This window comes from Ranitomeya imitator, chromosome 2 (genome assembly GCF_032444005.1).
Source record: "Ranitomeya imitator isolate aRanImi1 chromosome 2, aRanImi1.pri, whole genome shotgun sequence".
NCBI lineage: Eukaryota > Metazoa > Chordata > Amphibia > Anura > Dendrobatidae > Ranitomeya > Ranitomeya imitator.
Genome location: NC_091283.1, coordinates 580,140,062 through 580,212,150, shown reverse-complemented (window position 1 = coordinate 580,212,150; position 72,089 = coordinate 580,140,062). Strand labels below are relative to the sequence as shown.

Sequence of the window (72,089 nt, the reverse complement as noted above, 5' to 3'; positions counted from 1 at the left end):
GCCACTTAATACAGCTGTTGTCCTCTAAAAAAAACAAAAAAAAACAAAAAAAGGCTGGTTTTCAGCCTGTCAGAATTATAAAACTGCATTGGGGCCACAAGTTTTGTTGTGGTCTACAAACTGATTCTTCCGCTCCAAGGTGTTGTCTATGTTGCCTCTCCCTCGCTTCTATCTTGAAGCTCTTGTTAAGTAGTTGTTGAAACAACACAGCATTAGCCCTACAAGTTAGGTCTGGGTTGTAGAGACGGTGTCTGCCGCTCCAAGGTGTTCTCCAGGTTGCCTCTCCCTAGCTTCTATCTTGAAGCTCTCGTTAAGTAGTTGTTGAAACAACACTGCATTAGGCCTACAAGTTGGGTCTTGGCTGTAGAGACAGTGTCTGCCGCTCCAAGGTTTTTCTCCAGGTTGCCTCTCCTTAGCTTCTATCTTGAAGCTCTCGTTAAGTAGTTGTTGAAACAACACTGCATTAGGCCTACAAGTTGGGTCTGGGTTGTAGAGACGGTGTCTGCCGCTCCAAGGTGTTCTCCAGGTTGCCTCTCCCTAGCTTCTATCTTGAAGCTCTTGTTAAGTAGTTGTTGAAACAACACTGCATTAGGCCTACAAGTTGGGTCTGGGTTGTAGAGACGGTGTCTGCCGCTCCAAGGTGTTCTCCAGGTTGCCTCTCGCTAGCTTCTATCTTGAAGCTCTTGTTAAGTAGTTGTTGAAACAACACTGCATTAGGCCTACAAGTTGGGTCTGGGTTCTACAAACGGTGTCTTCCACTCCAAGGTGTTCTCCAGGTTGCCACATAATTGAAGCTGCATAGAGCCTATTTTGTTATTTTAGGCCTACTAAGTCTGTATGTGGTCCCTCCTTCCAATAGTCCTCGACTGACCACACCAATGCTGCCTGTGTACCCCTGGAACCTATTTAAAAGTGCATAGAGCCTACTTTTTTTATTTTAGGCCTACTAAGTGTTTCTGCGGTCCCTCCTTCCAATTGTCCTCCACTGAGCACACCAATGCAGACCGTGTACCCATGTAACCTTTTTTAAACCTGCGTCGAGCCAACTTTGTGGTGTAAAGCCTACTAACAGTGTCTGGCAGCGCCACTCAATACAGCTGTCCTCTTTAAAAAAAAATACCTGCAATTATCAGGTTTTCAGGCTATCGGAATTTAACAACTGCAGTGGGACTACTAGTTTGGTTGGGGCCTACTAACAGTGTCTGCCGCTCCAAGGTGTTCTCCTGGTTGCCTTTCCTAAGCTTCTATCTTCAGGCTCATGTTAAATAGTTGTTAAATGGAACAACTGCATTTGGCCTACTAGTGTGGTTGGGGCCTACTAACGGTGTATGCCGCTCCATGCTGTTCTCCTTGTTTCCTGTCCTGAACTTCCATTTTCAGGCTCTCGTTAAGTAGTTGTTAATATTACACTGAATTTGGCCTACTAGTGTGGTTGGGGCCTACTAACGGTGTATGCCGCTCCGTGCTTTTCTCCTGGTTTCCTGTCCTGAAATTCCATTTTCAGGCTCTCGTTAAGTAGTTGTTGAAACAACACTGCATTAGGCCTACAAGTTGGGTCTGGGATGTAGAGACGATGTCTGCCTCTCCAAGGTGTTCTCCAGGTTGCCTCTCCCTAGCTTCTATCTTCAAGCTCTCGTTAAGTAGTTGTTGAAACAACACTGCATTAGGCCTACAAGTTGGGTCTGGGTTCTACAAATGGTGTCTTCTGCTCCAAGGTGTTCTCCAGGTTGCCTTTCCCTAGCTTCTATCTTCAGGCTCTCGTTAAATTGTTTTTAATATAACACTGCATTTGGCCTACTTGTTTTGTTGGCTCTACTAACGGTGTCTGCCGCTCCTTGATGTTCTCCTACACTGAACAAACCAGTGCCGCCTGTTTACTTCTGTTACCAGTTTTGAACTGCATTTAGCCTAGTTACTGATTTGGGCCTACTCACTGTGTCAGCCTCTCATTACAGTTGTACTCCACTGAACAAAGCAATGCCCCCTGGTTAGTCCTGTTACCAATTTTTAACTGCATTTAGCCAACTTTATTATTTGGGCCTATATCTGTTTTTCCTCCTCATCCTGCCCATTGCCCAGCCAGTGATAGATGAGTCTGCTGGTACATTGACCCAGAACGCTTCATTCCCAGTGCACGCTACACAGCCAAAATGTGACCCTGCTGAAAGTCAGGTCCCCCTTCCCGCATACCATACCACCTTACACAGGGACAAAGAGGAAGGTGCAGATGAAAGTGCAGGTTCCTTCATGAGGTGGGGGGGGGATACTCGTTGGCGACGTCACTGGCACAGGGCCCCTCATAGTACGCAAAAGTGTTGCTGCCGGTGGGAGGCGCCCCCGCCGTGCAAACACACCACCGTACATTGAGGGGCCCTGTGCCAGTGCCAATGCCAACGAGTGGCCCCCCCCCCTGCTTGCTCAGGATCACAGCACTTGCAAAGTTTAAACACTTACCTCTCCCTGCTCCACTGCCGTGACGTGGTCCAATTTTCCTGGGCCCACTAAATACTTGAACCAGCCCTACCCCCCACAACTTTAGCCAAATGACCCCCAATTTCCAATGCCTTACTATTATTATAAGGTAAATTAAGATTGACAAGCTTCAGTAACAAGAATGGATGTTTTTGCCATTAAAATGGGCACTGTAGGTGTTTTCCTGGCCTCCAGTCACTGCCGACTATGCTCCCCCATTGACTTGCATTGGGTTTCGTGTTTCGGTCGATCCCCGACTTTTCGCGATAATCGGCCGATTTCAATCGACTCGACTTTTGAGATAGTCGGGTTTCGCGAAACCCGACTCAACCCTAAAAAACTAAAAGTCGCTCAACCCTATTCACTAGTCTTCCATATAAAAACAAAAGGGGAGATTAATATTGGCAAATCTGTGCATCTGTGCCAGTCCTGTCTGTGGTATCTGTCAGTCATTTTCTGCCACAGAAACTATACTGTAATACAGTGGGCCTGATTTCTTCACTAGTCTCCCATATAAAAAAAAGGGGAGATTAATATTGGCAAATCTGTGCACCTGTGCCAGTCCTGTCTGTGGTATCTGTCAGTCATTTTCTGCCACAGAAACTATATTGTAATACAGTGGGCCTGATTTATTCACTAGTCTCCCATATAAAAAAAAGGGAGATTAAGGCTATGTTCACACTTTGCGGATTCCACTGCGGATTTTTCCGCAGCAGAGTTCCAAAATCCGCAGTGAAAACCTGTCGCGGTTTTTACTGCGGATTTATCGTGGTTTTTACTGCGGTTTCTTCTGCGGATTTTCATCTGCAGTTTCCTATTGGAGCAGGTGAAACTCCGCAGAAAAGAAGTGACATGCTGCGGAATGTAATCCGCAGCGTTTCCGCACGTTTTTTTCCGCAGCATGTGCACAGCGTTTTTTGTTTCCCATAGGTTTACATTGTACTGTAAACTCATGGGAAACTGCTGCGGATCCGCAGCGGTCAAATCCGCTGCGGATCCGCAGCAAAATCCGCAAAGTGTGAACATAGCCTAATATTGCCTAATCTGTGCATCTGTGCCAGTCCTGTCTGTGGTATCTGTCAGTCATTTTCTGCCACAGAAACTATACTGTAATACAGTGGGCCTGATTTATTCACTAGTCTCCCATATAAAAAAGGGAGATTTTTATTGCCAGTGTGTGCATCTGCGTCAGTCCTGTCAGTGGCATATCTGTCAGCCACTGTCTGCCACTGAAGCTGTGTACTGTAATACAGTGGGCCTGATTTTCCCTGCAGTCTCACACACCTATAAAGGGAGATTTAAATTCACAACAAGTTTGCGTACACCTTTTAACTGGTTTTACAGTACCATATAACGTTTGTTAGTTTGGTTACATTTTTCCAAGAATGAGGAAGTCTGGTGGAAGAGGTCGTGGCCGTGGGCGGTCATTGCCAGCTGGTAATGATGGTAGTGGTGGTGGAGCATCAGGTGGTCGTGGGAAAAGCAATATAGCACCTAAGTCTCGAGTTGTTGAGCCAGCGTCATCGTCTGGCTACATAAGGCCTTGAACGCTCCCTTTTCTGGGAGTAGGAAAACCGCTTTTAAAGCCGGAGCAGCAGGAACAAGTTTTGGCTTTCCTTGTTGGCTCTTTCGCCTCCTCTTCGGAAAGTGCAAAATTTAAAAGCAGCGCGTCGTCAGTGGATGTTCCCGGTCAGGAACAAGTCGCTTCCTTATGTTCTTCACCCAGAACAACAGAGAAGGATGCGTCAGGCGACACAACGGGTTACTCCATGGAGCTCTTTACACATACCGTGCCTGGGTTAGAAAGGGAAATTGTTAACTGGCCATGCCCATTACAAGATGAACCGGACATGGAGTGCACAGATGCACAGCCATAGCCAGATTATAATGCTGTTCCTTTGACTCAGATCACAACATTGCCCTCGCAGTGTACTGATCCAGAATCTGACCCTGATGAGACTATGGAGCCCCGTCATGAACGCCATAGCACCGGCTTACACGGTGACACAGAGGAAAGTGCACAGGAAATAGAAGAGGAGGTCATGGATGACCCAGTTGTTGACCCCGATTGGCAGCCATTGGGGGAACAGGGTGCAGCCGGTTGTAGCTCTGAAGCAGAGGAGGAGGAGCTGCAGCAGGCATCAACATCACAACAGCTTCCATCTGGCAGGCCCGTATCTGGTCAAAAACGTGTGTCAAAACCTAAAACAGTTGTAGGCCATCTGGTTAAAGTAGCTCAGTGTGCAATGCCTGAAAAGGTATCCGATAGTAGGAAGAGTGCAGTCTGGCACTGTTTTAAACAAGATCCAAATGATCAGTGGAAAGTCATCTGTAAGAAATGCTCAAGGACCTTCAGCAGAGGTCAGAATGTTAAAAATCTAAATACAAGGTGCATGCATAGACATTTAACCACCATGCACTTGCAAGCCTGGACTAACTACCAAACGTCCCTTAACGTTGTTGCACCCTCTCACAATGAAGCTAGTCAGCAACGCTACATTCCTTCCCTCACTGTAAGCCCACCGTTTACCACACCACCTGCAGCAAATGTGGAGGTTTCGTCGCAAGGCCAAAGCTGTCAGGGAATCACCATGTTCTTGGTAGGAAACACTGTATGTAGGCCAACAGCAAGAATACCATCACCAACCCTCTCTCAGTCTGCCATGTCCACCGGCACCCACACTAGTTCCACTATATGCAGCTCTCCAGTGCAGCTCACCCTACAAGAGACTCTCGTTAGGAAAAGGAAGTACTCAGCCTCTCATCCGCGTACACAGGGTTTGAACGCCCACATTGCTAGACTAATCTCGTTAGAGATGATGCCCTACCGGTTAGTTGAAAGCAAAGCTTTCAAAGCCCTGATGGACTACGCTGTACCACGCTACAGGCTACCCAGTCGACACTTCTTTTCGAGAAAAGCCATCCCAGCCCTCCACCAGCATGTAAAAGACCGCATCGTCCATGCACTCAGGCAATCTGTGAGTACAAAGGTGCACCTGACAACAGATGCATGGACCAGTAGGCATGGCCAGGGACGTTAAGTGTCCATCACGGCACACTGGGTTAATGTGGTGGATGCAGGGTCCACAGGGGACAGCCCTATTGGGACAGTTCTGCCTAGCCCACGGTCTAGGAAACACTTGGCTGTAGGCGTTCGCCCCACCTCCTCCTCCTCCTCGTCCTCCAGCAGAAGCGAGAGCTCGTCCACAGACCACAGTCACACGACCACTCCATCCGCAGCTGCCACTGTTGTACACAAGGTGTCCCATTATGGAACAGCTAGTGGCAAGCATCAGCAGGCTGTGTTGGCAATGAAGTGTTTGGGCGACAACAGACACACCGCGGAAGTTCTGTCCGAGTTCTTGCAGCAAGAAACTCTGTCATGGCTGGGCAGTGTACATCTTGAGGCAGGCAAGGTAGTGAGTGACAACGGAAGGAATTTTATGGCTGCCATAGCCCTTTCACAACTGAAACACATTCCTTGCCTGGCTCACACCTTAAACCTGGTGGCGCAGTGCTTCCTGAAAAGTTATGCGGGGTTACCCGACCTGCTCCTGAAGGTGCGAAGACTTTGCTCGCACATCTGCCGTTCGCCCGTAAACTCCAGCCGTATGCAGAACCATCAGCGATCTTTGAAGCTTCCCCAGCATCGCCTAATCATCGACGTTGCAACAAGGTGGAACTCCACACTGCACATGCTTCAGAGGCTGTGCGAACAGAGGCGTGCTGTTATGTATTTGTGGGAGGATTCACATACACGGGCAGGCAGTTGGATGGCAGACATGGAGTTGTCAGGTGTGCAGTGGTCGAAGCTACAAGACCTGTGTCAAGTCCTTCAGTGTTTTGAGGAATGCACATGGCTGGTTAGTGCAGACAACGCCATAATAAGCATGAGCATCCCCCTAATGCGTCTGCTGATGCAAAGTTTGACGCACATAAAGGAGCAGGCGTCTGCAGCTGGGGACGAAGGAAGCCTTGATGACATTCAGCCATTGTCTGGTCAAGGGAAGTCTACTGGACGAGGTGGCGGGCGGAGAGGAGGAGGACGAGGAGGATGATGGGGATGAATATTTTTTGGATGAGGAAGTTTCTCAGGGGGCAATACAAACTGGTGGCGTTGCAAGGCCAGGTTCAGGGTTTTTGAGGGAGACAAGTGACGTTGATTTGCCCGAAAGTGCTCCTCAACCCAGCACAAGCAGTAAATTGACAACTGGAACATTGGCCCACATGGCGGATTATGCCTTGCGTATCCTAAAAAGGGACCCCCGCATTATAAAAATGATGACCGATGACGATTACTGGTTGGCCTGCCTCCTGGATCCACGCTATAATAATAATAATAATAATTTTTATTTATATAGCGCCAACATATTCCGCAGCGCTTTACAAATTATAGAGGGGACTTGTACAGACAATAGACATTACAGCATAACAGAAATACAGTTCAAAACAGATACCAGGAGGAATGAGGGCCCTGCTCGCAAGCTTACAAACTATGAGGAAAAGGGGAGACACGAGAGGTGGATGGTAACAATTGCTTTAGTTATTCGGACCGGCCATAGTGTAAGGCTCGGGTGTTCATGTAAAGCTGCATGAACCAGTTAACTGCCTAAGTATGTAGCAGTACAGACACAGAGGGCTATTAACTGCATAAAGTGTATGAGAACATGATGCGAGGAACCTGATTGTTTTTTTGTTTTTTTTTTATAAATAGGCCACACAGGGATCGTTAGGTTAATGCATTGAGGCGGTAGGCCAGTCTGAACAAATGAGTTTTTAGGGTACGCTTAAAACTGTGGGGATTGGGGATTAATCGTATTAACCTAGGTAGTGCATTCCAAAGAATCGGCGCAGCACGTGTAAAGTCTTGGAGACGAGAGTGGGAGGTTCTGATTATTGAGGATGCTAACCTGAGGTCATTAGCGGAGCGGAGGGCACGGGTAGGGTGGTAGACTGATACCAGGGAGGAGATGTAGGGTGGTGCTGAGCCATGGAGTGCTTTGTGGATGAGGGTAATAGCTTTGTACTGGATTCTGGAGTGGATGGGTAGCCAGTGTAATGACTGGCACAAGGTAGAGACATCGGTGTAACGGTTGGTGAGGAATATGATCCTGGCAGCAGCATTCAGGACAGATTGGAGCGGGGAAAGTTATAAAGGGAAATTGCAAAATATCATGCCACATGAGAACCTTGAACAAATATTGGCAACCAAACAAGCAACTCTTGTAGAATGTTTGATTCAGGCATTCCCAGCACACATCGCCAGTGATGGTTCTCACATGAGCTGCAGGGGGCAACAGGGCAGAGGTGTTAGAGGTGCACAAATCAGAAGTGGCGATGGACAGAGGGGTTTTCTGACCAGGTTGTGGAGTGATTTCGCAATGACCGCAGACAGGACAGGTACTGCAGCATCAATTCAAAGTGACAGGAGACAACATTTGTCCAGTATGGTTACTAACTATTTTTCCTCCCTTATCGATGTTCTCCCTCACCCGTCATTCCCATTTGATTACTGGGCATCCAAAATAGACACCTGGCCTGAATTGGCCGAATATGCATTGCAGGAGATTGCTTGCCCAGCTGCTAGTGTGCTATCAGAAAGAGTATTCAGTGCTGCTGGTTCAATACTGACCGAAAAAAGGACTCGTTTGGCAACCCAAAATGTTGATGATCTAACCTTCATTAAAATGAACCACTCATGGATTTCTAATTATTTTGCCCCACCTTTCCCGGCTGACACCTAGCTTTCCTGTAAAAAGGTCTTGCTTTTGGACTGGTCTTACTGACTGCTCCAATTTCTCAATTTGCAGCTGCTGTATGTCCAGCATACGACATGTTTACACCTCCCTAAATGGGCTGACTCCCCCCATGGAACCGTGGTCACCACTTGGCGCAAGCATCCGTGAGAGTGCCGTTTGTCTGAAGAGGTGGGTGTGCCCACTTTTGGGCGACGGCACTGGCACTGAGACCCTCATAGTACAATGAAGTGTCTCTGGCGGTGGTGGTGCGCACCCAACATCAGACACACCGTTGTAACATGAGGGGCCCTGGGCCAGTACCGCCGGCCACGAGAGAGTGTCCCCCCCAGCTCAAACAGTGCTCTACCACTTGCAAAATTATCTCTCACTGCTCCACCACTGTTTAGTCTATGCGGTGAAATCCTTCAATGCCTGGCACTGACAATACCAATTTGTTGACATGTATGATGCTACTTAAAATATTCAGGGGCCCTGTCCTACATTTACACCAGTAAATACTTGGTGCCAAATAACAATGTCTGAAAGTCAGCAGAGGAGCCCACCCCTGTACCTAAGTATGCCACCTGATTTTTTTTTTGTTCTGTTTTTTTTTGTGAGACATTAACATCTATTTATAATTTTGGAGTACTAACTGTGTCAGACACTCCTTCCAATTGTTCTCCGCTGACCACACCAATGCTGTACCCCTGGAACCAATTTAAACCTGCATAGAGCCAACTTTTTTTATTTTAGGCCTAGTTAGTCTGTGTGCGGTCCCTCCTACCAATACTCCTCCGTTGACCAAACCAATGCTGCCTGTGTACCCCTGGAACCTATTTAAACCTGCATAGAGCCAACTTTTTTATTTTAGGCCTAGTTAGTCTGTCTGCGGTCCTTCCTTCCAATACTCCTCCGCTGACCACACCAATGCTGCCTGTGCACCCCTGCAACATAATGAAACCTGCATTGAGCCTATTTTCTCTTTTTAGGCCTACTAAGTCTGTCTGCGGTCCCTCCTTCCAATTGTCCTCCGCTGATCACACCAATGCTGCCTGTGCACCCCTGCAACATAATTGAACCTGCATTGAGCCTAATTTTTTTTTTAGGCCTACTAAGTCTGTCTGCGGTCCCTCCTTCAAATTGTCCTCCGCTGACCACACCAATGCTGCCTGTGCACCCCTGCAACATAATTAAACTTGCATTGAGCCTAATTTTTTTATTTTAGGCCTACTAAATCTGTCTGCGGTCCCTCCTTCCAATTGTCCTCCGCTGACCACACCAATGCTGCCTGTGCACCCCTGCAACATAATTAAACTTGCATTGAGCCTAATTTTTTTTATTTTAGGCCTACTAAATCTGTCTGTGGTCCCTCCTTCCAATTGTCCTCCGCTGACCACACCAATGCTGCCTGTGCACCCCTGCAACATAATTAAAACTGCATTGAGTCTAATTTTTTATTTTAGGCCTACTAAGTCTGTCTGCGGTCACTCCTTCCAATTCTTCTCCGCTGACCACAGCAATGCTGCCTGTGTACCCCTGTAACCTAATAAAACCTGCATTGAGCCAACTTTTTTAATTTAAGGCCTAGTAAGTCTGTCTGCGGTCCCTCCTGCCAATTGTCCTCCGCTGACCACAGCAATGCTGCCTGTGTACCCCTGTAACCTAATAAAACCTGCATCGGGGCGACTAGCTTGGTTGGGGCCTACTAACAGTGTCTGCCGCTCCAAGGTGTTCTCCAGGTTGCCTTTCCTGAGCTTCTATCTTCAGACTCTCGTTAAATTGTTTTTAATATAACACTGCATTTGGCCTACTAGTTTTGTTGGCCCTACTAACGGTGTCTGCCGCTCCTTGCTGTTCTCCACTGAACAAAGCAGTGCCGCCTGTTTACTACTGTTACCAATTTTGAACTGCATTTAGCCTACTTACTGATTTGGGCCTACTCACTGTGTCAGCCTCTCATTACAGTTGTCCTCCACTGAACAAAGCAATGCCGCCTGGTTAGTCCTGTTACAAATTTTGAACTGCATTTAGCCCACTTTATTATTTGGGCCTATATTTGTGTTTCCTCCTCATCCTGCCCATTGCCCAGCCAGTGCTAGATGAGTCTGCTGGTACATTGACCCAGACAACTACATTCCCCTTGCACACTACACAGCCAGAATGTGACCCTGCTGAAAGTCAGGTTTCCCTTCCCGTATTCTTTACCACCATACACGGGGACAAAGAGGAAGGTGCAGATGAAAGTGCAGGTTCCTTCATCAGGTGGGGGACGTCACACGGTGACAATCGGCCTGTCATACGTTTATGAGTAGCAGCAAAAAAAAGTCGGCAAGTACATTATAGCTCCGTTTTTTCTTGGATGAATATACCATGGCCGTTTGATGAGACACCATTGTTGCTTTCAACCTACACCACCACACCTAATCACTACTCATTGTTTTCCAATACCCTCTGCAGGACTACTTAACTCCTCTGTTTCTGGCTGATACCCTTAGCAACACCGTAGACATTAGTAAAGAAGGAACTTCCCATAAGGGTATGCTACATTGTTTTATCATCTCATTATCTAGCTCCAGTGCACCACATGATTACCTCCATGCCCCCTTGTTTCTCTATTTTTCGTCCTTACGTTATATTTGCTATAGGTACAAGCACTGGCGTCTTGTACTTTATTCTGACTATGGTATTGACATGTTTTCTAGAATTGCATATATGTGAATATGCCCCTGTTTTGTATATAGTTATTTATTGTTCTTTTTGTTTCATTTGTTTCAGCGATAATGTGATTAAGGCCACGTGTTGGCCGAAACGTTGTTTTTTTGCCTATCGCTTCACCGTTTTACCCTACTGCAACAATTGTTTCAATAAACTTTTTTCACTTGCATCAAGCGTCTTCAATAGTACGAGTGCAGTGATTATATATCTGTATGTGTGGCCATTATACAGTATGGAGCATCATGTGTGGCCATTATACAGTATGGAGCACTGTGTGGCCATTATACAGTATGGAACATCATGTAGGGCCATTATATAGTATGTGGAGCACTGCGTAGCCATTATACAGTATGGAGCATCATGTGTGGCCATTATACAGTATGGAGCACTGTGTGGCCATTATACAGTATGGAACATCATGTAGGGCCATTATATAGTACTAGCTATTGAACCCGTTCTACGCCCGGGTGGCGAGCATTTATATTGGTATATGGTCTCCATCCTGGTATGTGCTGCTTCATCCTGCGTCCCCATCCTGTCATGTGCTGCTCCATCCTGCGTCCCCATCCTGTCATGTGCTGCACCCATCCTGCGTCCCCATCCTGTCATGTGCTGCACCCATCCTGCGTCCCCATCCTGTCATGTGCTGTACCCATCCTGCGTCCCCATCCTGTCATGTGCTGCACCCATCCTGCGCCCCCATCCTGTCATGTGCTGCACCCATCCTGCGTCCCCATCCTGTCATGTGCTGCACCCATCCTGCGCCCCCATCCTGTCATGTGCTGCACCCATCCTGCGTCCCCATCCTGTCATGTACTGCACCCATCCTGCGTCCCCATCCTGTCTTCTCTGTTGGAGATCGCGGTGTGCGTTCAGTGTGATCCGTTACGCGGCAGATGCAGAGAAACTGCCCGATCTGCTGCAAAAGGATACTTTCACAACAGCGATTCTTGCCAAAGTCACTGCCGATAGTGTCATACTTACCAAAGGGGGAGGCAGCACTAAAAGTGCCTAGGGGAGCAGAAACTCTAAATACGGCCCTGGCTATAACGTTTTTATCTTTCCGTCAATATGGCCATGTGAGCTTGTTTTTTGCAGGACGAGTTGTACGTGTCAACGACACAATTGGTTTTAACATATCGTGCACTGGAAAATGGGGAAAAAATTTCCAAGTGTGGTGAAATTGCAAGAAAAGTGCAGTCCTACAGTTGTTTTTTGTTTTGATTTTTTACTAGGTTCTCTAAATGCAAAAACTGACCTGTCATGATGATTCTCCAGGTCAAAACAAGTTCATAGACACCAAACTTGTCTAGGTTATTTATTATCTAAGTGGTGAAAAAAATTCCAAACCTTGTTAAAAGCCAAAAAAATTTGCGCCATTTTCCGATATCCGTAGCGTCTCCATTTTTTGTGATCTCTGGTTGGCTGTGGGCTTATTTTTTGCATGCCGAGCTGACGTTTTTAATGATACCATTTTGGTGCAGATATGATCTTTTGATCACCCGTTATTGCATTTTAATGCATTGTCGTGGCGAACAAAAAACATAATTCTGGAATTTTGACTTTTCTCGCTACGCCGTTTAGCGATCAGGTTAATCCTCATTTTTATTGATAGATCCGGCGATTCTGAATGTGGCGATACCAAATATGTGTATGTTTGAGTTTGTTTAATTGTTTCATTTTGAATGAGGGGAAAGGGGTGTGATTTCGATCTGTTATATTTTTTAAAAAAAAATTTAAAAACCTTTTTTTTTTTTTTTTTTTACTTTTGGCATGCTTCAATAGTCTCTATGGGAGACTAGATGCTGCCATAACCTGATCGTCTCTGCTTCATTGCTTCATACAGGTGATGATCACATCTCCTGTATATAGCAGAATTACTCGCTATGAGCACCGACCACCAGATGTCATACAGATACATAGATGCGAGAAAAATGCATCATCGCATTGCAAACAGTTTCCACACGGATGACCATACGGAGAACACTCGTGCGACTCTCGGCTGAGAGAATTGGACCAATTTTTTTTAATATGTTTAGTGTGATGCCGGCCTTACAGGCATAACATTTTAGAATTTAGAAAATTGCCGGCTTTTGTAACCGCGGTGATTCCGCATGTGTTCATTGAACCGTGCGGAATCACTGCATCCTATACATAGGACTGTGCTATTTCTCTTCCGGAGACTGAGCATTTCCGAAAGATAAATAGACATGCTACAGTCAATAAAGACACACCGCATGTGCGTATACACAGGTCTGCCACCTGCGTCTTTGAATGCATAGTGGAGATGGGATTTCATAAAACCCCCTCAACTATGCTGTAACATCTGGCCGCTACAGATTGGACGCTGCAGCTTTACACAGCGCCCAACCCACAGCAAATACTGGAAACATACCCTAAGGCTATGTGCACACGTTCATTTTTTTTGCGTTTTTTTTGCTATAAAAATGCGAAAAAAACGCTCACATTAAGCATCCTATTTTTCGAATGCATTTAACATTTTTTGTGCACATGCTACGTTTTTTTTCCGTGGAATCGCATTCCGGAAAAAAATGCAGCAAGTTCATTCTTTGTGTGGAATCGCGGGGATTCCGCACACATAAGAATGCATTGATCCGCTTACTTCCCGCATGGGGCTATGCCCACCATGCAGGAAGTAAGCGGATCATGTGCAGTTGGTACCCAGGGTGGAGGAGAGAAGACTCTCCTCCAAGCCCTGGGAACCATATAATTGTAAAAAAAAAAGAAAAAATAATGATATCCTCACTTTCCGGCGTCCCTCGGCAGGCTTCCTGCTCCTCGCGACGCTCCAGTCTTAGTAATGCATTGCGAAAATGACCTGTGATGACGTAGCAGTCTCGCGAGACCATATTTCATCTGGGGTCATGCCGCAAAAGCATTACTGGGAGTTGAGCATCGCAAGGAGCGGGAAGCCTGCCGGGGGACGCCAGAAGCTGAGAATATCATGATTTTTTTTTTTTTTTTAACACTCTTTTACTATGACATTCTTCATTGCAGATCCTTACCAGTTCCGTCAGGTTGGATAGTGATCATTGGTGGGCAGCCATTTTCAGGTCTCTCCAGAGATGCTCAATTGGGTTTAGGTCAGGGCTCTGGCTGGGCCAGTCAAGAATGGTCACAGAGTTGTTCTGAAGCCACTCCTTTGTTATTTTAGCTGTGTGCTTAGGGTCATTGTCTTGTTGGAAGGTGAACCTTAGGCCAAGTCTGAGGTCCAGAGCACTCTGGAAGAGGTTTTCATCCAGGATATCTCTGTACTTGGCCGCATTCATGTTTCCTTCAATGGCAACCAGTCGTCCTGTCGCTGCAACTGAAAAACACCCCCATAGTATGATGCTGCCACCACCATGTTTCACTGTTGGGATTGTATTGGGCAGGTGATGAGCAGTGCCTGGTTTTCTCCACACATACCGCTTAGAATTATCACCAAAAAGGTTTTTCTCCATCTCATCAGACCGGAGAATCTTATTTCTCATAGTCTGGGAGTCATTCATGTGTTTTTAGCAAACTCTATGCAGGCTTTCATATGTCTTGCACTGAGGAGAGGCTTCCGTAGGGCCACTCTGCCATAAAGGCCCAACTGGTGGAGGGCTGAAGTGATAATTAACTTTATGGAACTTTCTCCCATCTCCCTACTGCATCTCTGGAGCTCAGCCACAGTGATCTTAGGGTTCTTCTTTACCTCTCTCACCAAGGCTCTTCTCCCACGTTTGCTCAGTTTGGCTGGATGGCCAGGTCTAGGAAGGCTTCTGGTGGTCCCAAACTTCTTCCATTTAAGGATTATCGAGGCCACTGTGCTCTTAGGAACCTTGAGTACAGAAATTCTTTTGTAACCTTGGCCAGATCTGTGCTTTGCCACAATTCTGTCTGAGCTCCTTGGCCAGTTCCTTTGACCTCATGATTCTCATTTGGTCTGACATGCACAGTGAGCTGTGAGGTCTTACATAGACATGTGTGCACCTCTCCAAATCAAGTCCTATCAGTTTAATTAAACACAGCTGGACTCAATGAAGGAGTAGAACCATCTCAAGGAGGATCACAAGGAAATGGACAGCACGTGACTTAAATATAAGTGTCTGAGCAAAGGGTCTGAATACTCATGACCATATGATATTTCTGTTTTTCTTTAATAAATTGGCAAAAATTGCTACATTTCTGTTTTTTTTGTCAAGATGGGGTGGAGAGTGTACATTAATGAGAAAAAAATGAACTTTTTTGAATTTACCAAATGGCTGCAATGAAACACAGTGAAAAATTTAAAGGGGTCTGAATACTTTCCGTACCCACTGTATACTCCAGCAATGAACTTAAAGCGAATTTGCCACCAGCTAATGCCTTTGGGACTACATGACAAGAAGTTAAGTGTAAAAATACATATGATGCCCTTCATGCTCTTCGCATAACTGGAAAAATCATGTATCACTTGATGTAATGCCAAGTGTCTGTTGGAGAGGGAATTGTCAGGGCTTCTCCTCCCTCTGGCCTTGAGTGATAGCTCTAGTGGTCTCATGTGTAGTAAGATCAGAGTGGAGGAGTTGGGACGGAAATAAGGAAACATCGCTGCCCACAGGGTTGCCTACCATCAGTAAATTCTATTCAAGAATTTTTCTTGAGTGTATTAAAAAAGTTTTGTTTTTAAGTACGGCAGCATGTACAGAATATTGTGAATGTAGTTATCATTTTACAATTCATAGTACTTACTGCTCGTGTCTTATCAGTTTCCAGAATAGACTGAGGTGGCTCCGATTCTGACTCATTACAGTTTTTCAATGTTTCTATAAAAATGTTGATTGATTTTTGGATTTCCCTGGCAAAGGAAAAAATTGGGTTGGCAGCTCTGCCAGCACACACTTGGCATCTTGGTGAGTGGGAGGTTAAAACTTCATTTTCTCAGCACCTAATCACTTTAAAGGGTTCTAATAACCATGTATAAGTATATAAGGGGACAATACAAATATCTCGCTGAGGATCTGTTTATACCAAGGAAGGTGATGGGCACAAGGGGGCATTCTTTGCGTCTGGAGGAGAGAAGGTTTTTCCACCAACATAGAAGAGGATTCTTTACTGTTAGGGCAGTGAGAATCTGGAATTGCTTGCCTGAGGAGGTGGTGATGGCGTACTCAGTCGAGGGGTTCAAGAGAGGCCTGGATGTCTTCCTGGAGCAGAGCAATATTGTATCATACAATTAGGTTCTGTAGAAGGACGTAGATCTGGGGATTTATTATGATGGAATATAGGCTGAACTGGATGGACAAATGTCTTTTTTCGGCCTTACTAACTATGTTACTATGTTACTATGTTACTCATTTTTTGCTTCAATTTACTGGTTAATTGAATATGAAATCACACCCTTTTCTAATATATATATATATAGATATATATATACCGAATATGTATTACTAATATGTATATTTATGTTGCATATCTTCACATTAATGCAGTAGCTATTGTCTGAAAAAATGTTATGGCCCAAATTGCTCCAGTACAATGTGTCCACAGAACTGAATCGTTCTACAAATGGCATCAGTCACGTGACCCGGCAATGGATTTACACTGCGCATGTGAATAGGAATTTACCGAGGAGGAGAATGTGTAATCTTACCTACAGCAGCAGTGTGTTGTCTCCTTGTCTTATCGGTGTGTGATATGTGTGTATTTTTTGTAGCAGATAATTTTAGCAAATTTACAACATAACCTGTAGACAGGCAGCCATGTTATACAGTGAGATAGTTGTTATAACAACTACAATACGCTACACAGCGTACGTAAACCATTCCATGGATGTGTTGACCCAGGGAATGTATAGCATGTAGCCATATTGCCTACTGAATGACATGACGTGTATGTGTTTCACGTGACTGACGCCATGTTTAGACCTATTGACTTAAACTATAGATGTGTTACACCGGACTGATGCATGGACCATACCATTCTACTGTGCACACAGGGGTCAACTGCACTTGCAAAATAAGAGCATGTGAGTACATTTCTATATAAATGGCATGTATAATAAAAAAATGGTGCATGATTTCCTGTTATCCTTTGGGAGCTTGTTAGCTCTATTCTGTTTTTAGAACTTTATGTTATTATTACTCCTGTTTTGCCTACATGCATATTGGGTATTGATTAGACATGAGTGAATATATTATGAGGATCATAGTCCAGTAGACATATAAATATTCAGTGGCCACTGGCCCCAAGCCCTGAGAACCACCTACTACCTGCCATCATTCGGGGGCGCTCTAGCTGATTAGGCGCAACCTCATGTGTGCATCATGCCGCGCCTAGCTGGCTAATCAAAATGCTGACAGGTAGGATGTGGTTCTCTCTTGGAGTACTGATCAGGCTCCTACTAATCAATTCACTCATTTCTATTATTGATGCTATACATATTGCCACCAGTTCATATTGTATACTACACCAAAACACGTTGCAGGATAAGCCTACTAATTTGTATATGAACCCCTTTATAATTCTTACATCATCTTCAAAGTACACATGGACACCACGACATTTTGTGATATCTTTATTATTGCATATGTATGAACTTTAATTACACTCAAGATCTGTACAATGTTTATTTCTATATTGGATATGTTGTGTCTTATAATTGTTTGTATGCTTGCTCTTTTACATAAATAAAGATTTGATTGTTTGATTAAAAAAAAATGACTCGAGAGGAATGAACAGCTTATTGTACACCTTCCATCATCTTGAGGAACTCTGCAAAAAAGATAAAGACAAGTGTTTTTTAGGCTATATAATAAGAAATGTTCCATGTTGCTAGATATGGCACGGCTCATCACAATGCCATATGCCACATGATGCCATCGCCCACATGGTATACCCATCATCGACAGGGTATATTTAACTTACCATCAAAGTCTATCTTGCCATCGTTGTTTTTGTCCCCATCTTTCATCAGCTCTTCAATTTCCTCATCTGTGATACTCTCACCAGAGGAACGGAGGATCTCTCCCAGCTCTTCACTGTCAATGTATCCATCAGCATTCCTGAGAGGAAGCAAGAGAGTCCATCATCAAGGCGCCAGACATAACCGCAGTTACCCACATGCATGCTATTTGTATATGTCAAAAATGGATTAATGAAAGTAGATACTCACTTGTCAAAGATGCGAAAACATTCAGCCAACTCCTCTTCACTTTTTCCTTGCGCATCCTCTTTCATCTGGCGCACCATCATGACCAAGAACTCTTCAAAGTCGATGGTACCGCTGCCTGTAAGACATCATAGATCTTTCTTCAGCTGTGTTTATTACACAAGTATATCGCAGGCATCAGATATCATATCTTAACTACTGACAGTAAGAGGATCACCCTCGTAAATGATCAGTAGTTATCAAACGTCATAATGTATAAGATTAATTTTGCCTAGAAAAATAAATAATAGGGCCCACACTCTAATAACTGGATCTTTTTCTATTTCTACCTAAACTCACCATCTTCATCTACTTCCTCAATGATGGCATCCAACTCTTCCTTTGTAGGGGTCTGTCCCAGCATCCTCATGACAGTACCCAACTCCTTGGTGCTGATGTCACCGCCGCCATCAGTATCAAACATGTCAAAGGCGGCCTTGAACTCTGTTGAAAGAAAAAGACGTGAAGATCTCTGTGTCATAGTGGTGTCACAACATACACAATTTGTCTTCTCACGTAATCTAAGCTTAGAGGTCTAGGTCTCACCCTTTGGGCTACGTTTCTTATTTTAGATAATCTGATTTTTCAGTATACATTACCCTGCACTGATAATACAATAATAGCTCTGGTCATCTGTTCTCACTTGCACCAGTAGTTCTCTGTACAACTCCAAAGAGTAATGTGTCTATTGCTCCTCAAGCTTATCTTACCCACTTTGGTGCTTTGTATATATTCTATGTGTAAAATTTGAGTTATGCTGCATTACCATTTCTTATTAACAATATCTGTATGACCAGTCTTGAATATCTCCTCTTTAAGAATCCTACCAATATTTGCCACTTTTTGTGTCCTTTTCTGATTATTTTTTTTTTACAATTTTTGAAACAGACATAATAGTGATGAGCGAACAGGCTCGGATAAGGGCTCATGTGCTGAGTGTCTGAAATATATGTTCGAGTCCCTTCATCTGCGTGTCTAGCAGCTGTTAGACAGCAGCAACACATGCAGGGATTACCTGTTTGTTAGGTTAGGTAGGCATGTGTTGTGGCTGTCGAACAGCTGCGAGACATGCAGGAGCGGGGACTCAAACATATATATCAAGCACACCGAAGACACGCCTTATCCGAGCACGTTTGTTCATCACTAATAATTAAGCTTCAAGGCCAATCACACATGCAAGTTTTGGCATTTTTATGCATTTCTTTTGAAAGCCAAATACAAGGGTGTATATTAAAAAAGGAAAAGAAAGTGTGAAGAAAGGACTCAGTGCATGTGTGAACTCAGTCTAAAGCATCAAGTAAAGTATTAGACTTTTAAAACTATTAAGTTGTATAATAAATATATATATATATATATATATATACATATACACTGTATATATCTTGATTAGAAAACTAATTGCTTTTCACTGTGATAGGTTACATATATTTCATATGCGATAAGGCACACTTTTAGTTCTATCCATATATGCAAACAAAAGACTAGTAAAGAAGCAAAGATAATAAATTCTTACCAGCGATCATTTCCTCGCTGAGGAAGGACCTCGCATCTTGCTGCTGGTCTGTAGGCTGCAAACCAAACACATGTATGATATGAGTTCTGGTAACCACTGACAGGTTTCCCAACCATTATTAATCCATCCATTAACTGCGTAAGAAGAATTGGCTACAAAAGAAGGAGTTACACAACTCTACTCCACACCTTCTACCCAGACACAGAGTGGAGGAAAAGGGCCTCCTGGTGAAGGTATTTTTTCATATTCCTTATGTCAATCCAACTTTAAAAAAATCAATCCAGGCATTATATGTTTCCACAGGAATTTGCAGATTTAACCAACTTTTCTTCTGGTGGATCTGATGTGAAAATACAAAAATCCCACCTATGCACAAAAATGAAGGCAGCAATAAAAAGTAATAAAAAAGAAGAAAAGTAAAAAAAAAAATAAGGCAGAACTTCATAACTCAAAGGTAAAGGTTCTTGAGCAAGGCGGATGACACCAGATGAATGCAGACTGACCTGTGCCATGGCGACTGGGGACACAGGTCTTCGTCACAGCACTACGACCAAGATGACTGAACCCCAAGTGGTTGCTGCTGGTGCCCAGAAGATATGAGCTGGTATAATTAGCAGACTCTTCAAGGCTCCTTATAGGGAGAGGAGCTCAGAGGGGGATTGTATTACCTTCTCACATATGAACCCCCTAAGACTGGCAGAGAAGGAGATGGTCAAAGCTGCCAAACTACTAAATATACACTTTGCAGACAGAGCAAGTTTCTAAAAAAAATTTTTAGAAATCGGCTCAGACAGATCTCTAAGACCCAGAATGCTATGTTTTCGTCATTATCTATAAGATTTATTTGCTTTCTACCCTGATCAGTGTACACACATCTACCAAGTGTTCTGCTGGCAGCAACTCACCTCTATAAAAGCTAATAAATGCTTGACCGGCATATTAATGGGGCATCAGTGGTGGTAATTGGCAGATCTAACAGCTAAAAATGAATTGATGTATGAACGTCTTATTATGGCAAGTTTATACTCTTAAGGACACTTAAGTGGACCATAGACTGCTGAAAGATCTTTTGGCTGACAGTAAAGACAGACAATTCACCCCATGACATTCGTTCAGTTATTTCTAGGGTGCTGAGATGAAGGAAGGAGGATCTACCAGAAAGATTAACCAAAACTTATCTTAACAAACAATTGAAGTGAACAGAGTTGTCTGATAGCGTCCAAAGACATTAGTACCCTACAAAATTGGGCCCCAAAGAATTGTCCTTAACGGATGCTACATTAATCATTCTACAGGTATGTACACACGTTGCTCTTTTGTCGCATTTTTTCCTGTACAGTTTTTAAAGATTTCCTAATATAAGTGAATAAGATTACTGAAGTCTCATGCACACGTTGCAGATCTTTTCTTTGCAGCAGATTTAAATCTGCATAATGTCAATTCTTTCAGTGTTTTTGCTGCAGATTTCACCCATATTAATGAGTGGGGAAAAATCGCTCAGCGACGCGCCCTGCGCTGTTCGTCGTTGGCTATAATGGAAGCCTATGCATGCAGGATCCGTCACTGACAGTCAAACACAGGAATCCAGGGACGTATCCCATTATTTCATTCTGAGCATGCCCGGAAGGATTTTTTTATACCAGAAAATGCAGTCAGGAACTCCTTCGACGCATCCGTCATAACACTGGAGACGTTGCACACGTTTTCCACTATTTTCAAAACATCCGTCGATACGTCGCTTCACTGCATTAGGACGCACTCTGAACGACGGAAGTGTGAAAGAAGCGCTACTTTCACACTTGCGTCGGTACGGATCCGTCGCTATGCGACAGGTCGACGTACCGACGCACGTTGTTAAATTTTTGAACAACATGGGCGGTAGCAGTTTTTCAACACATCCGCTGTCCATTCTGAAGTCCGGGGAGAAGGGGGCGGAGTTTCGGCCACACATGTGCGGTAGAAAATGGCGGACACGACGGACAAAAACATTGAACTTTTTTTGTGACGACGGTCCGCCAAAACATGACGGATCCATCGCACAACGGATGCAACATGTGGCCATCCGTCGCTAATACAAGTCTATGTGCAAAAAACGCATCCTGCGAGCACATTTGCAGGATCCGTTTTTTGCCCAAAACAACGGATTGCTAAAAACGCAAGTGTGAAAGTAGCCTTGGTCTTTCATCACATAAAGTGACTGCAGACTTGTGTTAAACCTGGAAAACTCCTTAAAAAACGTTATAGAATGTAGTTTTAGACAGCATAGCTGTAGAGATTTTAATAGAAAAAAATTCTATAGGATTTTGATTAGAAAAGATTGAAAAAAAACCCAATTAGCTAAATGTGTAACAAATTGCTGATTTAGGCATCCAGATGACTTTAATGCCATATCTAAATGTGCAATCAGAGCAAGAACATTTCCGTGCTTAAAAGAAAAGCTGATTTGCATTTATTTAATTCGATATTCAGTATCATTTTATGTAAAGTATGGTAAAAGATTGAGTGATCAGAGGAGGAAACGTGCACAGAATATTAATGTTTGCTATGATGAAAAGATTGTATTATCGGTCCTGTCCTGGCCGCACCTTCTACTGTATGAGCGGTCACGTGGGGCCGCTCATTTACAGTAATGAATATACGGCTCCACACCTATGGGAGGTGGAGCCGCATATTCATGATTGTAATCGGCGGCCCCACGTGACCGCTCATACAGTACAAGGTGCGGCCAGGACAAGAAGCAGCGCCAGCCAGCGACGGAGCTGGGTAAGTATTTTAATCACAGCGGAGGGGGGAGGGCGCACAGGGGATGGGAGGGGGTGGGGACCTGGATCTTGATTTTGCACACAATTATTCATATCTTCTCTACAGCAAACGCTGCTGCAAGGAAGATATGAATGGGGCTTCAGCACCAGATGCAGGGGACAGCGCTAAACTTTAGCGCTGTCTCCGGCACGGTGCGTGTGGTACCCAGCACGGTGCGTGTGGTACCCAGTGGGCACACGGGCGGCACACGTGTGCCGCACGTGTGCCACACTGATGTGCCACAGAAACGCACCGGCACACGGACACGGATAATTCCGGTACCGATTTTTCCGGTACCGGAATTATCTGGACGTGTGAGACTAGCCTAACATGAACGATGAACACATCGCAATGCTTGGACTGGCTGGTAGCTCTCATGACTCGAGTGGGACAGCTTCATTAATTTCTCTGCAGCTGTTACACTCAGGCCTGGGAAGCTGCTGGCCAGTCCGTGCACTGCAATGCGATTGTCGTTAGTGTCGTATGGCTGTCCAAATGCACCATTTAGGCTGCTTTCACACATCAGGTTTTTTGTTTCAGGCTAAATCCGGCTCTCGGGAGAAAAACCGGAAAAAATAAAAACCGTATCCGGTTTTTCCCCCATTGACTTGTATTAGCGCCGGATGGCCCAGCGTTCCTTCCGGTTTGATGCCGGATCCGGCGTACACTCGATTCCAGCTTCTGGAAAAAACATCTACTGTAACGTTTTTTTGTCTCCGGCTGTTTGCTAAAATGGAAGCCTATGGGAGCCGGAAGGTGCCGGATGCAGAAATTGGCGGATCCGGCGGCCTGATACGGTTTTTTAATCTGAGCATGCTCCAATTTTTTTTATCCAATAATCTAGATAGGCTAGCCGGATCCGTCAAAAAAACTGATCTGTCGCATCAGTTTTTCACAATCTGCGCCGTATCCAGTTTTTCCAACATTCGCCGGATTTAGCCTGAAACAAAAAACCTGATGTATGAAAGTAGCCTAAAGTCGCCCTGTGGGTATGGATGCATTTAAGGCATAACAGGCAGAAACTGCTTCAGGAAACCCTGTTGTTTCTTTTCCTTTCCACTTTCCTTTTCATTTCCACTTGCGAGAAAAAAAACGGTCTGTAATCTGGACCGAAAAAAAGAGATGAAAAGTATGCGATTGTTATGCGAGTTCAATGCGATTTTTTAATCGCACCATCCGTATTACATCCGTATGACATCCGTATGCAATGCGTTTTTTTCCTCTGCAACTATTTTTATACAGTCATTTACAGGACCATTTACAGTGTTCTATGCCACAGAATGGTAAGGTATCCGTAAAAAAATGGATGGAATACAGATGGTCCCTATTCCGTGCGTTTTTTTCTCGCACCCATTGACTTACATTGGCGAGTCTCGTCCGAGAATTGCAGCAATACGCAGCATGCTGCGATTTTTTTTCTCAGTCAGATTTCGGCTGAGAAAAAACTTGCAAATGAGATGTCACCTATTGAATAACATTGGGCCGAGTGCAATCCGATTTTTTTAGCGGATTGCACTTGTCCGTTTTTCTTGCAAGTGGAAATGAGCCCTTAAAGCACCACTCCAGCACATTTTTTTTTTCATCGTTGGAGTGGCACTTTAAATGTAAGCCCTCTACCAAGTTCTTATACTCACCTTGCGATTGGTTCACCTTTTCCCGACACCACACAGGCCTCGCGGTGCCAACTTGTGCCCATAACTTCTGGCTGGCTGGAAATCAGAAGTTACGTCACAAGATCTCAATACAAGTCTATGAGAGCCAGAACAACGCTCTCACAGAGGTGTATTGAAAAGTGACATCCGGCGCGCTAAAAGAAACACTGGAGCTGTCAGCAGGTCACTTTTCGCCGGAGACCAAGGGGAGCAACGCTGGAAAAGGATGAAGGCGGCAGCAGGCGTGTATGAGATAGGGGAAATACATTTAGGCCGGAGTCACACTACAGCGAGATACGGCCGAGTCTCGCAAGTTAAAAACAAGCGCTAGCACCGGCATTCCAGAGCGGAGCATGCAGCTCCTGGTATTGCTATGTGGCCGCACACTCCGCTCTGGAGTGTCGGCGCCAGAGCTTGGTTTTAACCAGCGAGACTCGGCTGTATCTCGCTGTGTGTGATCCCGGGATAAAAGCACCACTCCAGCGGTACAATAAAAACAAAAGCGGGAGTGAGGCTTTAAGTGTTTTTTGCATGTTATTCGTACATTTCCTGAAGCAGCTGGTTGGGATTTGTGTATACGACAACGTTTTCAGGTGGATTCTGCTGGAATACTCTTGAAAAAACGGATGTAAACGGAAGTAATGACATTTGACATTATTGTGCACATGTTTTGGCATCACTTTGGAAACCATGAAGCGGTTAAAAGAAGTAATAATTTCATTCTTTGGACGGCTTTGTTTGGAAGTCACTAACACCCTTTATAAGGGCAGTCTCACACGTCTAGATAATTCCGGTACCAGAAAAATCAGTACTGGAATTATCCGTGTCCGTGTGCCGGTGCGTTTCTGTGGCACATCAGTGTGGCACACGTGTGCTGCCCGTGTGCCCACTGGGTACCACACGCACCATGCAGGAGACAGCACTAAAGTTTAGCGCTGTCCCCTGCATCTGGTGCTGAAGCCGCGATTCATATCTTCCCTGCAGCAGCGTTTGCTGTAGAGAAGATATGAATAATCGTGTTTAAAATAAAGATCCATGATCCCATCCCCTCCCTGTGGGAGGTTGAGCCGCATATTCATGATTGTAATGGGCGGCTCCACGTGACCGCTCATACAGTAGAAGGTGCGGCCAGTACAGGAAGCAGCGCCAGCCAGCGAGGGAGCCGGGTGAGTACTTTAATAACAGTGGGGGGGGGGGGGGGGACATGGAGCTTTATTTTAAACATGAATATTCATATCTTCTCTACAGCAAACGCTGCTGCAGGGAAGATATGAATCGCGGCTTCAGCACCAGTGGGGGGGACAGCGCTTACAGTAGCGCTGTCTCCTTCACGACACACGGATTGCACACGGACAACGTGACTTTAATGGGTCCGTGTAATCCGTGCGCTCCCACGAACACTGACATGTCTCCGTGTTTGGCACACGGAGACACGGTCCACAAAAAATCAATGACATCTGCACAGATGCATTGATTTCACTGTGTCTACGTGAGTCAGTGGCTCCGGTATGTGAGGAAACTGCCGTGAAAGTGACAGTAGCTGCAGGAAAAAAATGGCAGCTTTTCTCCTTCAACAGCTTTGTGATACTTGGATTAAAAATGTTGTGTGTGCACAACCCCGAAACTTGTTTTTGATGGTGTTTTCTTGTGGCGTCTTTCGAGCATTTTTTTAGGTGAAAACATTTACGAAACATTCCAAAAGATGTCTAAGCATTTTCCAGGCATTTTTTTTTTGCCTTACCATTGATTTCTATGGTAAAATATAAAGCATCTTCCAAGTTGAAGCAGCCTGAAGAAGTATGCATTTTTGGAAACTTAAAGTGGTTAAAAGATGCTCAAAGGACTGAACATATGAACAGCATTTTTTTTTATGTAGACGTCAATAGGAAGAATTTTTTGAGCATTTTCTGACCTCTTTTTGGTGTGGACCCACTCTAAACCCGCCAGAAAAAAGTGTTGTGTGAACATACCCAAAGTCTTTGCCCATAGAGGCCTTTCTGCGCCACCAACCCTGGTCTTGATAAATGACTTCTGAAAGGAGCCATAGTGCAGCAACGTACATGAGACCAAAGGGTTTGTATTAGGTTACAAGAAGAGTGCTATTTTTCTAGGAACAGATCCAATCTTGTCCATGTGTTGTATCAGATATTGCAGCTTGGGTTCATTCTAAATAAAGAAGCTGAGCTGAAAAACCAGACACAGGCTATGCACTGGAGTGGTGTCATATCTGCGAAATATTGTTTTTTCTTTATGTGAGAAAAACATTTTAACCTTTTAACTCTCCATGACTGAAAAATCCATCATAGAGGAGATTGGCGTATATGGAGACTCTTAGGGTATGTTTCCACGTGCAGGAAACGCTGCGTGTCTGACACTGCATAGAGCCGCAGCGTCAGACACGCAGCATCCAGATGTTACAGCATAGTGGAGGGGATTTAATGAAATCCCGTCTCCACTATGCGTGGTAACATGCACGCGGCGGCCCTGCGACTCCGGACATGCTGCGCGTCTTTTCAGATCGCAGCATGTCCGTATATCTTGCGGTGACGCTGTGTCGCCGCAAGATATAGCATAGGGCCCTATGGTGGGGAGCGATGATCCCGGATGTGTGCTATGAACACATCCGGCATCATCGCGTCCCAGAAAGGGGGCGGGGCTTACCGCAGAGCGGCTAAGCCGCTACGACGATACCGCCGGCCATCCTGAAAGTGGACACGCAGCCTTAAATGCCGCTATCAGTCACTGGCAGAAGCACATGAGCTGCACCAATTCCTTGCAGGCATCTATAGCACCTTCCCCCAGAAAATGATTGTAAATGTCTAAAAATTGACACTGCACCTCCTACAACAGAAATGAAAGAAAAGTGATCAAAACGGCAAAATGGAACCATCAAAAAATGCAGGTCAGCATGCGAAAAACAAGCCCTTACTCAGCCCCAACAGAAAAAAAAAATAAGAACGTTATGGAACTCAAAAAATGGTGACACAAATACATTTATTTTGCAAAGTTCAAATTTTTTGAAAGCCACTCAAATAGAAAGGAAAAACTATACGTTTGGTATTGCCGTGGTGATCTGGAGAATCATATTGCCAGGTAATTTTTACTGCTTAATGAATGAGCAAAAACAAAACTCAAAAAACAATGGAGAAATTGTGTTTTTTTTTTCACCATTTCATTACGATTGGATATTTTTCAATTTTTTTCACACTCTACACGGTAAAACCCTAAATTGTTTTAGCTGTCATCATAAGACTAAGGCTATGTGCACACGTTCAGGAATTCATGCAGAAAATTCCTGAGAATTCCTGAACATTTTCTGCATGAAATCCGCAAGAAAACCGCATGCGTTTTTGCCGCGATTTTGCCGCGGTTTTGACGCGTTTTTGCCGCGGTTTTGACGCGTTTTTTCCGCGTTTTTTTCCGGACACTTCCCAATGCATTTTGGAGTGGGAAATCCGCAGAAAAACCGCAAAAAGATAGAGCATGTCCGGATTTTGTGCGGTATGCGTTTTTTTTGCAGAAAAAACGCATCATGTGCACAAAACATCTGGAATTCATTCTAAATGATGGGATGCTTATTGTATGCGGTTTTTTTGCGGTTTTATAGCGTTATCGGGAAAAACCGCGAAAAAACCGCAACGTGTGAACACAGCCTTACAGTTACATTTTGAGTTATAATGGTTATTTTCTCATGGTTTAGATGTTTTTACCACATTGAAAACCCAATATTACTGAGAAAAATCTCAATGTCCACCATAACAAGTTTAAATGGTCAAAGTAGCTTGTAGTGTTGAGGTCGTTGCCAGGACATTTGGACCATCCACTGCAAGCCTGAATATGACCAATTATACAAGTTGCACTGATCAACTGGAAGAACAGGTAATAATGTATCGGCATCATTAAGACATTATTATTGTGACCAGTATATGAAATGATGTGTTATAAATGGCTACCATACAATATGTTTGAATCAGATTTATGAGATGTAGCATATAACTCAGCATAGTACACCTACCTAGTAACATACACATGGTCAAAATTGTTGGTACCCCTCGTTTAATGACAGAAAAAAACACAATGGTCACAGAAATAACTTGAGTCTGACAAAAGTAATAATAAATAATAGATGTATGAAAATTAACAAATGAAAGTCAGACATTGCTTTTCAACCATGTTTCCAGAGAATTAAAAAAATAAAATAAAACTCATGAAATAGGCCTGGACAGAAATGATGGTACCCCTGAAATTAATGTGACCAAAGGGACATGTTAAATCAAGGTGTGTCCACTAACTAGCATCACATGTGTCTACAATCTTGGAATCAGTGAGTGGGCCTGTATATAGGGCTACAGATACTCATTGTGCTACTTGGTGACATGGTGTGTATTACACGCAACATGGACCAGAGGAAGCAAAGGAAAGAGTTGTCTCTTATAGACAAACATGTTAAAGGTAAACGTTATAAGACCATCTCCAAGCAGCTTGATGTTCCTGTGACTACAGTTGCACATATTATTAAGAAATTTAAGATCCATGGGACTGTAGCTAACCTCCCTGGAAGTGGCCGCTTGAGGAAAATTGCTGACAAATCAAAGAGACGGAAAATACGAATGGTAACAAAAGAGCCCAGAAAAACTTCTAAACGGATTGAAGGTGAACTTCAAGCTCAAGGAACATCAGTGTCAGATCGCACCATCCGTCGTTGTATGAACTGAAGTGGACTTCATGGGAGACGATCAAGGAGGACACCATTGTTGAAAAATAATCATAAAAAATCCAGACTGGAATTTGCCAAACTACATGTTGACAAGCCACAAAGTTTCCTGGAGAATATCCATAACTTTTTGGCAAGGCACATCAGCTCTGTGATCACAGATGGAAAAATGAAGCATATCAAGAAAAGAACACTGTTCCTACTGTGAAACATGGAGGAGGCTCTGCTATGTTCTGGGGCTGCTTTGCTGCATCTGGCACAGAGTGTACAGAATTTGTACAGGGTACAATGAAATCTCAAGACAATCAAGGGATTCTAGAGAGAAATGTGCTGCCCAGTGTCAGAAAGACTGGTTTCAGTCGCAGGTCATGGGTCTTGCAACAGGATAATAACCCAAAACACACAGCAAAAAACACACAAGAATGGCTACGAGGAAAACATTGGACTATTCTGAAGTGGCCTTCTATGAGCCCTGACCTAAATTCTATTGAGCATCTTTGGAGAGAGCTGAAACATGCCGTCTGGAGAAGGCAACCGTCAAACACGAGACAACTGGAGCAGTTTGCTCTTCAGGAGTGGGCCAGAATACCGGTCGAGAGGTGCAGAATTCTCTGTGACTGTTACAGGAATCATTTGATTGCAGTGATTGCCTCAAAAGGTTGTGCAATAAAATATTAAGTTAAGGGTACCATCATTTCTGTCCAGGCCTATTTCATGAGTTTTATTTTTTTTTTAAATTGTGTGGAAGCATGGTTGAAAAGCAATGTCTGACTTTCATTTGTTCATTTTCATCGATTTTTTTATTTATTATTACTTTTGTCAGATTCAAATTATTTCTGTGACCATTGTGGTTTTTTTCTGTCATTAAACGAGCGGTACCAACAATTTTGACTATGTGTGTATGCATATTTCCATTTCTGCCAGGTCCTCTGTATGATGTATGCTGTGTGGATGTGCAACAAATATGTAAGAGTGGAAGGTAAGAAAAAATAATTACTTGCGTCTACTAAACCCTATTCATTTCATGCACACCTAAATATAGCATCTATTTGGTCACTGACTTATTGTTAGCAACACATGGATATTGCCATATTTAACCGGCAGAGGTCACCTGAGTGGAGAAGTCAATGGATGGCTTAACTTTCTAGGGCGGTCATAAACGCATAGTGTGAAATAGCAAGCAGAAATATAATAGGATATACACAGCACAAACAGAAACATATATTGCGCTCATTAATGGAGTTCACTAATGAAGACACTTAGGGAAGAGTCAGACGGCTGTATAACTAGGACGAGGATCACAAAGCAATGCTCAGACTGGTTGTCAGCTCTTCCGACCCGAGCGTGACAGCATGTAATTGTTACGCTGCCTAATACTTACCTGTCCAGCCGGCGCGCTCCAGATGCTCCTGCTCGCTCTCCTTCCTCAGGCTTCTCAGGCACTCGTCCTTTCTGCAGTCCACGCATGCGCAGACGCGCTCCTTTCACTGCTTCTGGGAGGTCGTGACACGGTGGCTCCACCCCAATATGGCAGCGCCCATCGGGTACTTCTTCCCAGCATTTGTCCAGGTAAGACGCCTTTGCGTCTATTACGTTCCCTAGCTTCTTGCTGGCGTCACCTTAGGTTCTTTGGCTCCAGTCTCTTCTCCCGCTTTGACCCAGTCTTGACTCGTCTCTGTTTGCCGTCCCTGCCAGTCCTGTGTTACTGCTGTGCCTACCAGTCCTGTGTTCCTGCCGTCCCTGCCAGTCCTGTGTTCCTGCCGTGCCTACCAGTCCTGTGGTCCTGCCGTACCTACCAGTCCTGTATTCCTGCTGTCCCTGCCAGTCCTGTGTTCCTGCCGTGCCTATCAGTCCTGTGTTCCTGTCATTCCCTGCCAAGTGTTACATAGTTACATAGTTATTAAGGTTGAAGGAAGGCTATAAGTCCATCTAGTTCAACCCACAGCCTAACCTAACATGCCCTAACATGTTCATCCAGAGGAAGGCAAAAAAAACCCATGTGGCAAACAGTAAGCTCCACCTTGTGGAAAAAAATTCCTTCCCGAATCCACATACGGCAATCAGACTAGTTCCCTGGATCAACGCCCTATCAAGGAATCTAGTGTATATACCCTGTAACATTATACTTTTCAAGAAATGTATCCAGTCCCCTCTTAAATGTAAGTAATGAATCACTCATTACAACATCATACGGCAGAAAGTTCCATAGTCTCACTGTTCTTACAGTAAAGAATCCGCGTCTGTTATTATGCTTAAACCTTTTTTCCTCCAAACGTAGAGGATGCCCCCTTGTCCCTGTTTCAGGTCTATGATTAAAAAGATCATCAGAAAGGTCTTTGTACTGTCCCCTCATATATTTATACATTAAAATAAGATCACCCCTTAGTCTTCGTTTTTCCAAACTAAATAGCCCCAAGTGTAATAACCTATCTTGGTATTGCAGACCCCCCAGTCCTCTAATAACCTTGGTCGCTCTTCTCTGCACTCGCTCCAGTTCAGCTATGTCTTTCTTATACACCGGAGACCAAACTGTGCACAGTATTCTAAGTGTGGTCGAACTAGTGACTTGTATAGAGGTAAAATTATTTTCTCTTCATGTGCATCTATGCCTCTTTTAATGCATCCCATTATTTTATTTGCCTTTGTAGCAGCTGCCTGACACTGGCCACTGAATATGAGTTTGTCATCCACCCATACACCCAGGTCTTTTTCATTGACGGTTTTGCCCAGAATTTTAGAATTAAGCACATAATTATACATCTTATTACTTCTACCCAAGTGCATGACCTTACATTTATCCCCATTAAAGCTCATTTGCCATTTATCAGCCCAAGCTTCTAGTTTACATAAATCATCCTGTAATATAAAATTGTCCTCCTCTGTATTGATTACCCTGCAGAGTTTAGTGTCATCTGCAAATATTGAAATTCTACTCTGAATGCCCCCTACATTAATCATTAATAAATATGTTAAAAAGAAGAGGGCCCAATACTGACCCCTGTGGTACCCCACTGCTAACCGCTACCCAGTCCGAGTGTGCTCCATTAATAACCACCCTTTGTTTCCTATCCCTGAGCCAGCTCTCAACCCACATATTTTCCCCTATCCCCATTATTCTCATTTTATGTATCAACCTTTTGTGTGGCACCGTATCAAAAGCTTTTGAAAAGTCCATATACACTACATCCACTGGGTTCCCTTGGTACAGTCCGGAACTTACGTCTTTTTAGAAACTGATCAAATTAGTCTGACATGAACGGTCCCTAGTAAACCCGTGCTGATACTGGGTCATGAGGTTATTCCTCTTCAGATACTCCAGTATAGCATCCCTTAGAATGCCCTCCAGGATTTTACCCACAGCAGAGGTTAAGCTTACTGGCCTATAATTTCCAAGTTCAGTTTTTGTCCCCTTTTTGAATATTGGCACCACATTTGCTATACGCCAGCCCTGTGGTACAGACCCTGCTATTATGGAGTCTTTAAAGATTAAAAATAATGGTCTATCAATGACTCGAGGGTGCAGTACTCGAGGGTGTTTCCCATCCGGGCCCGGAGATTTGTCAATTTTAGTGATTTTTAGACGCCGCCGCACTTCCTGCTGGGTTAAGCAGGTGACATTTAATTGGGAATTTTTATCACTAGTCATTTTGTCTGCCATGGGATTTTCTTGTGTAAATACTGATGAAAAAGTCATATAGCATATTGGCTTTTTCCTCATCCTCATCCACCATTTCACCCAGACTATTTTTAAGGGGGCCAACACTATCATTTTTTAGTTTCTTACTATTTACGTAGTTAAAGAATATGTTGGGATTATTTTTACTCTCTCTGGCAATGAGTCTCTCTGTCTCAATCTTTGCTGCCTTGATTTGCTTTTTACAGAATTTATTTAATTTTTTTGTATTTATTTAATGCCTCCTCACTACCTACTTCCTTTAATTCTCTAAATGCTTTCTTTTTGTCACTTATTGCGCCCCTTACAGCTCTATTTAGCCATATTGGTTTCCTTCTATTTCTAGTATGTTTATTCCCATACGGTATATACTGTGCACAGGTCCTATCCAGGATGCTAATAAACGTCTCCCATTTCCTTTGTGTATTTTTGTGTCTCAGGATATCGTCCCAGTTAATTGCACCAAGATCCTCTCTCATCCGTTGGAAATTTGCCCTCCTGAAGTTTAGTGTCCTTGTAACCCCTCTATTACACATCTTTTTAAAGGATACATGAAAACTTATTATTTTGTGATTGCTATTTCCCAAGTGACCCCCAACCCTTATATTTGCTATGCGGTCTGGCCTGTTGGTTAATATTAGGTCTAGCAGTGCCCCCCTTCTTGTTGGGTCCTGAACCAATTGTGAAAGGTAATGGTCTCTCATAGTTGTCAAGAACCGATTACCTTTGCTGGAACTGCAGGTTTCTGTTCCCCAATCTATTGCAGGGTAGTTGAAGTCCCCCATAATTATGACTTCTCCTTGAGTCGCAGCTTCATTTATTTGCTTTACGAGGATATTCTCCATTGCTTCCATTATTTTTGGAGATTTATAACAAACCCCTATCAGTAATTTATCATTTTTCCCCCTCCCCTTATCTCCACCCACAGGGGTTCTACATTTTCATTAAATTCACCTATATTATCACGCAGGATGGGTTTTAAGGAAGATTTTACATATAGACACAACCCACCCCCTCGCTTATCTGTACGGTCATTTCTGAACAGGCTCTAGCCCTGCAAGTTAACAGCCCAGTCATGGCTCTCATCCAGCCATGTTTCAGATATCCCCACCATGTCATAATTATGCTCCAACAACATTAGTTCTAATTCGTCCATTTTGTTGGCGAGGCTTCTGGTATTGGTATACATGCACTTGATGTTCCTCTCTGTACCTCTATTTCTTAAATTATTAACTGTTCTAACCCCACCCCCTATGCTACCGCCACCCCCAACTTCCTTATTTGTGCCCAGGTCTCTGTCTGCACTATCTTCCCCTCCTATAAATTGAATACCCTCCCCCCAATCCCTAGTTTAAACACTCCTCTAACTTTCTAGCCATTTTCTCCCCCAGCACAGCTGCACCTTCCCCATTGAGGTGCAGCCCATCCCTAGCGTAGAGCCTGTAGCCAACTGAGAAGTCGGCCCAGTTCTGCAGGAACCCAAACCCCTCCTTCCTACACCAATTCTTGAGCCACTTATTAACCTCCCTAATCTCCCGTTGCCTCTCTGGCGTGGCACGTGTGTCCTTTCGCCATACCGGTCAGTACTCTGTCCTTGCAGCCTCTGCCCGTCCTGTGTCTCTGCTGTTCGGGTCACCTCAGTGGCTCCGTCTCTCTCCCATCTGCTGTCCTTCTTTGGTTCAGCCCACAGTCGTCCCTTTGGCTCCGGCACTTGCGGCTTTACCCTCCTTGGGCCTGTCCCAAACACTCCCTGTACAGGGGGTGGCGCTATCTGGTCCGCTCGTCCTCGGGGGCTCTGAAGCCGCGACCCAGAGGGTCCACTACTCGAGTTGTTATAGTAATTCTATGAAGATGTCACGTGCAGGTAGGGCCATCTGACTCTTCCCTAAGTCTAAGTTCCCACGAAGAGTGTTTTATGCCTTTTTTCTGCAGCATTTCAGCAACTAATATCTGCATTAAGTTTCTTGTAGTTTTGGTATTGCTTTTTTATAGCCTTTATTTCAGGTGCGGTTTTTGTCTCTTTTGGTATAACATATTTTAAATACAATTGCTTTGCTTTGGACACTTCCTTTATTGATAAAGTCAAATATGGATCACATGCAATTTTAGTGCATTTACACAGAGGAAACACACAAAAAGAACACATATGCGTTTTTTTTTACTTACAGACTTTACTAATATCATTCAAGTCTATGGGAAAGTCTGCAACTAAAACATGTCTACTGCAAGAGAAAGGGTATATGGATTAGAATGGTGTCTTAGTGGTTACCACTGTAGCCTTGCAGCGCTGGGGGGCCTGGGCTCAAATCCCACCAAGGACAACATCTGCAAAGAGTTTGTGTGGCTTTCTTCCAGATGCTCTAGTGTCCTCCCACACTCCAAAGATATAATGATAGGGAATTTAGATTTGAGGCCCATTGGGGACAGCGATGTTAATGTAGCTAAAGCACTGTGGAATCTGATAGCATTATTTAAGCAAAAGCATAATAATAATATGAGTTTTAACATAATAATAATAATAATAAAAATAATAATAATAATAATAATAATAATAATAAAACTTGAGTTTTCTTGGCAGGAAACAGCAGCATAAAATAAGCACATTTTTACTTGCATTTTTCCACCATTCAATTTGACAAAATTCAGAATTTGACATGCTGCAGAACTTTGAAATTCAACATGGAAAAAATAAGCAGCATATTCACTTTGAAGGTACAGTAAAGTGCTGCATTTTTTTACCTTTGTAAAATACGCAGGGGGGAAAGGCCAGCACACAGGTGTTGCTGCAGTGTTAATTTATTTTGAGCCAGCAAACAGCCAAAAGCAGATATGCTTCAATGTTTCAACTGGGAGCGGTCTTTGTCAAGGATATCTGTTACAGGTGCAGGTAGGCAGAAATATTAGAGCAATAAGGTAAATCATAAAATGTCTTTTATCTCAAGAAGGACTTGTTTGGAGCAGGAGACAAGAAAATAAAGTAACACTGCAGCAAGACGTACAGTCTACTTTTCTTTTTTGGTGCTGAGGTTCCTACTTCAACAACCCCAAAGTACCATGCAGCACATTTCAAAAACACACCGCAGGTCAGTAGTGTGTGTTATATGAAAAAAAGACAGTGGGCATGAGATTTCCAAAACTCCCATTCACTTTGCTGGAAGTCCCTCTCCAATATCACTGAAGGGGAGCTTAATTGTCTCCTCTCCAAATCAAACCTCACCATTTGTGCACTAGACCCCATCCCATCCTACCTCCACCCCAATCTCACCACCACATTTATCCCATCCCTAACCCATCTCTTCAAACTATCACTAACTTCTGGTACCTTCCCTTCTGCTTTCAAACATGCCACAATCACACCTATCCTTAAAAAGCCAACCCTCGACCCAACCGCTATGTCCACCTATCGCCCAATATTGCTGCTCCCATTTGCTTCCAAACTCCTGGAGCAGCACGTCCACGCTGAAGTTTCCTCCCAACTCTCATCTAACTTGCTCTTTGACAATCTACAATCTGGTTTCCGTCCCCATCATTCCTCTGAGATTGCCCTGTCCAAAATTACTAACGACCTACTTACAGCCAAAGCTAAAGGACAATACTCTATACTCCTCCTTCTAGACCTGTCCTCTGCTTTCAACACAGTTGACGACTGCCTCCTACTACAGATCCTCTCCTCCTTTGGCATCAAAGACCTCGCCCTATCCCGGATCTCCTCATACCTTTCCAGCCCACATTCAGCGTCTCCCACTCCCACACTACCTTCTCACCCCACCTTCTTTCTGTTGGAGTCCACCAAGGTTCTGTTCTAGGACCCTTACTCTTCTCAATCTATACACTTGGCATGGTACAACTCAAAGTCCCATGGATTCCAGTACCACCTATATGCTGATTACACTCAGATCTACCTCTCTGACCCAGACGTCACCTCTCTGCTGTCCAGAATCCCATAGTGTCTATCAGCCATATCCTCCTTTTTCTCCTCCCGCTTCCCCAAAATAAATGTGGACAAATCTGAACTCATCATCTTTCCTCCATCTCACAAATCTTCCTTGCCTGATCTATCTATCACAATTAATGACATCACGCTTTCCCACGTACTGGGAGTCTGCTGCCTCGGAGTAACCCTTGACTCTGCCCTGTTCTTCAAACTGCACATCCAAGCTCTTTCCACCTCCTGTCGCCTCCAGCTCAAAAATATCTCCAGAATCCATCCTTTCCTCAATCTATTAAAATGCTTGTGCATGCCCTCATCATCTCCCGCCTCGACTACTGCAATATCCTTTTCTGTGGCCTCCCTGCTAACTCTCACACCTCTCCAGTCAATCGTTAACTCTGCTGCCCGACTAATTCATCTCTCTCCTCACTACTCCTCCGCTTCTCCTCTCTGCAAATCTCTTCACTGGCTCCCATTCCCTCAGCGTATCCAGTTCAAATTACTAATACTGACCTACAAAGCCATCCATAACCTGTCTCCTACATATATCTCTGAACTAATCTCCTGATATCTTCCCTTACGTAATCTACGGTCCTCCCAAGACCTCCTTCTCTCCTCCACACTTATTCGCTCCTCACCTAATCGCCTCCAAGACTTCTCCCGAATATCCCCCTCCCTCTGGAATTCTGTGCCCCAACACGTCCGACTATCAACCACATTCGGATCCTTCAGACGGAACCTGAAAACCTACCTCTTCAAGAAAGCCTACAGCCTGCAATTACCCTGCTGCCTCCTCACCACTACCGGAGCTACCGCCTCACCAACACCGGAGCTGCCGCAACCCCCCAACCTACTGTCTCCTTCCCCACCATCTTGTAGAATGTAAGCCCGCAAGGGCAGGGTCCTCTCCCCTCTGTATCAGTCTGTTATTGTTAGTCTGTTTACTGTAATTTGTATGTAACCCCTTCTCATGTACAGCACCCAGCATCATGGAATCAATGGTGCTACGTAAATATTGTTGTTGTTATTATTATTATTAACTCAACACACTGTTTTGTTTTTGTTTTTTTTTGCACAGTGAATATACACAGCACCAAAATCTCACCACTCATGCAAAATTAGCCTTATTTGTTCACGCTGTTTCATGGAGCAAGCCTGGGGTTACTCTTCAATGTAAGTCTCTAAACGCCTCACTCTGGCTCTTTTAGACTTGCATTCAGAGCTTGTGATGTTACTCCTCACTTCCAGCCAGTCAGAAGCTGGGGTCACAAGATGGCGCTGCGGGACTTGAGAGGCGCCAAAGAAAGAGAGTGAGTATAAGACTGGGGGCAGGGACCTTACATTAGAAGCACCATTCCAGCTCTGAAAAGAAAACAAAAAATGCTAGAGTGGTGTGTTCAGCATTTTTGGTTGTTTTCTGAGCAATTTTTCAATGTTTTTTTCCTAATGCTTTTTTATTTAGATTTTTTTTTTTTACATTTTTGGGTATCTCTTTACTGTGGTATTTAGAAAGATTTTTTAATTCTATTAAAGAATAAAGAAGACAATCGAATTTTTTAAAAAGCAAATACGCTGAAACAGATGCGCGGGTGTCATTTTGCCTACACTAAAGTATTGAGAGTTGTCATAGTGGAAAATGCCTCTAGAATGTACATGTTTCTTCTTTTTAAATGCTTAGCAACTTTTGATAGTCTAAGCTTTTAACTCCATTGATTTAACTCCATGCTCATCACCTGCCAAAAACAATCCCAACAGTGAAACATGGTGGTGGCAACATCATGCTATGGGGGTGTTTTTCAGCTGCAGGGACAGGACGACTGGTTGCCATTGAAGGAAACATGAATGCGGTCAAGTACAGAGATATCCTAGATGAAAACCTCTTCCAGTGTGCTCTGGACCTCACACTTGGCCGAAGGTTCACCTTCCAACAAGACAATGACCCTAAGCACATAGCTAAAATAACAAAGGAGTGGCTTCAGAACAACTCTGTGATCATTCTTGACAGGCCCAGCCAGACCCCTAACCTAAACCCAATTGAGCATCTCTGGAGTGACCTGAAAATGGCTGTCCACCAACGTTCACCATCCAACCAGACGGAACTGGAGAGGATCTGCAAGGAAGAATGGCAGAGGATCCCCAAATTCAGGTGTGGAAAACTTGTTGCATCATTCCCAAGAAGACTTATGGCTGTACTAGCTCAAAAGGGTGCTTCTACTCAATACTGAGAGCATGGTCTGAATACTTATGACCATGTGATATTTCACATTTCTTTTCTTTTTTAATAAATTTGCAAACATTTCTACATTTCTGTGCAGAGTGTACATTAATGAGAAAAAAATGAACTTTTTTTTTAATCTACCAAATGGCTGCAATGAAACAAAGAGTGAAAAATGTAAAGGTGTCTGTTAGGTGTCGAATTCCCGCCTCTGCATAGGGGGAATCTCGAACCATCTCCGCTGCGGTCTCCCATTCTTCTCCAGCCACAGTGGAGTCTGCTCAGCGGAGACATCGGTCCCAGCGTCTAGCTCAGGCTAATACTGGACGACTGGTTACTACTGCCCTTCCAGGCTCTGTTCTTGTAGCCAGCAACGTTCAGCAGCGAGCAGGTCTTTCTGGGACTAAGTCCAGATTTTCCCTTTCTGAGCATGCCCACGGGATGACCTCTCATTGGAGGTCGGGGGGTCACATGCTTAGATAATGCAGCTAATCCCATTGGTCCTCTAGGAAGGTCCTAAAGGTGTTCTTTTTCTGTGGCAGACTCCCATTGGTCCTTCTCGGGAGGTCTTGTACTTGCTGCAGCTATAAAAGGTTTGCATGGCCGCACGGCCATGCGCTAGTATACAATTGTTATCGTATGTGTGTTGATGAGTGCAAGTCGTTCCTTAAAAAACCCATCCCTTGTGTATGACTGTTCGCGTAAGGTGTACGGCTGCAATCTAGCGCCCGGCTGAACTCACAGCTTTAACACACGAAACAGCGTCTAACTGCTGTGACCGCCAGTGCAGCGCCGTGCGCTATTAGAGCGCTTACCTTACCCAAGTCTGGGTGGTTAGTGGCATCCGCTAGTGTGGCACAGCATGCACTTCTGTGCATATTAGTTATCTCTGATACCCCAATTGTGGTGTCGATGGCAAGAGGTCTACAGTAACTCTAATCCTGTGTCCTGGGATAGAGATCTGTGGTTCCTTGCTTGCGCTCTCTGTGCGGTACCGCGACCCTGTGACTTAACAGGGATCGCTTTCTTCATGCAGGGTGAAGTTAACCCATGTGTGTATCCTCATTGTACCGCCATATAGTCCGTCATTACTTAGCAGCAGGTTTCATCTCTGCACGGTGGACCCCGGGCTGCGAACGCACCTAATTATATCTATTTAATTATTTGGTGCGTTCCGCTAGCCCTAACAGGGTCTGAATACTTTCTGTACCCACTGTAGCTCTGGCAGAATGTTTAGGGTCATTGTCCTGCTGGAAAGTGAACCTATTCCCTAGTGTCAAGTCTTTTACAGTTGATAGCAGGTTTTCCTCCAGGATTGGCTTCATCCCCCCAGCTATCATGAGTCTGTATTGGTATTAGTCTTCTAATCTGGGCAAAAGGAACTGTTTGGGTCCCTTGGGCTCCAAGGCCCAGGTGTGACTGCAACTCCTACAGCTATTATAGTTACGCCCCTGACCGCCAGCCAGGATTGTGCTACTTAAATGCCGCTGCCAAAGATTGACAGACACTTAAGTGGTTAATCAGCGTTTGGTTCTAGCACTGGTTGCAGCTTTTACAGGGAGATGCCAGCTGTGTAAAACAGCCTGCACTGTATAGTGGTAGATCAGCAACTCAGTCTGTTCCATGCACCTGCAGATTCCTTAGGACACTTTTATGTTCTGGAGAAAGAAGGGGGATTAAAAAGGCTTATAGACAAAGGTTTTCTTTAGAATACAACCGGAATAAGAAACATACCCGCAATATCCGCAATTAACGTCTTCTAAATAGCAGGCACTCAGTTTCCACCAACAGACTGCCCATCCAGCTTTACTGAATGGCTTATCTGCTTAGACTTCAGCAGAATACAAGCAGACAGAGAGAGAGCGTGCTATTACGTAAGGTTCATGTTGCACTCAGGAGTCAAAAATTTTATGTGACTACCATGTTATAGTTTTAATGTACGGTAATTTAAAGTCATCCTCTATAAAGGCAGGACTCAATCATACACTACAGCTGCTCATGCACTTCAGATATAGCTGTCAGCAGAACACTTGCTTAGCCAACAGCTATTCCTCCCAACTCCCTCCAGACACAGGCATCCTGAGCATGTATTTCGATGGAGTCAGGCAAGAAAAATTTGTCTAATTCTCGCCAGCCTTATTTTTATTGGAAATTCACCCAATCCTGACAAAATCATTTATTGAAGAAAAAAATGGAATGGGATCCCCAAAATTGTATTAACCAGCAGCAGAAAAGCAGACTCCAGGGGGCTAATGTTTATAGCCTGGGAAGGGGATAATAAACATGGAGTTTCCCAGGCTACTAGTATCAGCCCGCAACTGTCTGCCTAGCCTTTGCTGGCTATTAATTATAGGGGGACCTGGCATCAATTTTTTTAGGGTCATCCATTATAATAACGAGTAAAAGCTAAATATACAGCTGCGAGCTGATATTAGTAGTCTGGGAAGTTCCATGTTTATTACCCCCTTCTCAGGCTATAAACATAAGCCCCAGGTGTCCTCTTTCCCTCTGCTGGTTAACAATTTTTCAAGGATCCCACACATTTTTTTCTTTTAATCTGATTGCATTTGTCTGATTTCATCGAAAGTGTGAGCGAGCCTTAAGAATTTCATGCATTGGAGTGCATGGAAACCAGAAAGGATACATGGATTCTTCAGGCCATTATTTTACATCCACAATTATATTTTTGTTTAATAAATAAAAATTAATGTTATAAACCCCACATTCTCAGTGATTCAGTTCATTGTCTTTTATGATAAAATCTTCTGCTGGACCTCATGTTGTGGCAGAGAGCATTCAGAACATTAGTCCACTAAACGATCCTCTGGGCTAGTAATGCCCTACTCCCTCTGATTTATACATTTTAAGATAGTCTGTCACCTCTCCTGACATTTCCATTTTAGTAAATGGTTTTTAAAGTGCCATTCCCGTCTCAGCCATCAAAGGCTTATGCAGAAATTATCTATCTGCATTGGCCATAGGAGAAGGGGTGGACAAATCATTGGTGCAACCTGTGCAGCAGCATAGGAGCCCAAGAGGTAATGGGGCAACTTCTACCTCTAAAATAGCACAAAGCTTTAGTCATAAACACATATAGGGTTGCACTATTGTAACAGTGGTGGAAGCTGATGGAATGCTCCCTGACAGTTAAGGGTTACATTTATTTGATCCTCATGTATGTGATAAAGGTATTATACCCACTGGCGCTGCGGTTAGCTGAGACAGGGTTAACTGTAATGGCTGGACCACTTTGGAAGGGGAAAATGACTGCTAGTTGGAAGTTCAGGAAGTGACAGTGTGAGGGCAGCAGTGAGTAACGCAGCAGTACTGTGGCTGATAGGGACAGCATGAGCCAAATATTCGGGGCACTGGATTGCCAAAAATACTCTTCCGTGTGATTTCGTCTAATGGCCTAAGGCAACCTCGAGATGGACGTCGGGGGCCAGAGGCAACTCAGCTTGTGAAGCTGCAGGGAAAGATGGACTCAGACTACATGGGGCGGAAGGTATTGCAATCTGGATATACTGCTAGAGGTGAGGAAGATTCCCTAGGGCTAGGAAAGCCATTGAGAGGGGCATGCCACCTATACTGAGAACCAGGGCTTTACCTTTGTATCCGGTACCTGTGGGAAAGATGACAACCCGTTGGGCCTTATGCTTTGCATCTGCTTGTAAATACTATACAGACTGCAATTTACACAGTAAAAGTTTGGTTTTTATGAACCGCATGTCTCCTGGATTATTTGCTGCCCTGGTTCCAAAAGAAGGATTCCTGGAGTCAGAAGAGGCCTGCAGGCCAGAAGTGGAAAGCACCACATACTCAGCAGCACACTGGGACTGAGAGACACCTTGTCTGTACGATGCCAGAGCAAGTGTGGACTAAGGGTATGTGTCCACGTTCAGCCGCAGTGTTCAACCCGCAGCGTCCAGATGTTACAGCATAGTGGAGGGGGTTTTATGAAATCCCGTCTCCATTATGCGTGCAAACACGCATCCGGCGGCCCTGCATTTACGGACATGCGGCATGTCTTTTTAGAACACAGCATGTCTGTTTACCTTGCGGCGACGCTCCGTCGCTGCAAGGTAAATAACAGGGCCCTAGATATGGGGTGTGGAGATTCCGGATGTGTACAATGAACACATCTGGAATCACCGCGCGTACAGAAGGGGACGGCGCTTTGGGCGGAGCGGGTTTTCCGCTCCGTCCAAAGCGCCGTGACACGCACGCACCCTAAAGCTAGCTCACGACTACCTCGCTTGGGCATCTTAAATTATGAACAGCTATTGGACTGCAAAGGGGCCAATAAACTGTTTTTGCACACAATCCTTTTTCTGTCTGTGTCCGCCCCTGCATAGGAGGGCTGGTCTCTGGAAACAGCTGAATAGCTGACTGTGCTCTGCTGTTTCCAGAACTCCTATTCACTTTGATAGAAGTGACAGAAAGCTGGCTCAGCTGTTTGTCGATTACTACCCTCTTGTTGTCAACATAGAGATAGACATTCTTGTTACAGTCCTGAATAGGAATAACCCTTTAATTTTCATAAAATATAAAAGGCATTTACACTGCAAGACAATCATGAACGATTGTTGTTAATGTGAAATGGGTGTTTGTTTTTTTATCTTGTTGTGTAAACAAGCTGCAGATCACCAGATGAACGTTCAAAACACTAGTTCATTGGGTGAAATGATCTTTTGTGCAGTGCGAACATTTATTGTTCTCGGTGATGCATCATCCAGTGTAAACTGGACTCACATCGCCGAGACCTAAGGCAGCCCGTCTGCACTGAGCTATCTAAGGGTGCTCTTACATTTCGTTATGTGTCCCTGTCGGGGCATATGCCCGAAATCCCTCACAAAACAGGGTCCAGACATATGCTTCGGCGGGGCCATGGACTAATGGCGACGACAAAGCAAACGTAATTTTCGGGACTGGACGCCCATAGGAGGTGGAAATGCAGATGTAGTAGACTGCATCTGAGTGCTCGCCTCCTGTAGGTGTACGCTCCCGAAAAAGTGCACGGCAAAGCTCACATTCGTTCTGCTGTCACCATTACAGGCTATGGCCCGCCGAAGCATATGTCCGTACCAAGGGGGATTTTGGACTTATGCCCTGACACAGAACGCAATGTGAAGGCACACTGATATAGACTGCTCAGTGCGCGTGGTTTGTCTTTGTTTTCCTGTATACATAAGCAGTCAAATGGTCGGAGACCACTAAATGTTTACTGATCGGTGGGTTTATCTTGCTGACAGTCGGTCCGCGTGAGCGTATGTGCACACGTTCAGGTTTTTTTGTGTTTTTTTCGTGTTTTTTCGCGATAAAAATGCATTAGAAAACGCCTACATATGTATCCTATCATTTAGAATGCATTCTGCAATTTTTGTGCACATGATGCGTTTTTTTTCCGCAAAACAAACGCACTGTGGTACAAAAAAGCAGCATGTTAATTAATTTTGCAGATTTTCTGCGTTTTTTCCGCTATTCTATGCATTTAGAAAAATGCAAGAAAAAACGCATCAAAAACGCGCAAAAAAACACATAAAAACCGCAAAAAAAACACATGCGGATTTCTGGCAGAAATGTCCGGTTTTTGTCAGGAAAATTTCTGCCAGAAATCCTGACGTGTGCACATACCCTAAATGCATGTTAAAGATTCTAGCTTAATCAGATAGCCTTAAAGTGTACTTATCGGTTCCTTGTGGCTGTCCTTTGTGTTTCAGAAAATAATGGGCAGCCAAATACTAATGGTTTATCTAAATAGGAGAACAATGTGCTGCTAATCTGTCCAGAAAAACCTTCTAAAGGTCCCAAATCTGATCTTTTTGGTTGTGGGTTCCAGACACGGTGAATAGTGATCTGCAATCCTTCTCGGCAGCATTTGGTTTTATTAGCTATAATGGTGAAATCTCAGGTGTTTTAACCAAAGGAGAGCTGTCTACATAATTAATAATTAATTAATCGGTAAGGCTGGTTTCACATTTGCGGGGTTTGTTTTGCGTTTTTGCGCTACAAAACGCAAAAAACGCATGCGTTTTTTTTCCTATACTTAACATTAAAAACGCATGCGTTTTTTTTGCATGCGTTTTGACACATTTTTGCAACGCATGCGTTTTTTCTCTGCATGTGTTGTATTGCAGAAATGCAACATGTAGTAATTTTAGCGGCGTTTTTTTTGCCGCAAAAAAAGCATGCGTTTTTTGCGGCAAAAAAACGTATTGATGTCTATGTAAACGCATGCGTTTTTAAGCACATGCGTTTTTAGGTTAGGATCCCTAGGGTTAGGGTTAGAGTTTGGGTTAGAGTTTGTTAGAGTTTGTGTTAGAGTTAGAGTTTGGGTTAGAGTTTGGGTTAGGGTTAGAGTTTGTGTTTTAGGGTTAGGTTTAGGGTTAGGGTTAGAGTTTGGGTTAGGGTTAGAGTTTGTGTTAGAGTTTGTGTTAGGGTTAGGGTTAGAGTTTGGGTTAGGGTTAGAGTTTGTGTTTTAAGGTTAGGGTTAGAGTTTGTGTTAGAGTTTGTGTTAGAGTTTGTGTTAGAGTTAGGGTTAGAGTTAGGGTTAGAGTTAGGGTTAGAGTTAGGGTTAGAGTTTGTGTTAGAGTTTGTGTTAGAGTTTGTGTTTTAGGGTTAGGGTTAGAGTTTGTGTTAGAGTTTGTGATAGGGTTAGGGTTAGAGTTTGGGTTAGGGTTAGAGTTTGTGTTAGAGTTTGTGTTAGGGTTAGGGTTAGAGTTTGGGTTAGGGTTAGAGTTTGTGTTTTAAGGTTAGGGTTAGAGTTTGTGTTAGAGTTTGTGTTAGAGTTAGGGTTAGAGTTAGGGTTAGAGTTAGGGTTAGAGTTAGGGTTAGAGTTTGTGTTAGAGTTAGGGTTAGAGTTTGTGTTTTAGGGTTAGGGTTAGAGTTTGTGTTAGAGTTTGTGTTAGGGTTAAGGTTAGAGTTTGGGTTAGGGTTAGAGTTTGTGTTAGAGTTTGTGTTAGGGTTAGGGTTAGAGTTTGGGTTAGGGTTAGAGTTTGTGTTTTAAGGTTAGGGTTAGAGTTTGTGTTAGAGTTTGTGTTAAAGTTTGTGTTAGAGTTAGGGTTTGAGTTAGGGTTAGAGTTTGTGTTAGAGTTAGGGTTAGAGTTTGTGTTTTAGGGTTAGGGTTAGAGTTTGTGTTAGAGTTTGTGTTAGGGTTAGGGTTAGAGTTTGGGTTAGGGTTAGAGTTTGTGTTTTAGGGTTAGGGTTAGAGTTTGTGTTAGAGTTTGTGTTAGAGTTTGTGTTAGGGTTAGGGTTAGAGTTTGGGTTAGGGTTAGAGTTTGTGTTTTAGGGTTAGGGTTAGAGTTTGTGTTAGGGTTAGGGTTAGAGTTTGTGTTAGAGTTTGTGTTAGAGTTTGTGTTAGGGTTAGGGTTAGAGTTTGGGTTAGGGATAGAGTTTGTGTTTTAGGGTTAGGGTTAGGGTTAGAGTTTGTGTTAGAATTTGGGTTAGGGTTAGAGTTTGGGTTAGGGTTAGAGTTTGTGTTTTAGGGTTAGGGTTAGGATCCCTAGGGTTTCTAGGGATCCTAACCCTAACCCTAGGTATTTCTGTATATAGTGGGTTTTCTAGTTGATTTTGATGATTGGCAGCTGTCACACACTTCTCATCATGCGTTTCAAAAACGCAAACGCAGGAAAAAACGCTTGTAAACGCGTCAAAACGCCGCGTTTGTGTTAAAACATGCAAAAATGCATGCGTGTTTAAACGCGTTTTTGCATCAAATGCGTTTGCGTTTAAAACGCTGCAGATCAAAACGCAAGTGTGAAACCAGCCTAACATTCTCCACCATTCATACTGTGTGAGGCAAAGTTCACATTTGCGTGTCGGGGCATTGCGGAGGGCTGCGTACTTCCTCCGTTAAGCTCCACCTACTTCCGCATACTACTGCATGTGCCATGCATACCTATCTTTAACATTGAGTACACAGGACATGCGGATGTATGCGGAGGCGTTGTTTTGACTCGCCCGCCGACTGCACAGGAACGCAACAAGTTGCGTCTTGTGTGGACGGCGGGTGCTTAACGGAGGAAGTACGTAGCCCTCCGCAAAGCCCCCAAACGCAAATGTGAACTTAGGAACTTAGCCTTAATGATATAGACAGTGCGTCCTTTAGAACAACTTATCCTGAAAACACAAGATCCCACGTTCTGACACCACATGCTTCAGTATGTCGAGATCCCAAAACCTGGAAGTTCAGACCTGACTGCAGCTTGAGATTTGGATCCTTTAGAAGCTGCTTACAAATGTTTGTTCAGTTTTTTTAATCCGAAATCATTAGTACTTGGCTGCCCATTGTTTTGGTAAATAAAAAGGGCAAATACATGGCAGTAATACGGCAGGTACACTTTAAGGCTGTGTTCACATGCAACGGGCATGCTTATTGGTTTAAACCTCAGCATCCCTGTGACGCTGCGGTACCTCCACTGTTTCCATACACAATCACTTAATCTTGCAAGGAAACAAACAGTTGTTTCACTTGCAAAACCAAGGGGCCATCGGCTGTGCGGTTGTGTGAACCCAGTCTAAGGGCTCCAAAGGCTGCCACACAGGGTAGATGCATGTGGTTGTTCAGTGTGCATGGATCCTTCATTGAGGTGACTGTGGATCCAATGGAAAAATTGAGTAAAGAAGGTTCTCAATGTAATAAATAGGAAAAAAGTACAGTTCTGATCAGATCTTGAAAAAATAAAAAGGAAGCCCAGTAATTTGTTGCTGCAGTTAAATCCAATACAGTTGTAACGTTGTGGCGGCGTGCCAACAAAGACCAGATTAGCGGTGGAAACAGGCTCGGACTGGCCCACGGAGAACCGGAGGATTCTCTGATGGGCCCAGGCACTGACATCTGCTAGCATACTGGCCTAGGACCCCCACTGCTTCAAGGGCTGGGCCCCCACTGCTCCTGGGGCCCCCAGCCAGTGGCTATGGGGCCCCTGAGTCAAGGAGGCCCGCCCTGTGCCAGTAACAGCAGATGGAGACAGGGTCCTGTCCCCGCTGCTAAAGCAAAATGAATATTCACGCTTCCCCACGCCCCTATGAGAGTGCTACATTATATTCTATGGTGGGGACTGCGTTATACCTGAGGGGGTTGCACTATATTTTGTGGGGTGCTGCATTATATTCTATGAGAGGGGGCTGCATTATATTCTATGAGGGGGCGACATTATATTCTATGATGGGGCTACCCCTCTGATTCTATCCCAACCCCTGCTACATAATTAAGACGTGTACTACCTTATATTATACCCTGGTATTAGCATGTTTTACCACACAATTGGTGGTCTTGTATTTATTTCTATGTAACTACATAGTGGGCCCCAAGAATGATTTTCTCTGGTGGGCCCAAGGTGCTCCAGTCCGACGCTGGGTGGAGCAGTGCAGATAAACCTGAAGGGGGACGCATTGCTTTGATTAGTAGTTTCTTAAGTAGCCCTCATGCAAAAAAAATGTAATACCGGATAAACTCTTTATGTTTTTACCTCCCATTATAGGTAAAAAGTAATGTGCCCAAGCCCTAATAGGCAGATAGTTGCTATCTACCAGGAGAACTGGCTCTTAATCATCCAGCACGCACGCTCTGTCGACAGAGCAGGGCAGAAAAGAAGCAGCCACTGTGTCGACGTGACGTCAGCAGAGGCATCTGAAATCATGAGCAAGAGCGGTCTGTGACCATTCTGTGGCGACAAAGAACGGCACCGGGCACAACAGGCAGCTAGGAAGGATTCTTTTCTGCCCTGCTCTGTCGACCGGGCGTGAGTGCCGATGTCATGCTGATTGACAGCCAGTTCCCTCAGTAGGTAGCAACTACCTCTTAGTCCTTAGACTTTTTTTTTTTTTTTGCAAGGTCCTGGATATTTTCTTTAAAGGGTTGCCCTGGCTCCCCTAAAAAGTCTGCAGGCACTTTGTGTGACTAATCATCTGTTAAATAGTTTGCACACTCCCCTGTATTTCCGCTGTGGCTGAGTGATCACATGACCGTATATATGTGATTTGTGCATTTATGCAGACACGTGCCTACTTGATTTGTGCTCTTCCATTAATTCTCTTTTATTAATTCTTTACTATTGAGATAAGCTGGGTAAGTCTTACCACACTGTAAATACAAGGGAATCGTGAGGGTGTGTGCGAACTGTGTGCCCACTGTCACTATTCAGCAATCTGCAGTCACATTAGGGGAACCTAAAAGAAAAAGTATGCTTCTGCTCCAAAAATATCAAATATCAGAAAATATCAATGCAATAACACAAGTAGATTCATATTACAGAAAAAAAAAAACCTGATACTGATAAACGAGGTTGCTATTTGGGGCTGAATAACCAGATGCATGTTTCAATAATTTAATATGTTCAGCATATCTAGTCACTTGGCCTATATTCAGACAAGTTCATGTCAGAAAACTGGACTATGGATTTACACAGCAGCAAACACTAGGTGGAGAACATTGTGTAGTCTAGAGTAGAAGGTTATTAATAATAATAATAATAATAATTATTATTATTATTTTATTTCTATAGCGCCAACATATTCCGCAGCACTTTACATTTTAGAGGGGATTTGTACAGACAATAAAAGATATTACAGAACAACAATAATCACATACAGTGGGGCAAAAAAGTATTTAGTCAGTCAGCAATAGTGCAAGTTCCACCACTTAAAAAGATGAGAGGCGTCTGTAATTTACATCATAGGTAGACCTCAACTATGGGAGACAAACTGAGGAAAAAAAAATCCAGAAAATCACATTATCTGTTTTTTTAACATTTTATTTGCATATTATGGTGGAAAATAAGTATTTGGTCAGAAACAAACAATCAAGATTTCTGGCTCTCACAGACCTGTAACTTCTTCTTTAAGAGTCTCCTCTTTCCTCCACTCATTACCTGTAGTAATGGCACCTGTTTAAACTTGTTATCAGTATAAAAAGACACCTGTGCACACCCTCAAACAGTCTGACTCCAAACTCCACTATGGTGAAGACCAAAGAGCTGTCAAAGGACACCAGAAACAAAATTGTAGCCCTGCACCAGGCTGGGAAGACTGAATCTGCAATAGCCAACCAGCTTGGAGTGAAGAAATCAACAGTGGGAGCAATAATTAGAAAATGGAAGACATACAAGACCACTGATAATCTCCCTCGATCTGGGGCTCCACGCAAAATCCAACCCCGTGGGGTCAGAATGATCACAAGAACGGTGAGCAAAAATCCCAGAACCACGCGGGGGGACCTAGTGAATGAACTGCAGAGAGCTGGGACCAATGTAACAAGGCCTACCATAAGTAACACACTACGCCACCATGGACTCAGATCCTGCAGTGCCAGACGTGTCCCACTGCTTAAGCCAGTACATGTCCGGGCCCGTCTGAAGTTTGCTAGAGAGCATTTGGATGATCCAGAGGAGTTTTGGGAGAATGTCCTATGGTCTGATGAAACCAAACTGGAACTGTTTGGTAGAAACACAACTTGTCGTGTTTGGATGAAAAAGAATACTGAGTTGCATCCATCAAACACCATACCTATTGTAAAGCATGGTGATGGAAACATCATGCTTTGGGGCTGTTTCTCTGCAAAGGGGCCAGGACGACTGATCCGGGTACATGAAAGAATGAATGGGGCCATGTCTCGTGAGATTTTGAGTGCAAACCTCCTTCCATCAGCAAGGGCATTGAAGATGAAACGTGGCTGAGTCTTTCAACATGACAATGATCCAAAGCACACCGCCAGGGCAACGAAGGAGTGGCTTCGTAAGAAGCATTTCAAGGTCCTGGAGTGGCCTAGCCAGTCTCCAGATCTCAACCCTATAGAAAACCTTTGGAGGGAGTTGAAAGTCCGTGTTGCCAAGCGAAAAGCCAAAAACATCACTGCTCTAGAGGAGATCTGCATGGAGGAATGGGCCAACATACCAACAACAGTGTGTGGCAACCTTGTGAAGACTTACAGAAAACGTTTGACCTCTGTCATTGCCAACAAAGGATATATTACAAAGTATTTAGATGAAATTTTGTTTCTGACCAAATACTTATTTTCCACCATAATATGCAAATAAAATGTTAAAAAAAACAGACAATGTGATTTTCTGGATTTTTTTTTCTCAGTTTGTCTCCCATAGTTGAGGTCTACCTATGATGTAAATTACAGACGCCTCTCATCTTTTTAAGTGGTGGAACTTGCACTATTGCTGACTGACTAAATACTTTTTTGCCCCACTGTATGTCAGCAGATACCAAGAGGAGTGAGGGCCCTGCTCGCAAGCTTACAATCTGAGTTACAGTGTAATTTCATTTGCTATAGTTTCATACTAAAATGTCACATTAAATAGAAAGAAAAGGTGCAATTAATACAAATTTAAATAAATAAATGAATGATAGGACATGCCAACATGAGAAGGTTGTGCACCACACAACATGTATAGGCTGACAGCTGCTGCAGATCCACGGGTCTCCTGACCAAGGAATAGAGGGGGAAAAAGGAGCCACATGTGGTGTATCCGCGCTGCTGATAAGGAATGAAGATCTAGATCGTGGAGTATTTAAGCACAGTGGGAATGAGATTTCAAGAAATCCCATCCTCTTTGGTGGAACTGTAAGACAATGCGATTTTGACACAGCGAAAGTATGCCGCTACAAAAATCACCAAAACCTCGTTGCTGGCACACAGCCTTAATGTTATCCATTGCATAGGGCACCACCATAAAGTTTGTTTTCAAAGAGGAAGCTACCAAATAAATGCACATAAACCATAAACAGCATGACTGCAGAAATAACATAGACCACTAGTGGGCAGTGCGGTCATTTAGCTGTCTGTAGGACTATACACATCATCCTATTATAAACCAATCATATAATAATAAGTATATAATAATGGATTATGCTTGTCAGTATGTAAAGAGCTAGGATTTAATCCATGCTGGAAATTCTATAGGCAGGAACCAGGACACAACTTTTTTTTTTTAAATAATTTACCAAGTTCTCATCTGGAACATTACCCGTTTACTCATATGGTCAATTACCGCAATATAGTTCCGATTTACGTTACAGTAAAGTGTGATTTCCCTTTCGTCTTATCTTGATCGGACCACAGACATTGTAATAACCATTAACTAACCGACCATCAAAGAGGAATCATAAAGGATCTATTTTACTATAACTTTAATAGAAATACATTTCATGGGTTAGAAAAAATGATATATGCTGTTTGAAAAGCTTCTCGGTCAATCCCAATCTTATATATTTATGGCATATCCACGGGATACACCACATGTGTATGTCCCACTGCCGGCACCTTCACCCAGTGTCGGACCGGGGTACCAAGGGCCCACCAGTAACCAACTCCTGGACCCCACTTCTTAACTTCATGAAAATGTGACATTATCCTCAATAACAAATTTATGTAACAATGAACTGGGCAGATTGTTAAATGAATAAGATGCTGCCACTCTCTGTACATAGTGATTCATGTATATAGTGCCAATTACTGCTCATATAAGAGGGTGGAGGATTCTCCTATTCTCCTGCGGGCCAGTCCAAGCCTGAGGCTTCACCTCTCAGTACAATGGGGGCCATAAGCCCTGTCTGCAACTTCCTCAGCGTTTGCGGATTTGGAAAGGTGGTCCATGATGTTTGTGTTGAGTGAGGGAAGATGTTGCATGGTTCCCATGAAAGCATGAGACATTGCAGTGACTACCAGGATCCAGTAGAGGGAGTGCTCACACAGAAGGAGATAGGAGGGAACCTTGATATTTCCCCATGCTGGGCTTAGTGTAGCCATAATCTAAAGCAGGTAATGCGTACCCTACTAGGGTTTTCTGGCCCAAACTTAAAAATACAGAGCGGGTCTAACATCAGAAATACAATGTTAGACTCTCGAAAATTTTAAGTTGGGCTGGAAAACCCTTTCAAATTCCTGGGAATCAACATTTTGGTGGTTAAAAATCAAGCGTAACAAACAAAACCTGAATGTTTTGGGGTTTTTTTGTATAAATTTACACCTTTAGTCCACGAGCACATTTGGAGTAGTTGGTTAGTTTTTTACCTCAGTATTTGTAAGCCAAATCCAAGAGTAGAATAATCAGAGGAAAAGTATAATAGAAACACGTCACCACATATGTATTTATCACCCACTCCTGGTTTTGGCTTACAGATACTGAGGTAAAATACTGACCAAATACTGAACATGTGCAAGTGGCCTTAGTGTATGTGTAGGTAAATTAACATGCTGCATAATGATACAGGAAAGATATATATCTTGGTACCGTGTTAGCCAGTAGATAGAGAAATATTTAGAATTGAGAGTCCTCAGTGGTTGATACCTTTTAATGGCTAACTGAAAAGATCGTAACAAATTGCAAGCTTTCGAGACTACTCAGGTGACGCTCTTTATCAGGCAAAGACTAAAAGAAATTCTGGAGAATCACATATTTATACACAATTCTTCAGAATTTGCTTTAGTCTGTGCCTGATGAGGAGACCTGAGTAATCTCGAAACCTTGCAATTTGTTACCATCTTTTCAGTTAGCCATTAAAAGGGATCAACCACTGAGGACTCTCAATTCTAAATATTTTTCATGTTGCATAAGTCAACTACACAGCCCAGGTCAATTTATACTAACCGTTTTCTCCACAACATGTGAAATCTCATTCACAAAGCTACTACTGTAGTGTGCACCCACAATGAAAAATTTGGTGCATGCATGCCCTGAGAGAATGTACCCTAACGTTAAAGGGGTTGTCCACTACTAGGACAACCTTGGGCCCTATAAAATAAAATAAAAAAGCCTATACTACCCTCCTGTGCCTCTGCAGGTCCTGCGTTGTAGGCACTCACAGTCTCGGGGCCCTCGTGATAACACCATGACCCCGGTGCCCAGTCAACGCTGCCGTCATAGTCTCCACCAGGGCTGGACTGGGACTAAAATTCAGCCCTGGCATTTGAAGTTACACAGGCCCACTTGTCACATGGTGACTGTATAATATATTTGTACACTTGTAGACAGGGCCGGTTTTAGGCAAAGTGGGGCCCTAGGCAAAGTTTAAAATGGGGCCCAAAATGCTAACATATTGCACATCACACAAAAGCATTTCGGTTGTATTTACAAGCGCTGAGTTCAGGCCGCTAAATGAGTTTGATCGACAATACTGAAGTTGTTCAACACTTGTTTCCCGGCCTCTTTCCACCATCTGAGAATGAATGATGGGACAGAATGATCACTAACAGATCACTAACCGATCCCCATACAGTATCATGTTATCAGCAGCACATCTACAGTTTACAGCGGCAATGTGCTGCTGAGAACAATGATTTTTGTTCCGACAAAAACAATCTGAATATGCAGCATTTTACTTGTTTAGTAAAATACACCCCACAGTCCTCCATATAGTATAATACACTCCCTATAGTCCTCCATATATTAAAATACACTGCTCAGTCCTCCACATAGTATAATACACTCCTCATAGTCCTCCATATAGCATAATACACTCCTCATAGTGCTCCATATAGTATAATGCACCGCCATAGTCATCCATGTAGTACAATTCACTTCCCATAGTCTAATGCACCCCATAGTTCTTCATATAGTATAACGTATTCCCCATAGTCCTCGATACAGTATAATGCAGCCCACATATAGTATAATGTAGCCACCACCCTACAGAATATAATGCAGCAACCACAGAGTATAATGCAGCCACCCCACAGTATAATGCAGCCACCCCACAGAGTATAATGCAGCCACCCCACAGAGTATAATGTAACCCCATAGAATATAATACAGCCCACCTCCTCATAATATAGTATATAACCCAACCTCCCCCATAGAATATAATATACCCCCACAACAGTATATATATCACAGCCACATAGTACATAACATGGCCTCCCCATAGAAGATAATATACTCCCCATAGTATATAGCAAAGCCTGCATAGTATATAGCACAGCCCGCATAGTAGATAACACAGCCCACACAGTAGTATACAGCACAGCCCACACAGTAGTATATACAGCACAGCCCAAACAGTAGTATATACAGCACAGCCCACACAGTAGTATATACAGCACAGCCCACACAGTAGTATATACAGCACAGCCCGCACAGTAGTATATACAGCACTGCCCGCACAGTGGTATATCCAGCACAGCCCACACAGTGGTATATCCAGCACAGCCCGCACAGTGGTATATCCAGCACAGCCCGCACAGTGGTATATCCAGCACAGCCCACACAGTGATATATACAGCACAGCCCGCACAGTGGTATATACAGCACAGCCCGCACAGTGGTATATACAGCACAGCCCGCACAGTGGTATATCCAGCACAGCCCACACAGTGGTATATCCGGCACAGCCCACACAGTGGTATATCCAGCACAGCCCGCACAGTGGTATATCCAGCACAGCCCGCACAGTGGTATATCCAGCACAGCCCACACAGTGGTATATACAGCACAGCCCACATCTCTCCTCCTCCCCCCGAGAATGTCCCCACAGTCCAGCAAAAAAAAAACACTCTCCTCGTGCCCCGCGTTGCTTCCTGCTCCTGTCTCAGCGGCTGCAGTCTGCCCAGGACACAGCAGGTGCGCGATGATGACGTCATCGCGCACCCGCAGTGTCAGAGGCAGAGCGGGGAATGATGGGAGAGGGAGTGTCTGTAGACGCTCTCTTCTCCATCATTGCATTCAACTGTACCGGCGTCATAGACGCTGGTATAGTTGAATGCGACGGCAGGGGGGTGAGTCGGCGGCAGCGGGGGGAGGCGGATCGAGCGGCCCATGACTGGCACCGGCCCTTCTGGCATTTGCCAGAAGTGCCCGATGGTCAGTCCGGCCCTGGTCTCCACCTTTGTACGAATTAAACATGAAGAAGTCCGGGCTGCGGCTAGTTCCTGGCTTCCTCTTCATGTTCAATTTTTACAAAGGTGAGGACAGAGACGCCAGCGCTGATTAAGGGCTGGGCTCATGTGTCATCACAACTGCATGAGAGACCTGGGACTGCAAGTGTTGACACCGCAGGAACAGCACCAGCACAGGAGGTGAGTATAGGCTTTTTATTTTATCGGGGCCAAGAGTGGGGTATGAGAAGGGATTGTCCTAGTAGTGGAAAACCCTTTTAAAGTTCACAAGATGAGTTTTAAATACTGCGTATTTTCACTGAATCATAAACGCAGCATCCAGTTACAGTTCCAGCAAAGTGGATGGGATTAATAGAAATCTCATGGCCACTGTGCTTTAACCCTTTAACGACTGCCGATACGCCTTTTAACGGTGGCAGTTAAGGGTACTTAAACTACAGCGCCGTGGAAAAAGTGAATAGCACCCCCCAGAGTCGGATTTTCTCTGGGGTCTCAGTTGCCGATGGTAGCCGAGACCCCAGAGAACATGATTCGGGGGGTTTTACCGACCCCCGGGTTGCGATCGCCGGTAATTAACCGTTTACCGGCGGTCGCAAAAAAACCCCGCGATTTCCCATTTAATTTCTCTGTCCTCCGATGTGATCGCACATCAGAGGACAGAGAAATGGGGTCCCCGATCGCCCCTATACACTCACCTATCTCCCATGGTGCTCCTCGTGGCTCCCGTTAGGCGCCGCCATCTTGTTCCAGCAAAAAAATGGCGGGCGCACTGCACCCGGCACCCGGGGGCCGCCAAGACCCCAAAGAACATGATAGGGGTCAGTTTATACCGACCCCTGTTTTGTGATCGCCGGTAATTAACTGTTTACCAGCGGCCACAAAAAAAAGCGATGTGTCATTCCCTATCATTTGATGTAATCGCACATCAGAGGACAGAGAAATAGGGGGATCGGGGACCCTGTTATACTTTCCGGTGTCCCTGGGTCCTCCTGCGTCCGCTCCTGGCTACTGGCAAATAGAGGAGTTGGGTTAAAGTTAGGGCTAGGGTTAGGGTTGGGGCTAAAGTTAGGGTTAGGGCTAGGGTTGTTTCTAAAGTTAGGGTTAGGGCTAAAGTTAGGGTTAGGGTTGGGGCTAAAGTTAGGGCTAGGGTTGTGGCTAAAGTTAGGATTAGAGTTGGGATTAGGGTTAGGGTTGGGATTAGGGTTTGGATTAGGGTTAGGGTTGGTATTAGGGTTACGTTTGGGATTAGGGTTAAGGTTAGCGTTGGGATTAGGGTTAGGGGTGTATTGGGATTAGGGTTAGGTTTGAGGTTAGGGTTGAGATTAGGATTAGGGGTTTGTTGGGTTTAGGGTTTTGATTAGGGTTATGATTAGGATTATGGTTCGGGTTGGGATTAGGGTTATGGGTGTGTTGGGGTTAGGGTTGGAGTTAGAATTGGGGGGTTTCCACTGTTTAGGTACATCAGGGGGTCTCCAAACGCGACAGCCAATTTTGCGCTCAAAAAGTCAAATGGTGCTTCCTCCCTTCTGAGCTCTGCCGTGCGCCCAAACAGTGGTTTACCCCCACGTATGGGGCATCAGCGTACTCAGGACTAATTGGACAACAACTTTTGGGGTCCAATTTCACCTGTTACCCTTGTGAAAATAAAAACTTGGGTGCTAAAAAATCTTTTTTGTGGAAAAAAAATATATTTTATTTTCACGACTCTATATTATAAATTTCTATGAAGCACTTGGGCACTCAAAGTTTTCACAACACATCTAGATAAATTCCATGGGGGGTCTAGTTTCCAAAATGGGGTCACTTGTGGGAGGTTTCTACTGTTTAGGTACATCAGGGGCTCTGAAAACGCAACATAACGCCCACAGACCATTCTATCAAAGTCTGCATTCCAAAACGGTGCTCCTTCCCTTCCGAGCTCTGCCGTGCACCCAAACAGTGGTCCCCCCACACATGAGGTATCAGTGTACTCAGGACAAATTGAACAAAAACTATTGGGGTCCAATTTCTCCTGTTACCCTTGTGAAAATAAAAACTTGGGGGCTAAAAAAATCCTTTTTGTGGAAAAAAAAATTATTTTTTATTTTCACGACTCTGCATTATAAACTTCTGTGAAGCACCTGGGCATTCAACGTTCTTACCACACATTTAGATAAGTTCCTTGGGGGGTCTAGTTTCCAAAATGGGGTCACTTGTGGTGGGTTTCTACTGTTTAGGTACATCAGGGGCTCTGCAAACGCAACATAACGCCCGCAGACAATTCCATCAAAGTCTGCATTCCAAAACGGCGCTCCTTCCCTTCCGAGCTCTGCCATGCGCCCAAACAGTGCCCCCCCCCCACATGTGGGGTATCAGCGTTCTCAGGATAAATTGCACAATTAAATTTGATGTCCAACTTCTCCTGTTACCCTTGTGAAAGTAAAAATTTGGAGGTGAAAATATCATTTTTGTGGAAAAAATATGACTTTTTTTATTTTCATGGTTCTACATTATAAACTTCTGTGAAGCAGTTAAGGGTTCATAGTGCTCACCACACATCTAGAGAAGCTCTTTGGGGGTCTAGTTTCCAAAATGGGGTCACTTGTGGGGGATTTCTACTGTTTAGGTACATCAAGAGCTCTGCAAATGCAACATGACGCCCGCAGACCATCCTGTTGTGAATTCTGTGGCAGAGCTCCCTCCTGTGGTCACGAGTGGTACTGCAGCTTCTGAGTTTCCTTCCTCAGGTGATGTGGTGAAGTCGTTAGGTGCTGCTCTATTTAACTCCACCTAGTGCTTTGCTCCTGGCCTCCAGTCAATGTTCTAGTATTGGTCTTGCTTCCTCCTGGATCGTTCCTGTGGCCGTCTGCTCTGCATAAGCTAAGTTTTGCTTGTGTTATTTTTGTTTTGCTATTTTTTCTGTCCAGCTTGCTTAATTGGTTTTTCTTGCTTGCTGGAAGCTCTGGGACGCAGAGGGAGCACCTCTGTACCGTTAGTCGGTGCGGAGGGTCTTTTTGCCCCTCTGCGTGGTTGTTTGTAGGGTTTTGTGTTGACCGCAAAGTTATCTTTCCTATCTTCGGTCTGTTCAGTAAGTTGGGCCTCACTTTGCTAAATCTATTTCATCTCTGCGTTTGTATTTTCAGCTCTACTCACAGTCATATGTGGGGGGCTGCCTTTTCTTTGGGGAATTTCTCTGAGGCAAGGTAGGCTTGTTTTTCTATCTTAGGTCTAGCTAGTTTCTCAGGCTGTGCCGAGTTGCATAGGGAGCGTTAGGCGCAATCCACGGCTGCCTCTAGTGTGGTTGGATAGGATTAGGGATTGCGGTCAGCAGAGTTCCCACGTCTCAGAGTTCGTCCTATGTCTTTTGGTTATTGTCAGGTCACTTTGTGTGCTCTGAACTTCAAGGTCCATTGTGGTTCTGAATTACCTAATCATAACACCATCCCATCAAAGTCTGCATTCCAAACGGCGCTTCTTCCCTTCCAAGCCCCGATGTGTGCCCAAACAGTGGTCCCCCCCACATAGAATGGAGTATCAGCGTACTCATGACAAACTTGTCAACAAATTTTGGGGTCCAATTTCTCCTGTTACCCTTGAGAAAATAAAAAATTGCAGGCTAAAAAAATCATTTTTGAGGAAAAGAAAAGGATTTTTTATTTTCACGGCTCTACTTTATAAATTTCTGTGAAGCACTTGAGGGTTCAAAGTGCTCACCACACATCTAGATAAGTTCTATGGGGGGTCTAGTTTCCAAAATGGTGTCACTTGTGGGGGGTTTCTACTGTTTAGGCACATCAGGGGCTCTCTAAACGCGACATGGCATCTGATCTCAATTCCAGACAATTCTGCATTAAAAAAGTAAAATGGAACTCCTTCTCTTCCAAGCTCTGCTGTGTGCGCAAACAGTGGTTTACCCACACATATGGGGTATCGACGTACTCAGGACAAAATGCACAACAACTTTCGTGGTCTAATTTCTCCTGCTACCCTTGAGAAAATAAGAATTTGTGGGCGAAAAGATCATTTTTGTGTAAACAAAATGTGATTTTTATTTTCACGGCTCTACATTATAAACTTCTGTGAAGCACTTGGGGGTTCAAAGTGCTCACCACACTTCTAGATAAGTTCCTTAAGGGGTCTAGTTTCCAAAATGGTGTCACTTGTGGGGGTTTCTGTTATGAAAGGCAATTCAGTACCACAATGGACATAGCGGTCAGAGCACATACAGTGATCTGACAATAAGCCAAAATCATAGAACGAGCTCTGAGACGTGGGAACTCTGCAGACCGCAATCCCTAATCCTCTCCAAACAACACTAGAGGCAGCCGTGGATTGCGCCTAACTCTGCCTATGCAACTCGGCACAGCCTGAGAAACTAACTAGCCTGAAGATAGAAAATAAGCCTACCTTGCCTCAGAGAAATACCCCAAAGGAAGAGGCAGCCCCCCACATATAATGACTGTGAGTTAAGATGAAAAGACAAACGTAGAGATGAAATAGATTCAGCAAAGTGAGGCCCGACTTTCTTAACAGAGCGAGGATAGAAAAGGTAACTTTGCGGTCTACACAAAACCCTAAAGAAAACCATGCAAAGGGGGCAAAAAGACCCTCCGTACCGAACTAACGGCACGGAGGTACACCCTTTGCGTCCCAGAGCTTCCAGCAAAAAATTAGACAAGCTGGACAGAAAAAATAGCAAACAAATAGCAAAGAAGAACTTAGCTATGCAGAGCAGCAGGCCACAGGAATGATCCAGGGAAAAGCAAGTCCAACACTGGAACATTGACAGGAAGCCAGGATCAAAGCATTAGGTGGAGTTAAGTAGAGAAGCACCTAACGACCTCACCAGATCACCTGAGGGAGGAAACTCAGAAGCCGCAGTACCACTTCCCTCCACCAACAGAAGCTCACAGAGAGAATCAGCCAAAATACCACTTGTGACCACAGGAGGGAGCTCTGCCACAGAATTCACAACAGGTTTCCACTGTTTAGGCACATCAGGGGCTCTCCAAAAGCGACATGGCATCCGATCTCAATTCCAGCCAATTCTGCATTGAAAAAGTCAAACTGTGCTCCTTCTCTTCCAAGCCCTTCCGTGCGCCTAAACAGTGGTTTACCCCCACATATGGGGTATCCGTGTATTCAGGAAAAATTGTACAATAAATTTTATGGTTCATTTTCACAATTCCCTGTTGACTATCCGCTACCATTTGGCTGCCACATGTTTTGCCATAAAGCAGAAAAGCAAAAATCACCTGGGGTAAAAAAAAAATTTGGTATTTTTTCTCAAAAATTGGCTACATTGATAATCACAATCAGTTTTTTTTATTGCTCTTATTAAACAAATGCAGAAAGTTATCAAATTGTCTCCAATAAAAATCTACCGTTTTGTGTCTATAGTTGTACAGCAGACTTATGATGACAACAGCAGTCTGGTCTCATTTAGACCGCCATAAGAATCGGTCCGAGCACGGACTGCTAATGGACGGACTGGGCACGGCACGCCCTACCCGAGTGTGACAGTTTCATGTATTTCAATGAGACTGCCACGCTTGGTTCAGGAGTCCCGCGGCCAGTCCCTGCATTATGGTCTGATCTCGGACAGGTTGTCACCGATGTCTGAATGATCCTTAATAGATTATAAGAAAAATCTGTGTATTCTGATTCTGCAGTCACACTCCGTTCTATGTGGTTGGTAATCAAGAAATTGAGTACAGATTGGAGGGCAAATGATTGTAGACTAAGACTGTACGGTCTGTTACCATGGCGATATATGCATCTGCATTATTATTATTTATATCTATAGCACCATTAATTTCATGGTGCTGTACATGAGATAAAGACACAAAGCGGTTTTATATTCATCAGTAGGACACCTACTCTTCTCAATCTATACACTTGGACGGGGACAACTCATAAAGTGCCATGGATTCCAGTACCACCTTTATGCTGATGACACTCAGATCTACCTTTCTGGCCCAGACGTCACCTCTCTGCTCTCCAGAATCCTGGTGTGTCTATCAGCCATATCCTCATTCTTCTCCTGTCGCTTCCTCAAACTCAATGTCGACAAATCTGAACTCATCATCTTTCCTCAATCTCATAGATCTTCCTTACCTGATCTATCTATCTATCGCAATTCATGATATCACGCTTTCCCCCGTACCGGAAGTCCGCTGCCTCGGAGCAACCCTTGACTCTGCCCTGTCCTTCAAACCGCACATCCAAGCTCTTTCCACCTCCTGTCGCCTCCAGCTCAAAAATATCTCCAGATACCATCCTTCCCTCAACCGTAAATCTATTAAAATGCTTGTACATGCCCTCATCATCTCCTGCCTTGACTACTGCAACATCCTTTTCTGTGGCCTCCCTGCTAACACTCTCGTACCTCTCCAGTCCATCGTTAACTCTGCTGCCCGACTAATTCATCTCTCTCCCCACTACTCCTCCGCTTCTCCCCTCTGCAAATCTCTTCACTGGCTCCCATTCCTTCAGCGTATCCAGTTCAAATTACTAATACTGACAAACAAAGCCATCCATAACCTGTCGCCCCCATATATCTCTGAACTAATCTCTCGATACCTCCTTCTCTCCTCTACACTTATTCGCTCCTCACCCACCCTCCTCCAAGACTTCTCCCGAATATCCCCTATCTTTTGGAATTCTTTGCCCTAACACGTCCGACTACCAACCACATAATGATCCTTCAGACGCAACCTGAAAACCCACCTCTTCAGGAAAGCTTACAGCCTGCACTGACCCCGAAGCCTCCTCACCACCACCGGAGCTACAGCCTCACCAACACCAGAGGTCCTGCAACTCTCAACCTATTGTCTCCTTCCCCACCATCTTGTAGATTGTAAGCCCGCAAGGGCACGGTCCTCACCCCTCTGTATCAGTCTGTCATTGTTAGTTTGTTTACTGTAAGTGATATCTGTAATTTGTATGTAACCCCTTCTCATGTACAGCACCATGGAATCAATGGTGATATATAAATCAATAAATAATAATAATAATAATATTAATTACCAGTATGTGAAAGTTATGATTTGAGCATAGTTCCTGAGGATGTGTAATCTTCCTGGGATGAATGACAAATACAAACCCTTTTGTAAAACACTAAAAGGGATTAACCTAAGAATAAGCCATCAATATTTGATTGTTAGACATTTGCTCGCTAGGACCCCTACAGACAAGCATACTAAAAGGAGTGTCAGCAGTACATTACCTGCTTTGTTTTTATTGGCATGGTGGCTTTTTTTTTAACAAACATCAATGCCTACTATTCCTGGTCAGTATTACTGAAGAATAGGACAGATCTGTCAAAACTGGTAGAAAGGCTAGTCCCTGGATAATATGCCCAAAGAAGTAAAAATATTTTTAAAAATTATATTCACCTAATGGGTAGGCACCGCTCCCTCGTACTCAAAGGTACTGCATTAGCCACTGATGTCACTGGTCTAGGATCAACATCTGCCAGGGAAATCATATGAGCACTGCAGCCAATCAGTGTCTACTGCTTGCCAGCCACATTCATATTTTGTTACAGTGGAAGATGGTGATCCCAGTAGACCCGTAGGAAATACAGTACAAATGCAGAGGAAAGGTGCTGGTCCTGCAGTTGAGTATCTTTTCTTCTTTTTTTCACGTCCCACTAATAAGAGATTATTCATTATTGTACAACTCTTTTAAGCTAATGAGGGAGGAGTTGTGCTTGCTGGACATACATACATTAATACCACAGAGGGGACTTTGATAGATGGGAAGAGATATCGTTATGGCCGAAAGTGTTGGCAACCTTTAATTTTTTCCAGAAAATGAAGTATTTCTCACATAACATTATAGCAATTAGGCTATGTGCACACGTTCAGGATTTCTTGCAGAAAATTACTGAGAATTCTGGACATTTTCTGCAAGAAATCCGCAAGAAAACCGCATGCGTTTTTGCCGCGATTTTGCCGCGGTTTTTTCCAGACACTTCCCAATGCATTTTGGAGTGGGAAATCCGCAAAAAAAAAAACGGAAAATTAATGAACATGCTGCGTTTTTTGCCGCGATGCGTTTTTTTTGCGGAAAAAAAACGCATCATGTGCACAAAACATGCGGAATTCATTCTAAATGATGGGATGCTTATTGTATGCGTTTTTTTTTTTTGCAGTTTTATAGCGTTTTTATCGGGAAAAACCGCGAAAAAACCGCAACGTGTGAACACAGCCTTACACTTGTTTCCTTTGTGTGCATTGGAACTACACAACAAAAATACAGAAAAAAAAGTAAAATTGGACATAATTTCACAGAAAACACAAAAAAAAACAGGCTGAATAAATTGTTGGCACCTTTCCAAAATTATGGCTGGGTTCATACTGCGTTAAAGCAGCCCGTTCAACGCATGCGTTAAACAGACTGCGTTAACACAAGTGCCGAAATGCGATCGCGCTAGCACAGATAGAGCTAGCAGATGCTCTATCTGCGCTAGCGGTGATGGACCCGGAAACGCTGCAGCCCATGTCCGAGGGTCCGTCACAGAATGACGGCACATCGCTAGCACATGCCCATTATGGCATGCGTTGGTGATGCGCCCGAAATAGGGGTTATGCCACGGTGTAACACAGTCCGTCTAACGGACTGCCATAACGCAGTATGAACCCAGCCAACTTTGTTTCAAGCGTGTGGCCAATATGAAAATTACACCTGAAACCAGATAAAAGGGGAGAAGTTGACTCAATGTTTGCATTGTGTGTGTATGTGCCACAATAAACATGGAGAACAGAAAGAGAAGAGAACTGTCTGAGGACTAGAGAACCTAATTGTTCAACAATAGCAACAATCTCAAGATTACAAGTTCATCTCCAGAGATCTTGATTTTTTTTATCCATGGTGTGCAACAGAATCAAGAATTTTACAACCCATGGCATGGTTTCTAATCTCCCTGGACGTGGACTGAGAAGCAAATAATCCTTATTGCGCTGCTGATGGATATAGATGGCCAGAAGAAAGAGAAAAATTGATGAAAGGTTGGTACGCAGGATAGTCCGGATGGTCGATAGGCAGCCCCAACCAAGTTCCAAAGAAATTCTCTGCCCTACAGGTTCAGGGTGCATCAGTGTCAGCGTGAACTATCTGTCGATATTTGAATGAAATGAAACGCCATGGCAGGAGACCCAGGAGGACCCCACTGCTCACACAGATCCCACTGAACATCTGTGGAGAGATTTCTAAATTGCTGTTGGTAGAAGGCACCTTTAAATATGAGAGACCTTGAGCAGTTTGCAAAAGAAGAATGGTCCAAAATTTGAGTGGAGAGGTATAAGAAGCTTGTTGGTGGTTATAGTAAGCGATTGATTGCAGTTATTTATTCCAAAGAGTTTGCAACCAAATATTAAGTTGAGTGTGCCAACAATTTTGTCCATTTTGGGGGTTTTGTGTGAAACTAGGTCCAATTTGCTATTTTTTGTGTTCAAATACACACAAAGGAAATAAATGTATTTATAATAATACATGTTTAATCGCAATAATTTTTTGGGAGAAATACTTCATTTTCTGGAACAATTTCAAGGGTGCCAACACTTTCAGCCACGAGTGTTTATATGCCCAGTGAAATTATCCCTAACGAGAGACAAAACTGGCATCCATTACTCTGTAGGTGACTCACATATTGTCAGTTCTGTCAGCCGATATCCCGATATACAGTATCTCCCTATCATATGACACTTAGACTTTTAATGATTTGGGTGTTCTCTTGCCCAATTAGCAATAAATATCGACCTCAATGACTAGATCAATTTTCAGTTACTAACATCTTCTGCTCAGTTACAGCATGGCCAGTTTATTACATAACTGAGGTTGGGATTTCACTCTTGGAATTTCATTCCCAAAGGAAGACCAGATTTACAGAATTAGAAAACTATTTAGTGTAAGACCTATAAGATTTAGTAAACCGCTGCTTCTATGCTATTTAGAGTGCTGGTAACATACTCCCCTGGTAGATCTATAGGTTAATAATAAAAGGGACTTAAGACGATCCCAAGTCTTATTGCCAAATATAAATAGGAGAAGAAGCAGACACCTGTCCCCCTCGGCCTTGTGTAAAAAGCAGCTGTCCTTCACTAGGAATAGAAGTGACAGATACAAGATGCATGCCCCCCAGCATCCCAAAGCCTTGCTCCTCTCCCACCCTGCACAAACATCAAAGCACAAAGCAGATGGCACTATCTCATGGTGGGCTATCAGGTTGCTGTCAGAATGTGCATGAATCAGATTAAATGGTGCAAAAGCCATCAATGTGATGTTATACTCCATGTATCCTCGTCATAAGTTCCTCAGCGATCTAATAAGCCTCTCTTGATTGCTTTACTGTAAGTGGAAGGATTAAATTTGAATTCCCATCTCCAAGATCCTATCCCAATATGTAGTAGGTGTAATATTAATAATATTAAATGTCTCCAATTAGAAATTTAGTATAGGTAGTTCTTCAGATTCGTTGTGTCGCTTACCTCATGTAGGGCATTGCAGTAACTTAGGTATCCATGGTTATGACCACTCATATAGTAACGGGTAGTTAGACAGCTATTAGTGGTCGTAACCATGGATATCTAAGCTACTGTAATGCCCTACATCAGGTAAGCGACATAGCGAATCTGAAGAACTATACTAAATTTTTAATTGGAGGTATTTGCTAATATTGTTATTATTACACCCACTATATATTGGGATATGATCTTAGAGATGGGAATACCCCTTTAAAGGCATCTCTTAACACAAATTTCGATAAAGCATTTTATGTATTTTCTTTATGGTCGCTTTTATGTGGTCCATACCACTCACTACTCCAGCAATTGTGTGGTTTCTCTTATGCGTGGTTCTATTTTTATATGCCTGTAAATATAGAAATTCACTGTTCTCATTTGTCAAGGCTCAGTTTAGGTGTAATGTAAAAATCTCTATTTCTGTCCTAAATATTCCTAAAGATGGTTATGTCCACAGAACAGTTTGTTCTGACCACAAATGAAGAATAGTAGCCAGTAGTGTGTAGCTGATGATCAGATAACCTCATTATAATGATTGACAGGTTTTATGCTGTTACAGTGGAAACAATCCTACCCTAGAAAAATATCGCTGTGTGCCAATGGCCAAAAGCTTGAAATTGAATTACTTAGTAGGACGTCATTTTGTTCATGGTTTAAATCTATACGTATAGACCCAGCCATCGGCATGGCACAATTTATTGACAACCCTAATGAGCAGCAATTATTTCCTTCCTATGTTGATACAGAAAAAGCTAAATTATAATGTAGGTAGCTGCCTATCTGTTCTGAGATAAGGGGGCAAGTCCTTTATAATTCTAAATAAGTAATCAGAATAAGGCCACATTCAAATTTCCGTGTTTTGCTGCTCGTCTCATGTCTGTATTTTTTAATGGACCAAGTGTCTGCCCTTCACCACCCTCCCAAAAAATAGACATGTCCATTTAAAAAAAAAAAAAAAAAAAGAGGATAGCATACAGACATCATCCAGGTGATATCTGCATGCTGTCTTGCTTTTAATGTTTACTGGGTGTTAGAGGTTTGAGAATATATATTTTTTGCATAAAAAAAATTAAGGCCACAGAAATGGTTAAAATGGACACGCACCAAAAATGGATAAAAATTGGATACATCGCACTGATGAAAAACAGTTCATTTTTTCTCATATGCAAAAAAGAGGACATCTGATCCATGTCAGGCAAAATAAAACTAGTGTCACGGACACAAATCCATTTTAAATTGAGTGATTTACTACCCCTTGTAGTCCAAGGTAACAGTCTTCCTGCAGGTAGTCTACATCCTAGCCTTTATGAGTTGGGTTGTAAAACCCGGTAATAAAGCAGAGACTACTATGGGTCCTTACTGTGTCTTTGTATGCCTGTGATTACAAAAACCCAATAATTGTGGTATGTACAATCAAACGCATTATCACAAAACTACTCTCCCCTAGAAACATTGCTAGAGGAAAGATCACCTCTATATTAAGGCACTAAACAGACATGGATTGGCTACAACTCCGCTGTAAAAAGTCATAGGAACTATAATTATTATATCTGTGTGGTTGTGAAATTAGATTGAGCAGGTAAAGACTCATGTGGATGACTATAATTCAATATGCAAATTGCCTCTTCAGACAAAAAGAGGACTTGAACTCGATAGCATCATATGTTGGAAGTACCAATCCAACAAGTCACAATTTAACGAGTCTTGCAATATGACTTAGGACAAAAGCCAATTCAGAATCTCAATTTGCAGACATGGTGTTTCGGGCTATTGCCCCTCGTGAGTGCAAAGTATGAGAACTGATTTGGCTGGGTGAGAGGCTCTGGACTGAGGTGTAAGGCATAAGGTTTCTTCTTGTGGAGAGTGAGATACCAGCTCTGGCTTGTCGAGATAAAGAGGCTTATTCGCCGTGCAATGCATTGCACGACGAATAAGCCTCCTTACCTTGACATGCCAGAGCTGGTATGTCACTCTCCACAAGGAGAAACCTTATAATTCTATAGCCATTTTACTTATGTTTAAAAGGGCAAAAATTAAACTAAATAAAAAAACCTTTGCCTATTTTTTTCTTACAGAGGTTAATGGGATATTTAGCTATGTTGCAGGTAGATCTCATTGAAGTGACTCCTCACTTTTAGGCATGCATTTCTCTCTGTCATGGAAGTAATGTGTCACTGTGGTGGATGAGGTCCAGAAGACGATGGGAAGGCTAGGAGGGGCAGGAATATGCAGCTGTGCTACTTGGAAAGACTGAACATTTCTGAGGGTAAATGATATCTCGTAGAACCTTCACACGGAACCATCAGCTTCACACACACACATTCACATGTATCTCTCACTATCTGATTGAATCTTCAACCATGTACCCACCAACCATTAATCTCACCTGTGAATAATGTGAACCCTATCACCAGTAATCCGTTAATTAGGGCATGACTTCAGTCACTCTTCTGCCCAATTCAGCAATTTCCTAGGAGTTGCAATACGGCCCAATTTCCTCGCATTACACTTGCATACAGCAGTGGCATAGGGTGATTTTTGGTTGTGCGAAAATCGCTGTGTACCGCACTGAATGATTGGATTATGCCGGTAAGTCCACGTTCACACGTTCGGTATTTGGTCAGCAATTTACCTCAGTATTTGGTCAGCAATTTACCTTAGTATTTGGTCAGCAATTTACCTCAGTATTTGTAATAAAAAAATCGGAGTGGGTGATAAATACAGAAGTGGTGACATGTTTCTATTATACTTTTTATCTGATTGTTCCATTCCTGATTTTAGCTTACAAATACTGAGGTAAAATACTTACCAAATACTGAACGGGCCTAAAAGTAATTCCACAAATTCAAAGTCTCTTTTTTTTACATAAATCACTTTGTTTGAATTTGTGTTTTAATTTTTTCCAAAATCTTTGTAAAGCAAAACAAAAAAAGCCCCATGGATCCACGCACACAGCTGGCCATATAAGTGGAGCCCTGGGCCAGAGTGTTTTGTAAAATATGTCAATAATGATGAGCGAACGCGCTGGGATAAGGTGTTATCAGGGCTAACCGGATGTCTTCGGCGTGCTCGAATAATATGTTCAAATTGCCACGGCTGCATGTCTCGGGGCTGTTTGACTGCCGCAACACATGTTGGAATCGCCTATCAAATATGCATGTGATGTGGTTGTCGAACAGCCTCGAGACATGCAGCTGTGGCAACTCGAACATATTATCTGAGAACGGGGAAGACACTCGGTTAGCACGCGAGCATGCTCTGATTACACCTTAACCGAGCACGTTCGCTCATCACTATATGTCACCATCCTATAAGATATTTTTTTCTACCAGCAATGCTTTCAGGGGAGAATAAATATGATGCAGCGTGCAGCTTTTCACCAAATTTATTTATGCCTTTCCAATGACATCACTGGAATATAGAGATATCTTTCAGACCCTATAAAATTATATGGTTGCCATGTTTCAGCTCTGTATTAGTCTCTGTATTTTTATCGGACAGCACACAGACTCATTGAGTAGGTCATATTCTAAACCTCAAAATCGGATCCGAGTGGGACTTGTTCTCAATCTCACAGATCTCATAGTCAGATCTGTAATTTTCATGGATGTGTGACTAGACCAATGAAACTCTATGGGTCCTTGTGCTGACCGATAAAAAAATCGGAATGTAGCCTATTTCAGACGTCATACAAAATCCATTACATGTCCATGTGCATGATCTCTTAGTAACAAGAACAGCACATGTTTGTCTCAAAAGTATTAGTTCCATCCTCTATACCTGACTTCTGTATTGCTCTTTAAAAAAAGAAGCCATTAATTATTCCTTATTAATAAATAACATCTCAGCAAAATATATTTATACATCATCTATTAATTATAAGCCCAATGATAATCACACTGCAGGGAAGCAGCCACATCAATCCTACCCGTGTTAGAAGCCAATTGCTTCTGACACATACTTACTTCTCACATAATACGGCAGTGACAGTTTTGGCATCTGGTATCCTCATATCAGACAGCCTTTCACTCCCAAGCCTTGACCCCTGCTCATTAGCACTTCTTTCTAATCACTACAAACAACAGCTTCTAGCTATATGTACTGCTGTATTCCTTGCTGCTGCCATCCTACCAAGTAGGACCCCAATATGACTTTGCCAGTGCCCCCTTCCTTCTCCCAATATTGCCAATAAATTGGTTACAATGTAGCATTATAATTGTAGTTCTAGGTCCATTATGCAGATCCCATTGTCACACTTATCTTCTCTATAAACACCATATAATACAGTCTGGGCACACACCTTCTCCAAAGCGTCCTGACTCAGCCCTATAAAGGCACGAACCTTGACCACAACTCATCTATTACTGATCTCTACATATAAATGTGGTGTAGACAGACTTCACCATCGATAAGCCCATCGTTTCATGTTAATTTCAGCTCTACAGATACGGAAGAACCAAATTTGCCAACTCACACAAATCATTGTAATATCTACCATTTTCTATAAGGACTCCACTAATCAAAGGATAATGTGCCAATTAGCTCTGCGACATCTGCACCAATTTGTATTGTCATTAATAAGTGGAACCGACTGAACCGTGTATTGTCCCATAAAAACCATCCATCCATCTAATGCCCAGAATATCAGAACGAAGGTGTTGAAAGACACCCCGAAGCTAGATAAATCAGATCCATCCAAGATCAATAACCTTGTTCTTTACAACACTTGGAGCTCAAGTCACAGACGGTTATATTAGTCAGAAAATAATTTCCATCTTAGACACCGTTGCTCATCTTTAAAGGTCAGCCGTATGGAATATCACCAGTCACTACCTTTCCCTGCAGTATTACCGGCACAAGGGAAAACGTTCTAGCACATTCAGTATATATAAAAATTACAGAACTACAGTGATCAGAGAGAGCCCACGTAATAGGTAACATTGCTTCCCATCCTTCACTCTTAGGATAGCGAGACCCTTCTTGATGACAAGAGTTATTTCAGAAATGACTAATGACTGAGCCCATGTGGACTATTCATTACATGGCATGCTACTGTGGACACCGCTGCCATTTTTGTAAACAGTAAAAGTCACCCAGCACCGCTCCAGTATTACTTTTGCATAGGAATAATCCAAAGGTCTCTGCTCACTTACCATCTTGGTGGGTCACCCTAATGCCTAGGGAGAGAATAGAGAGGCAGGCAGTGTCTGCTAGTTCCTCAATACAGACACCCAAAGCTTTCTCCTAAACAGTTGCCTCTAATTTGTACTGTGCCCATTCACACACCTGCTCCCACTTCTGCACTGATTGGATGCCACTAACAACTACACCCCCCCACTTCCAATCCTATGCCAGCTAGCCTCTGATTGGAGGGATAGGCATTTCACCAAATTTAGCCTGTGTCATAAGAAGGGGGGCAACACAAAAATAAAAGGCCAGGTAAAGAGGGAGGGGTCAGTGACAAGTATGAACACATGGTACTCTTCTCACTGTAAATAGTTAAAGGGAATTTCCAGTACTTGCCAGCCCCCTCTCTATAAGCAAGCCCTCCCCCTGACAGAGCTGAAGCCCCCCGGATTTATGACAAGGGCTGAGAAGAATAAGTATCAGATGACCCCCAGCCCATTCCACCAGGCAATAGATTAGAAATAGAAGCAGCTGCAAACGTGACTAGTAACAGTACAATCTATGTCAAGAGAGTTGTAAGCAAACAGACTGGCATCTCACATCAACGCAATGCCAAAAGGAGAAGAACAGACTGGGGATAACTTCATGGAAAAATTGCCAAATTCTCAATGCCACCCTAAATGTCGCAACAGGTAAAAAGAAAAGGATAATCTGTCCTTTCCACGTTCACAGCAGGCTCATACAATGAGTTGCTCAATTCGCAAAACAGCACAATAAGCAATTAATGAAAAAAGCAAGACATTCATTTTATTGTAAATGCCATAGTTGGACACCACAAATTCTACATAATTTCTAAAGTTTCCTGAACTGTCTTTGAAACATTCAACCCAATGGGTAAAAAAGAAGGTGCATGTTACTTTTCTTGAAAGGTGTCCTGATGGAAAATGGTGCAACGTAAGCACTGTCTGTTCAGAAGGCTGCAAAAAACGCTTCAGGGAAAACACTCTAAAAAAAA

General features: G+C 43.6%; 1 protein-coding gene across 2 annotated transcripts; it reads right to left on the bottom strand.

The window, feature by feature from the left end:
- Window positions 1-17,452: 17,452 nt before the first annotated feature.
- Window positions 17,453-71,192, bottom strand: TNNC2 (troponin C2, fast skeletal type). 2 transcript variants are annotated; one of them, XM_069752217.1, is made up of 6 exons: window positions 71,101-71,192; window positions 19,616-19,670; window positions 18,403-18,546; window positions 18,067-18,181; window positions 17,820-17,956; window positions 17,453-17,666 (listed from the first exon to the last, which is right to left on the bottom strand). In XM_069752217.1, exons 1-6 carry the CDS (start codon window positions 71,101-71,103, stop codon window positions 17,635-17,637), a joined length of 486 nt encoding a protein of 161 aa, XP_069608318.1. In that variant the 5' UTR covers window positions 71,104-71,192; the 3' UTR covers window positions 17,453-17,634. The 2 variants fall into 2 exon arrangements, with proteins under 2 accessions (XP_069608318.1, XP_069608316.1); XM_069752215.1 differs by lacking the exon at window positions 71,101-71,192 and adding an exon at window positions 20,119-20,191.
- Between the last annotated feature and the right edge of the window lie 897 nt (window positions 71,193-72,089).

Coding starts and splice junctions, on each gene's coding strand:
- TNNC2 (XM_069752215.1), bottom strand. Junction 18,547..19,615: donor CAGCGAGGAAATGATCGCTG/GTAAGAATTTAT, acceptor TTCTTTCAACAG/AGTTCAAGGCCGCCTTTGAC. Junction 17,667..17,819: donor TGGCAAGATAGACTTTGATG/GTAAGTTAAATA, acceptor TCTTTTTTGCAG/AGTTCCTCAAGATGATGGAA.